At 45.4% G+C, this 69,823-nt stretch overlaps 4 protein-coding genes across 5 annotated transcripts; 1 reads left to right on the top strand and 3 right to left on the bottom strand.

Annotated features, from left to right (window-relative positions):
- Positions 1–888: 888 nt before the first annotated feature.
- Positions 889–8,381, bottom strand: taf1b (TATA box binding protein (Tbp)-associated factor, RNA polymerase I, B). 2 transcript variants are annotated; one of them, XM_040018412.1, is made up of 16 exons: positions 8,222–8,381; positions 7,826–8,026; positions 6,278–6,376; positions 5,933–6,017; positions 5,765–5,862; positions 5,609–5,701; positions 5,159–5,252; positions 4,885–5,044; positions 4,702–4,801; positions 4,478–4,625; positions 4,198–4,372; positions 4,083–4,120; positions 3,771–3,858; positions 3,352–3,422; positions 2,983–3,205; positions 889–1,673 (listed from the first exon to the last, which is right to left on the bottom strand). In XM_040018412.1, exons 2-16 carry the CDS (start codon positions 7,841–7,843, stop codon positions 1,331–1,333), a joined length of 1,833 nt encoding a protein of 610 aa, XP_039874346.1. In that variant the 5' UTR covers positions 7,844–8,026; positions 8,222–8,381; the 3' UTR covers positions 889–1,330. The 2 variants fall into 2 exon arrangements, with proteins under 2 accessions (XP_039874346.1, XP_039874347.1); XM_040018413.1 differs by lacking the exons at positions 7,826–8,026; positions 8,222–8,381 and adding an exon at positions 7,659–7,786.
- Positions 8,382–9,058: 677 nt separating this feature from the next.
- On the top strand, positions 9,059–18,573 carry adam17b (ADAM metallopeptidase domain 17b). Its single transcript, XM_040018405.1, has 18 exons — positions 9,059–9,379; positions 10,069–10,201; positions 10,291–10,424; positions 10,951–11,039; positions 11,111–11,291; positions 11,814–11,944; positions 12,027–12,113; positions 12,198–12,308; positions 12,536–12,680; positions 12,763–12,854; positions 12,966–13,115; positions 13,266–13,465; positions 13,542–13,645; positions 14,041–14,175; positions 15,945–16,075; positions 16,152–16,319; positions 16,410–16,466; positions 16,549–18,573. The coding sequence occupies exons 1-18, from the start codon at positions 9,295–9,297 to the stop codon at positions 16,897–16,899; spliced, it is 2,484 nt and encodes an 827-aa protein (XP_039874339.1). The 5' UTR covers positions 9,059–9,294; the 3' UTR covers positions 16,900–18,573.
- Positions 18,574–18,869: 296 nt separating this feature from the next.
- cpsf3 (cleavage and polyadenylation specific factor 3) lies at positions 18,870–26,136 on the bottom strand. Its single transcript, XM_040018406.1, has 18 exons — positions 26,066–26,136; positions 25,581–25,644; positions 25,394–25,491; positions 25,168–25,296; positions 24,696–24,873; positions 24,156–24,245; positions 23,478–23,628; positions 23,219–23,394; positions 22,982–23,140; positions 22,497–22,643; positions 22,046–22,198; positions 21,855–21,963; positions 21,640–21,738; positions 21,173–21,267; positions 20,738–20,825; positions 20,586–20,652; positions 20,336–20,432; positions 18,870–19,084 (listed from the first exon to the last, which is right to left on the bottom strand). Exons 1-18 carry the CDS (start codon positions 26,134–26,136, stop codon positions 18,995–18,997), a joined length of 2,061 nt encoding a protein of 686 aa, XP_039874340.1. The 3' UTR covers positions 18,870–18,994.
- Positions 26,137–28,037: 1,901 nt separating this feature from the next.
- asap2b (ArfGAP with SH3 domain, ankyrin repeat and PH domain 2b) lies at positions 28,038–53,047 on the bottom strand. The gene is made up of 28 exons (XM_040018404.1): positions 52,646–53,047; positions 46,185–46,257; positions 44,815–44,969; positions 44,618–44,692; positions 43,825–43,874; positions 43,372–43,501; positions 42,659–42,744; positions 42,446–42,521; positions 42,248–42,334; positions 41,807–41,910; positions 41,497–41,566; positions 39,597–39,687; positions 39,446–39,494; positions 39,204–39,370; positions 38,147–38,280; positions 37,629–37,723; positions 37,366–37,555; positions 36,888–36,973; positions 36,701–36,816; positions 35,982–36,049; positions 35,781–35,888; positions 35,459–35,693; positions 35,267–35,362; positions 33,023–33,290; positions 32,887–32,948; positions 29,257–29,321; positions 28,951–29,070; positions 28,038–28,787 (listed from the first exon to the last, which is right to left on the bottom strand). Exons 1-28 carry the CDS (start codon positions 52,769–52,771, stop codon positions 28,713–28,715), a joined length of 3,057 nt encoding a protein of 1,018 aa, XP_039874338.1. The 5' UTR covers positions 52,772–53,047; the 3' UTR covers positions 28,038–28,712.
- Positions 53,048–69,823: the final 16,776 nt, after the last annotated feature.

The raw sequence follows: 69,823 nt of genomic DNA on the forward strand, positions 1-69,823 counted from the left end.
ATTTTGTTCCTTCTGTAGATAATTCCATGAAACAGGCACAGCGTATTTAAAAGTCTCTTTTCCCATGTTCTGTTTTGATTTTAAGAAGGAAAAAAAAAAAAAAAAAAAAAAAAAATCATTTGTATGACGTTGTGAGAGTGAAGACTATATTGGTTGTGGTTTTTACACATATAAACACAAAGATAAGTTATGAGCTAAACCTGCACAATTCAGGGGTTTATAGTAAGAAAACATTAAAGGGCACGTGTTGGCCACAGTTTCTTCTTCTGCAGGTGGAAACCAGAGGTGAGCAGTTCCGCTTCCTCAGGACTGACACGAGTAACAGACCAGAGTAAGACCTGAAACACTGCTTCACCTTTAACCTTTGGTTGGTCAACAGTTAGGGTTAGTACAGCTGTTTCTGCTGCTGCTGCCGCCATCTGCCCAGCAGCAGAGACAGCTGTTCACAATCATTTCAATCATTGAGGTCAAGATATATTAACACGGTGCAGACTGTACATGAAGTAAAGGTCACCCTGTGTCAGATTGAGGTCAGCTGAGGTAAATATGTCCTTAGCTCCTCCTCTAAACTACAGCTGCCTCCACCCTTCATACTACAACCGCAAGCTGTTTTCCAGCTTCTGAAGCCAGAAGATCTCAAACTCGCCCAAAAAACATTCAGCTGCAGAGGAAGGAGGAGGAGCCACAGAATCAAGCAGCCAAAAGAAGCGCTGAGCTCAACTTTTCCACAATCATCTGGCCAGCTGCTCGGCGCTGCTGCTGTAACGGACCTCAGCAGTTTCAGTGTGTGCTACCTGTAACAGGCTGCTCTCCATTAGTGTGATTGAACATCACCTCCTGCTGGTCACTCTGAGTCAGTGCAGCACTCCTGTTCATCCACGGCACACAGAGCAGTCCCCTGGAGAGTCACACAGTCTGCTCAAATATTCAGGACAGCACGTTTAACAACTTTAAATCTACACAATTTAAAAGCTCTTCCAGCTCCATCCACACACACGCAGAACTACACCCTCATCACATGCACACATCCATTAGTCCTCCAGGTACTGCGTGCTCCCCGCCTGCAGATACCATTCCCAACCCAATGCTGCCACTCTCCATCAGATCCTGTTGTTCAAACTACAAATCTTTTCCTCCTTTAGAGAGATCTCTCTCTCCTTTTTAGGAAACGTTCTGACCAAATTTTCTTCCTATTGACAGAAAAATCAGTTTTAATGCAATTAATCAAAGACAAGAGCAGCCCTTTTACGTTTATTACAAATGTCTTTGGTTTAAACAAAAACACGGAGGCAGCAGAAACAGCCAAATGTCCCACAGATGCTACAAGTTCTCAGCTCTTCCCACTTCTCTGCCGCTTCCTGTGTGAAGCCCGGGTCCCGACTGAAGCCTCAGCCGTCCTGGGTGATGTCCGGGTCCTCCTTGGTGACGTCCGGGTGTTGAGTGAAGCCCCGGCGGTCTCGGCCGAAGCCCCGGCGGTCTCGGCCGAAGCCCCGGCATTGGCCTTGCTCTTCCCTCTGTACAGTCTGGTGTCAAAGATCCTCCTCTCCACACTCAGGACCTCCTCATAGAGGCAAAACGGCTTCACGTCGAACATGAAGGCAAAAAGCTGCAGCAGCCAGATGAAGGAGCGTGGCAGCGTTGCCTCCACCTCCTTGTAATGACTGTTGTAGCACCTGCAGGAGGAGGAGGCAAGATTTAAGTGTCAATGCATCGTCATGGGAACGTTTGAACAGATGAGGGAAAATTTGGCATTATGATGTGGGATCAGTTTGTTGTCGGGCCTAGTCACAAGTTTGAGGTCTTCCAGGAGATCTCATTCAGCAAATCAGTTTAAAAACCACTAATGGGCATCAAAGGAATCGAAGGAGCTTGGAAAGAAAAGCATCTGGACTTCTTTAAGTTTATTGAAGACGTTTCGTTCTCATCTGAGAAGCATCTTCAGTTCTAAGAGCAATTGTTGATTCCCCAAGAGAAAGGATGCCCCAAATGTCTACATTTTGGACAGAGAATGTCTTCTCTGGTTTGAAAGAGGAGTGGAAAAAAAGCCATCTATGTCTACTGTGAACAACCATCTTTAAACAGAGGGCGGGGCTTATGACACCAACTGTCTGCCATCTATAATCCAGTTTTGAGATCCTTCCCAGACACTGACATCCGGGGCCATTTGACTTCAGTAAGAACTGAAGAAGCTTCCCAAGAAATTTAAAGAAGTCCAGACGCTTTTCTAAGCTCCTTAGACTATGATGACCTGGATGACCGAAACCCTTCACAGACATGAGGAAAGAAGCGTCATTCTGTAAGCGATCAAACCCAGCGTCCAGTCTGTGAGGCAACATCAGTCCAACCTTCATGACATACAGAACACCAGTACATCTCCATATATCACCGCTTTGTCATCACCCTGAGGGGGAAACTTCAACCAGCCAGTGAACGTCATAGAGCTCACAATTCCTAACCATCACATTACTCCACCACACTGGCAGGTAACTTCCTCCTCCACCCAATTTTTTTTCTTCCTGACACGTCACACTAAGATTCTTTGTTCATGCATCCCTATTTTCAGTCCTCTGTCATGAGCTCAGTTTAAAATGACTAAAGCCTTAAACGACCAAATAGACTCACCAGAACTTCTGTCCTCTGAGAACAACTTGTCAAAAGATCTCAAGCCAAGATGTGTACTACTCCCTTTACTGGCCATTCTCCAGGGTTTGAAACCATAAATCTCAATTTTTTACTGAATTATTTCATAAAGCTGACTGCTGATGACCAGCGATCTACAAGCGCTGATGTTTATGTTGTGCAATCTTCTAGTTTTGCTCTATACAAGCAGCAGTACACTCTTAAGTGTGAAATCTTCACTTTCCTCTTTGGAAGTTTCTCTCTTTGAGGCAAGTTTCTGGAGAAAATATTCCTCTTTGGTCATTTTGAGATTTTTGTGTATTTTGATATTTCAACCTGAGACTGAAGCTGTGAGTGACTCACAAGCAGCGTCTGAGCGCCGGGTGCCAGTACATGTCGTTCAGCGGAGTCAGGAAGTCGTATCTACGGGTCACGACCTCGTCCAGCTTCATGTGGTGCAGACTGGGACCGTCTGATTCCTCCTCGTCCCCCCAGCAGAATATGAAGCTCGATGGTCCTACGTCCTGGAGCCCCGATGGATAGGAAGTCAGCTTCTCGAAACACAGCTGGACCTGCTCTGCAATTCCTGCACAAACAACAGAGGGAGCGTGTCGCATCTCAGGATGTTTTTTCATGTGCTTCAGATTAATTTTGCAGAGAGAAATGAATATACAGGAAAGGACAGGACTTCACCTCTCTTTCACAATAAGATCAGCCAATTTAATGTCTTACTTTTTTTTTTAATCATCGAACACTTTTCTTTCTTGTTTGGGTAAATTTGTTTCTTTGACTTCCACTGCTTCCTGCCGGAGAGAAGAAAAAAAAAAAAAAAAAAAAAAGACATCAAATCATGATAGTTTTTTTTAAAAAAAAAAAAAAAAAAAAAAAAAAAGGGAACACAAGCAGCTATTAAGCAGCTTCAAATGTCTCCACATCTGCAGGTGTCCGAGTCAGACACCAGAGTCAAACTCACATTATTCACATAAAAACACGAAAAAAAAAAAAAAAGAGCCCATTATTCCTTAACGTAACACACAGATTGCAAACTTCCTGTGTGCAGATACGCCAATGACGTCACGCTTTAAAATCAGGACTGAAACCTGATTTCTGCACACAGATCAACCTCAGGGGAAATACCGCCGATGTCCTACCTGGAGACATTCTGGTCTCTCCTCTCTTGAGCTCGAATCAGAGCGGCCTGCATCACTTTGTACCACCTCCTCAGGTTAAACACCTTACCTGTGGATCCACACAGAGACAGAGTCGCACACAAGCCACGTCTAGAAGGGGTCACGCTCAAAGGTCAAAAGGGCAGAAAAGTTCCAAGATCAGACATAGTTCGTCATCTGTATACAGTCATTCACAAACACGTGCAGTCAGCCATTGATTTTCAAACTGATCATGTTATCGAATAGTTCCTTACATCTGTGCCATGTTATTTTTTTAATAAATAAAAATCCGACCTGAGTCCTTCTGTCGTCCAAGATCATTGGACAGATGCCTGAAAGATAGAACCAATCACAGTCAGCACACCTGGAGCCCTGCCGGAGGTCGTCTGACGGCGTGAAAGATACGTACCACTCGGTCATGTCGTCCAGGCAAAAGAACAGCTTCAGAGTGACGATGATGAGGGCAGCGGCTTGCACGTCATACCGTGGCAGGGTGGGGTGATTGTGGGGGTCAAATGTGTGGAGCGTTTGATCCATCATACCGGTGTGCTCCAACAGCCTGCAGACCCAGGGGTGGAGCTCATCTGACAGGAAACAGGCGTGTACAGGTACACTGTCAGTGTTTGTATGTAAAGAAGGTCGCCTCCAGCAGAGACCATTATCGGTCAGAACACTGAAGTAGTTGTTACCGGGCAGGTTGACATCGGACAGGTATCTGAGGCTGAGCAGCACCGGGTGCAGCAGGGTCTGCCGACTGATTGGAGGAAAAGCAGGCAGCTGCAGGAACTGAATGAGAGTCTCGGCCTCCTTATGAACGGCGTGATGAGACGGGACCGTCTACAGAAACCAGGTGAGAGCCAAGTCACGCATCATTACCGGGGCCAGGTAATAAACAAGATGGCAGCTTTCTCACCTCAACTACAAAGATGAGGGAGTCCTTCCCCGTGACTTTCATCTCCTCGGGAAGCTGCTCATAGGCGTTCAAGTACGGGATGTGACCCTCATTCACAAGCCTGCAAAACATCACGTTCATCCAGGTGAAACACACTGGTTAAAACCCCTCAGCCACGCAAGTGCAGGTGGGTGCAAGTGTTACCTGAGCAGGTCGCTGAGCGTCAGCGCCTCACGGCTCCACACCAGAGCCAGGTAGATCAGAGACAGTGTCTTCTTCATGCTCAGCAGACTCTGGCTCCGCTTCTTCCTGGCCGACAGGTAGGTGAGGGTGTCCGAGGAGCCGGACCAAAAACCAGAATTCTCTGAGGTTAAACGAGCAGTCAACTAACGCAGGAAACCTCATCTGGTCATATGACCTGACACAGAAACTTTTACAGGAGCTTCCTTTCAGACTGAGGACGCTTCCAGCGCCGTACCTGTGTTTGAGCCCGCCGTGCTTGCTGGGTTCGACTCGCCATCTGTACAGCTGATCCCCTCGCTGGCGCTCTCCAAGTCAGAGCCCACAGCTCTCTGAGGATTTAGATTTAATTATTAAATCTCAAAAAATGAAATAAATCAAATGAAATCAATAACCAAAAAAATAAATAAAACTTAGTAGATGAAGTAAAACATAAAAAATCAAATAAAATGATTAAATATACAAAAAGAATACAAATTTAAAAAAAAATTGTGAAATAAATAAGAAAATAAAGCCAAAACTAATGAAAATTAAGGATTAAAAATACACAAATCAAATAAAAATACAAAAAAAAAAAAAGAAATGAAAATGGATTAAAAATAAAAACAAAGGTGAAACTGCCAGGAAATAATTCTCTCTCTCTCTCTCTCTCTCTCAAGCAGTTTCCAGGCACCACCATAAAACTCACCACTCTGAACTTGCAGCTCCTCACGGGGTCGTGGGTGTAGGCCTGGCGACTTTTCTGCAGGTAACACCTCCACAGAGGACACAGCACATCATCCTGAAACAGTAACACCAGTTAGGCCTCTGATTGATTGCTTTGTGGTTAACAGAGGAGGCGGACCTTAAATTGAGGATGGACTCCATGTGCGAGCAGAGCATCGGCCTGGTTCTTCAGGATGAACTGGAAACCCTCGCAGACCATCCACACGTGACCACGCTCTAAGACAAACAGACACGTTGAACAGGATATGACATCATCGATTTATGCTGCTGCTGATCGGACACTGACCGGCCTGCTTCTTGCGGGGTCCTCTGATGGTCGACACCCTACTGGACAACTTTAAGAAGGACAGGTCCACCACCTCCCGGGTCCTCTGAGGATACAGTTACATGTTAGGCAACAGAATAAGGAGGTCCTCTACACGTGGGCTTAACCACTAACACCATATTGTTAAAAGAAGCATCTTAAAGCATGTTTATGGAGTTCTGAATTCCCTATATCCCCATAACAAATTCATACTCATCCACCTGTGTAGTAAAAAGAGTGTCTCTAAAAGGGCACTGAAGAGACCCTGACACCTCAACCTCCAGTTACAGACCACCGTACAGGTCATAATGACGAAGATGTTTTTACCTCGATCACGTTGTGGCAGGACCTGCAGTAGAAGCGACCCTCGTCCGAAATGCCCCAGTCCACTGCTGAACACTGGGCACAGGGCACCGTGTACTCGGCCTGCACGCGCGCACACATACACAGACACACGGTAATGCTCAGGTGTTTCTAGGGGTGGGGGAAAAAATCGATACTATGTAGTATCGTGATATTTTGTTTGCTAATAATGTATCGATACAGGGACAGCAGAAATCGATATTTTGTTACAAACAATTTTTTCGTGGACTGGAACATGCTCTGACTTCAGAGCATGTTGATTCTTTTTCTGAGCAAGAATCCTGACATTCCTTCACTGTCCAAATGTGTTTAACTTTTTTTTTGGCAGCAATAAACATGACAGTTTACTTATTTTAATTTAAGACATGTTTTATTTTAATTAAGTTTAAAACTTTTTTATTTAATGTAAAATTATATTTTGTTTTAATTTACTTTCAAATTCTTCAGTTGCTGAATGGGCTGCATAGTTTTCATAAATTGCATAGTTCAGAATAGCTATAATTGTACCAGATGGTTGCATTCAGTTAAGTTGGACTAGACTGTAAAACAAACCGTTCAGTTTATCAACAATAAAACTGGCTGAAATGAGAGAAAGACTGAGTGTGAGACTTTGATATTGGATAAAATGAATATTGATAAAGTTTACCTTTATGTACAGAATTTGAATATCGCAAAATATTTTAAAAAATTGCAATAATATCGTATCGTGCATTAAGTATTGTGATAATATCGTATCGTGAGTTGTATGGTGATTCCCACCTCTAGGTGTTTCTGTAAATATTCTAATTAATAAATTAATCTTTCAGTCTTAAAAAAAAAAAAAAAAAACGTACTTCATGTTTTTATTAACTTTATATTCGTGCATTCAGCTCTTAATGAACAGCGGAGGAGAAATCAGAGCTAATGTTCACGTTCAAATGCCTTTAAAAACAAATTTATGTATAACAGCTGGTGAAACTGTACAGCAGCGCCCACGAGAAAGAAGGTCAACAATTAAACCTCCAGATCCTAAACACTTCACCCACAAAAGTCTAGACGTCATTAACAACGATTGCTAAAATAATCAGTCTCTGTTTATCGGGAATATTTCTTTACGTTTTCATTTGTTAACTTTAAGGCTTCTTTGAGACTTTCTGAGTATTTCGACACACAATGTAGTTAAAATCAAATTGTAAATCAAAACTCATTAAGCGTACACAGTTCACAGGTACTGATAGATAGAGTTTATTTTGAACATTATGGATAAACTGTTGCTGATGATATTACGCTAACGGATTTTAATTGAAGAGAACAGTTATTAAATGTGTGCCGATTAATTACTCAACGGCTGCGGAGTCACACAAACCTGTTAAATGTCTGAAGTTAAAGTTGGAGACTGAATGTCGTGCCAATCATCTTAAAACACTAATATTTTTAATTGAGTTTGGTAGGACGGAACTAGCTGACAACTGCGTTCACCGTAGGTTTGCGTAAAATGAAACGACCGGTTTATGAGAGCACCGGGAGACTCACCGTGTGTTCGTCATCCATCCTGAGTGGAAAACTGCAGCTTTAACACGAAACTTTGGATTTTGTCAGCACTTTGTTACAACCGCACGTGCCTCTGGTTGGAGACGCTGGGACTCTTCTTCTTCGCGCATGATTTCTGTGAGACTGAACGCCTCTCTGCTGCAACCACAGGCCAGATTACATACTTCAACTACTTCTACTCAGCTGTAAAATAAAATAAAAATAAATACGCTTTATTTAAATATTGTTGTAAGTAAAAGTAAAAATAATACATGTGCTATACTGTGTTAAATGTGTTTAAAATAACAAATGATAAATGTGTCTTTTATACTTATTTTTTTTTTACATCTCCTCGTATAAATATACTAAGTATTAATTTTCTGGATGTTTCTAAATCACTTTAGTGAGAGTTTTTCTTCCTCCAGATGATGATGATGAGTTCCTGATGTGCTCTGTGTTTCTAAGCGGATTTGATGAGGTCAGAGGTTATAAATAGATGCCAGATGTCTCTCTGATTCTCTTATATAAGGTGACCCCCCCCACATACACACACATACGTACAGACAGAATGATCGTTTGATTGATTTTTTATTATTGATCTAGCTGAGGCGGATCAGCTGTTATCAATCACTGTCACGGGAATGGTTTCGCGAGCTTTTTGTTGGACTCGCGTGCAAAGCTTACAACAAAACAAACACAAACGCCTGATAGATTTTCAAAATAAAACATGTGCGGGTAAACGCTTTTCTTTGTGAAACATTTCTAAAACAACTGAAGGTTTGATTATTGCTTTGCTATTAAAAGAATAGCAAAGAGGGCTATACAACACAGACATCCCACTAAACAAAATTAAGAACAGTTGATTATTTATTAATTAGAAACACATTTGTATGTATACATTACTATTTGTATTTTAAATTTAAATTGTATACTTTTATTTGTTATTTATTCATCAAGTTAATTTCATTAAATTAATTAAATGTTGTATTATATTTATTACTTTAAAATGAACTTTTTTTTAAACTTGTTTTAGTTTTAAAGTTAAGATGACAGCACTCCCCCTCCAGTCTAAAAGATTTCCATCATTAAAATTTATTGAAATATTTACTATTAGCTACCGTGCGTTTGTTTTCAACAGTATTGATTATTAATCGAATTAATACTTTTTTAATCGTACCCTTAAAATCCCTTGCTTTTACTGTGAAAGCCCTCGGGCCTACTTCCGCCTTGCTTCCTCGGCTCTCGGTAGCTTCACTCGGACGCTCTCTGACTTCCTGGTGAGTGGGGGCGTTTGTTCTGCCCGTTTCCAAACACAACAAAGACTCGAGTGGGGTGAGATTTAGTGAGGTCGGTCCAGAGATGAGCTTTAAATCTTAAATTTGTGTCTGAGCTGCGGTTGGAGTTTAATCTGATGCTAGGACGTTGAAGTGGGCGGCGGAAGGTCTTCATTCAGTCCGCCCCGACGGTTCAACATGTGGCTGCTTTTCGCCTTTTTAGCCGCTTTCACCGCTTTAACGAAGGCCGCCGTCCCCCCGGACACGACGGAGCAGGACTTCAGTGAGTGTTTAAAACTGAATTTAATCGTAAATGTGTCCTTTGGGAGAGCCGCCTTTCCGCCGGAAAAGTTCATGTTTGAGGCAGAAGGTATGGAGGACCGCTCATGTCAAACAAAAGTTTAATTCGCATAAAAATCACAGATAATTAAATAAATGGCTGAGTGCAGGATTATTCAACGGGATCATGATAGTAGTTTATTAAATGGAAAATCAAGTCAAATGCGATTAAAAGTTAACATTTTGACCAGAGATATATAACTATTATAAACAAAAAATCACAATACATGAACTTAAAAATAAAAAAGTCATAATAAGAGAAGTGTAGGGAGTTAATTGTGACTTTTAAGAAAGAAAAAGCAAAACCAAGAATAATGCTGTGCCATAACGATGTTAGCATATGTCACTGGTTTCTAATCATGATGTCATCATTTGACAGGAAATGAGATGATAAAAAGTGCGGAGTCCTGAAGTTTAATATTTTAACTTCTTTTATCGTTACAAACTTTTTTTTCATAAAAGGAAAAAGTGGATGAAAAACTTACATTTCTATTAAATATAAAGTCTGCAGCATTTCATTTGTGTTAATTATTAACTGATGTGTTGAGTTTGGTCACTTGTTGGCGTGTGGTGGAGCTGAGGTATTTCACAGGATTTTCAATGCTAACAGGCAGGTCTGCGTTCCCTCCGCAGTGTCTCTCAGAGCGATGCTGGATGACTTTGATGTGCTGCCTCTCTCCAGCCTGCAGACGCACTCCGTCCGCCGTCGTGACGTCCAGACTCAGACGCACGTGGAGAAGCTGATCAGCTTCAGCGCCCTGCAAAGGTAAGATGGCGGCGTCCGTCCATGCAGCTCTGTGCCATTTTAAAATCTTTGATTTGTAAAATCTGAACATCTCCTCCTCGTGTCTACAGGCATTTCAGACTCTACTTGAGGACCAACGATGAGCTCTTCACCAGCGACTTCAGAGCCGTGGTCATCAGCGAGGACGGCCAAGAGTCGACCTACCCGGTCAACAGGCACAACTACTTCACCGGACACGTCATCGGTAAACTGTTTAAGCAGAGCCTTTGTGGAGGTCTTTGGGGGTCCTTCTGGTGGTTTTTTTTTGTTTGTTTGTTTTGTTGTTTTGTTTTTTGTATTCGTCTTGATGGAGGCTTTTAAGGTCCTTGTAGAGGTTTTTTTTTGGTTTCTTGTAGGGATATTTGGGCTCCTTGAATGGATTAAAGAGTTCTCATGGAGATTTTAGGTGTTCTTATGGGGTTTTTAGAGTCCATGTGGGGATTTCACGTGTCCTCAGAGGGTTTTAGAGTCTCTCGTGGAGGTTTTTGGGGTCCTCTGAGTTTTGAGAATTCTACTTCATGGTTTCTTGTAAAGCTTGCAGAGTAATTAAAAAAAAAAAAAAATCCCCAGATGTCCTTGAGAAGGTTCACAAGGCCTTATCAGGTTTCTTGTAGATGTTGTCGGGCTGGTCCAAAGTACTTCAAACACACGTGTGGAATGTGTGTGGTGACCTTTTAGCTGAAAGGATTAGTATGGAGTAACTGCTCCTTTAATGAGTTTTTGTGTTGTAGGGGAGGAGAACTCCCGTGTTCAGGCGCACATCGAAGATGACGAGTTCTCCGCTCACATCCTGACTGATGAGGCAGAGTACAATGTCGAGGTAAACACCTGAGACTTGGAGTAAACGCCTGCTGAGTGATCAGTCCCTAAACCTTCATCTGCTCTCTTCAGCCTCTTTGGAGGTTCACATCGGCGCCCTCTGGCGGTCGCCTCCTAATCTATCGCTCGGAAGACATCCGCAACATCAGCCGCCTGCAGCAGCCTTCGGTCTGCGGCTACGTGACCTCTGACCCCAGTGACTTGCTCCCTGACAGCGTAAGAGCAGCTGTGATGGAGGAAAAGGAGGAAGAAGGTGAGAAGCGAGCTCCTCACCTGAACTTAGCACTGCGACTGCTTCCTGTTTGAGGGTAAAGCTCACACTGACCCAAAGTGACCACGCCCAGGTGACACAGGAACTGCGTTAACCACAGAGAATGCGAGAACTTCCTGTCACTGCTCAGCACAAACGTGCCCAGTGAAACACCTTCATCTGAACTGAGTACAGAGCGAGCGACACAAACAGGAAGTCAATCAGAAAAAAGACTTTTAATGTGAAAAAAAAATCACAAAGTAAAAGCTGTTTAAACAAAAGAAACAAAAGAGAGCTCGCCATTCCAACCGAATGAAAAGTTCGAGCTTTAAATGAAAAAATACAAAATCTGAAAAAATATTTTTAAGGTAGGGAAAAAAAGAGAGGAGAGATTTTACTGTAAAAACATATATTTTAATATTTGACACATTCAAACACTCATAAATAATAACAAATAAAAAAAAAGAGCTTTCAGTTTCAAATGCATAAATAATATTGTCTGACGTGTTTCGGTGGTTTGTTTAGAGTCGGCGTTCAGAGTGAAGCGTCACGTGCACGACCACAAGAAGAACTCGTGTCCTCTGCTGCTGGTAGCCGACCATCGCTTTTTCAAACACATGGGCCGCGACGAGGAGAGCACCACCCTCAACTACCTGGTCGGTACCACCTGTACATCCATCACCCCCGCCTCTCCCATCCACTGACACTGAACCCTGCCCCCTCCCAAATGTGTTTCAGATCGAGCTGATTGACCGTGTCGATGACATCTACAGAAACACGTCATGGGGCGAGGGGTTCAGCGGGTACGGCGTCCAGATCGATCAGGTGAGCATGCTCTGTTCCGCTTCCTGTTTGTGTTTAAACTCGGACGCTGTGATTTTTAACGTGACACCGCGTTCCTGCCATCAGATCATCATCAAGAAGTATCCGACTCCTGTGGATCCTGGAAAAACTCATTTCAACATGAAGGGAAGTCCAGTAGAGGGCAGAGACGTTTGGGATGTGAAGAAGCTGCTAGAGGTAACCACAAGGAAGCTGACACTGACACGCCACCGAGTAACTGTGTCCATATTCAGATTCAGAGAAACAGGTTTAAGATTTAGGTCTGAACACTGGATTTTTGTGAAAACGACATTTAATTTGAAAAGAAACAGCTTAGTGTGAGTAGAGCAGGCTGTGATGTGGAGTGTGTCGGATGCATTTGATCGGTCAGCTCTCTGAGGTCTCTGCTTGCCATCCTCTCGCAGCAGTTCAGTGTGGACATCGCGGGGAAAGCCTCCAACGTCTGCCTCGCTCATCTCTTCACCTATCAGGACTTTGACGAGGGCACTCTGGGGCTTGCCTACGTCGCCCCGTCTAAAGCCGACATCGCTGGAGGCCTCTGCTCCAAAGGTGAGTCCCGTGGCTTCACCCCAGAGTCCCTGGTAGATGGAGGTGGAAGTGTGACTCACGTTGTTGTCTCCTTCCACCACAGCTAGTCCTTCGACCTTAAATGAGCAGGGAGTGATCTACCTGAACACTGGCCTCACCAGCACCAAGAACTACGGCAAGACCATCCTGACCAAGGTGGAAATGAACCAGGCGTTCTGATTGGTTAATGCCTGCTTCTTTAGAATTGTTTGAGTGTGTGTGTGTGTGTGTGTGTGACACAGGAATTGTTCATCATCGTCTCCACAGGAAGCGGACCTGGTGACAACCCATGAACTCGGCCATAACTTCGGCGCAGAGCACGACCCGGACAAACCGGAGTGTGCCCCCCGAGAGGACCAGGGTGGGAAGTATGTCATGTATCCCATCGCTGTGAGCGGAGACCACGTCAACAACAAGGTGCAAAATGCTGAATCCAGGATTTCAGTCTTTAAACTCACTGTTCCACCTGCATGTTTATTAGCGCCTCTTTACACATTGATTATCAGTTGAAGCGACAGTGAACCTCTGCAGAATTACAGTCTGTGTTTGCCTCTCTTGTGCTTCCAGATGTTCTCTGACTGCAGTAAGCGCTCCATCGTGAAGCGTCTCAGGTTGAAGGCACCGTCCTGCTTTAAAGAGAGGAAGATCAATGTGTGCGGGAACTCCCGGGTGGAGCAGGGCGAGGAGTGCGACCCAGGACTGCTGCACATCAATTCAGACCTCTGCTGCACGTCCAACTGCAGGCTGAAGGCCGATGCTCAGTGCAGGTCAGAGATACACCTGACAGGTGAGGTGATTCCCCTGCGGCAGTGCTCTCGGCTCACCCCTGCTGTCTGTGTTCAGTGACAGGAACAGCGCCTGCTGCAGGGAGTGCAGGTTCGAGGCCAAAGGAGCGGTCTGTCAGGAGCCCATCGATGCCACCTGTAAAGGACACTCATACTGCACAGGTGAGCTCCGGTTACCACACAACATTTTCAGTTGACAGCGTCAGACGACTGCAGATTTTTTAAATTATTATTATTATTATTATTATTATTATTATTATTTCTGCTGTAAAGTTGAACAATGTAACATGGGAGCCTGCTGGAGCCTCTATTGGACGATAGAGGAACTGCAGGGTCTGGGATCAGTTGTTTCAATGAATCTAAATCCTTTCTAATCTTTTGCAATCCTCAGTTTAGTAATACGTAGTTGTCTTATTTTAGTCATCACAATGAAAACTAATTATCTTAATAAAATAAATGTTTTTGAACCAATAGCAGACGAAGCAGAGAGTGAGGTTGGATAAATGGCTGCAGGTGGAAACGCTGATAGTGTAATATAAAGTGTTGTGTGTTGACAGGAAACAGCAGCGAGTGTCCTCCTCCAGAAAATGCTCCAGATAAGACGGCGTGTTTGGACAGTGGCGAGTGTTTGAATGGAGAGTGTATCCCCTTCTGTCAGGCCGTCCTGAAGCTGCAGCCCTGCGCCTGTAACGGTACGACGCTCTCAATTTGCAAACAGTTTAAAGGTTTATACCCCTGAGTTTTCTCTGTAGTGAGTGTACTCTGATAGCAGGAAGGCTGTTTACCTCAGCGTTATCTAGTAGTATCTAGTATAATGTTAGGTTATAATGAGCTGTTGTTTTTCAGTTAGCTCATTGTCACATATCTAACCTGCTGACATTAAGCCCCAATATCAGGAATAAATGAGCACATTTATACTGATTTAGTTTAGAAGATGAGGAGGAAGAGGATGCGGTTTAATTAAGATGGCAATGACGTTGGCATTGATCCCTTTTGCAAAAATAAAAAATAGAACTGATGCTTCATATCATGAGTCTGAAAGTGCAGGTATGAATTTAAATGTCCCTTCATGGCACGAGACTTGTCTTTCACCTTTTGCGTACTACTTATGTGATCACTAATTTAGGTACATGCATAAAAAGCCATCAGGCAGAATGGTGACGTCCCTCTTAGCCACTGTATTCTTAATACATTAATTCTAAATTAATGAGACTGCATCAGTTTGCAAGATGTTATCACACATTGACAGTGTTGGGAAGGTTACTTTTAAAATGTATTCCATTACAGAATACAGAATACATGCCCCAAAATGTATTCTGTAACGTATTCCGTTACGTTACTCAATGACAGTAACGTATTCTGAATACTTTGGATTACTTAATATATTATCATGCTTTTTACAACAACGTGAATGTACTATTGCTGTGATTTATTACTATTACTGAAGGTCCGCGGCTCCGAACTGTAGTAAAGGGACCTCTGACTAATATGGCGGGGTCCCTGTCGGCTCGTAGCCGAAAAATAGCTTTACTTTGTTGTGTGGGTCAACTTTTCTTGCGAGAGACAGAGAGAGGCGTTGAAAGGCTGCTCCAACGGAACTTATTGTTTCGGAGGAAAACACGAACACAGTGTACAGTCGAGTCTTAATAGCTTACTTACAACTGGGCTCGTCAGGCACTCTTCTTGGCTGCAGTGGTTATTATTATATTTACATGCTTCCAGCTCCCGTTTTTGCTCGATGACAACTCGTACCTTTCCACTCCCCTTTTTCTCCCTCCTCGCGCTCACAGACACATAACGTGTATGGCAGTCCATTCTCCCTGCAGCACGGACTACACTGCCCATGATGCTACATTCTTTAGAGCTATGCTTGTAGCATTCTGCCTGTTAGCTTAGCACAACAACAACAACAACAACAAAAAGGCGCTCTCTCACCCAGGAAACACACAGTCGCAGAGAGAGAGAGAGAGCGTCGCCCTGTAACCATGGCAACCGTAACGCTGCCGCCTGGAACAACAGAACGTAGCTGTCAAACAAAACCCAAACAGTTCTGACCCGCCACAATATGAAACAGGAAAGTACCGCAGTGTAATCCATTTATTTCAACAAAGTAACTGTATTCTAAATACCACCTTTTTAAACAGTAACTGTAACGGAATACAGTTACTCATATTTTGTATTTTAAATACGTAACGGCGGTACATGTATTCCATTACTCCCCAACACTGCACATTGACCAGTGTTCATTTATAAATACAATATCCCTTTTTTTTTTTTTTTTTTTTTTAAAAACACAAAATAAACTTTAAAAAAACCCCAGCTGACTGCAAAGAATTACATCTGCCGTTACTCGTGCGATGCTTCTTCTCTCAAACTCTGCGTTTTGTTTTTCTCCTGGAGGGTGTTTCAGTCTGTTTCATGCTGCAGCTAAAGCGGTTGTTTCTGCCTTTGTTCCTCTCAGAAACCAACGCTTCCTGTAAAGTCTGCTGTCGGAGCAGCGGCGGCGTCTGCACCCCCTATCAGGACATATCAGGCAGTTTCCTTTTTCTCAGGAAGGGCAAACCCTGTACCGTGGGTTTCTGCGATGGAGCGGTGAGACCATCGCTAAATATTCAGAGCTTTTACACTGAAGGCGACAGGAAGTGATGACCGTTTCCTGTGTCTGCAGGGAAAATGCATGAAGCAGGTGCAGGACGTGGTGGAGCGTCTGTGGGACTTCATCGATAAGCTGGACATCAACACGTTCTGGAAGTTTCTGGCTGATAACATCGTGGGCTCAGTGGTGGCGTTCTCGCTGCTGTTCTGGGTTCCTTTCAGCATCCTGGTGCACTGTGTGGTGAGTGGCGTCTTCGATCGCATCTGTGGGGGGCTGGAGGGTTCGGGTTGCCTTTGAAGTCTGAATTTTGTCGCACTTCTTTGGTTTCAGGACCGGAAACTCGATAGGCAGTACGAGCAGACCACCAAGTCACTCCTGTTCCCCAGCGTGAGCACAAATATCTGAGTAAAGAAGGTTTTCACATTCAATTCTCGGACATGCTCTCACATGCGTCTCTCTGTTTTCCCAGAATGCCGAGCTCTTGAGCAGCCTGGATTCGGCCTCTGTTCGGATCTTCAAATCTCCAACATTCTCCTCCGGCCCCCTTCGCTTTCATCCCAGTGGCCCCGAGCAGACTGGCGCCGACCCAGCCCAAAGCCCACCTCCTCTGGACAGCCCCCGCATGGCCACCATCCAAGAGGACCCCAGCTCAGACTCCCACCTGGAGGAGGCATCCCTTAAGGAGGCGTTCGGACATCCGGCAGGGGCAACCCGGCGCTCCTTCGAGGACCTGACAGAGAAGATGAGACGCAGTGAGAAGGCGAAGGTGTTCAGGCTGCATAGGCAGCATCAGATCGACAGCAAGGAGACACAGTGCTGAGGCGGCGAGCGCCTCCACCTTCATAGAATAGAATAGCTCTTTGCCATTGTACATGTACAACGAAATCCCGGCTCCACCTTTAGCTGCATCTTCGTCAGGATCCGTTCCAGACTGCAGAGTGTCATACTCTGTAAGACAAAAGCCTCAACAGCTGGCACTCAGACCACAGACGTATACAAGATGGACGTAGCCCCGAAAATATGTTTTAGATACTGATATAAAAAACATGGTAGCCTGCTGGCGTCTCTATTGGATGATAGAGGAACTGCAGGGTCTGGGATCAGTTGTTTCAATGAATCTAAATTCTACGTACAACAGAAAGTAAACTCAAAAAGTAAAACAAAGAAATCTTCAGATAACGTGCTTTGATTTATATTCACTATCAGTGGACAAAATGTCCTTATTACAATATAAAAACACCGTAGTGCCTTAAACCTGCAGCAGTGACCAGCAGGGGGTGCCTCTTCAGTGTCTAAAAGAGACTCCTGCTCCCCTGACCGTTGATCTCAGTAAACGACCTCCTGACGCGTTCATGTCTCGATTTCACTTGGTATTCAATAATGGTGTCGTTGGGGGCAGGGCTTCAGTACAGGCGTCGCAGCTTTTGTATCTGTTCATTTTCCTTCCCGATGTTTTGCACTTTAGTCTTTCACGCCAGTTCTTTGTGTTCCTCTAAAACAGGTGGACAACTCCAGGCCTCGAGGGCTGGTGTCCTGCAGGTTTTAGATGTGTCCTTGAGCCAACACAGCTGATTCAACTGGCTATATTTACCTCCTCAACATTTCCTGAAGTTCTCCAGAGACTTGGTAACAAACTAATCATGTGATTCAGGTGTGTTGACCAAGGGTGATATCTAAATCTTTCAGCACATCGGCCCTCGAGGCCTGGAGATGCCCACCCCTGCTCTAAAACAACCCGTCCTGTTCAGTGAAGCAACTCAGCAGCTCCGGGAATCAAACCTGTCAGTGTTCGTGCCTTGCTCAACGTGCTGAGCCTCTGTAAATATACGAACGTAAAATATTTTATCCTCCTTCAAAGCCCTTTGGACTGTTTGTGTTTGGAGCCTCATTTTAATCGTTTAAATTAAGCTGATGTGTTTTTGTTTGTTTGTTTGTTTTGGGCTTTTTGTTTTGTTTTTTTTAAAGCACTTCGTGCATCTCAGATTCAGGATTGGCAAAATTAGAGTTTATGGTTTTCTGAATATTTTTTTCTAATTTTTTTTTTCTACTGTTTTGTAAGGCAAAGTTTAATGCTCACCTTCAAGAGTTTCAAAGTCTACAAGACTATTTTCCCTGTTTTTTTGTTTTCTTCTAAAAAAATGTGGAAATAAAACAAAACATTTAAAATGAATATTGTTCTAATTTTCTAAAGAAAAGCAGGACTTTTGCTTGCATAAAAACAAACCAGGTTCAAACACCAAAGCTGAACTCCCTGTAAACCCTTTTTTTTTTTTTTTTTTTTTAAAAGTGACAGTCAGTCAGCAGTGAGCTCCTCTTCTTCTCTGGTATCCTGATGCAATAGAGCCAGTGTTTTTAATTTCATGTGCTCTTCTGTGCAGACGATGCTCTGCTGTATCTACACGTTGTTTACTGTCACATCCCTGAAGTGGTGTCGGATTTAATATATCATTTCATGTTAGAAAATTCTGCTTTTGGATTAAAAAATGAAAACATTTCTAAGACTCTGTACTGTTTGTGTGTTGAAGATAAGAATACTGCACTAATTAGCAGGTATCTGTGCCTGTGTAATAGCTGATCACCTAGCACTCCACCCTCTTGTTCAAATGTGGTCTACAAATGTCCATCTGTTACATACAGTCAGTGTCTGAGGCTGTGAAGCTACAGCTAACAGATCTGCAGAACACCATTGGAGATGATGTTTTGTGTCCAGAATAAGCCAGCATGACTGAAATAAGTGTAAACCTTTTTAAAGCGGCCATCGGAGGCTTTGATGGTCTAAAGGAAACAGACTGAGAAACTCAACTGAAGTTTATTTTACACATTTAAAACAAAGAAGCATTCATTTTTATAGGAAATCGGTACAAAAGCATCTCCTGGAAACACAAAAACATCCCCTGTGACATCACTGTGGCCTGTCAGAAAGCGGGGCTTAGGGCGTCATGGAGCCGATGGACAGCGACTTCTATCATCTCTCTTAGAGTCTCGTCCTCTGCGCATGACACCAACTGCAGAGTAACACACAGAGGTCAAAGGGTATTACATCATTTTCTACAGAAACAAACAAAATTCTTGCATAAATAACATATGTGAAACTATTAATTTCACACATAACCAGGAAGCAACTGTAAGTTAAGCTCAGTAGCACTGACTGTGATTATAGTAGTCTATGAGAAAATAAGCTTGAGCAAGTCTGAGTTCAGTTTAGCCCTTTACTTACCTTACAGGCGCTCTTTAAATGTTACTGTGTGTGTTAGAAAGAAAATTCAAGGGGCTTTTGAAATGAGAGAAGGCGAGCTTTACAGGGATATTTTGTGTATCACGGTATCATGAAGCATTCACTCAGTACTGCTGTCTGTGCTCAGACAGGAAAATCACGTGTGTGCTACACATCCCCCCCCCCCCCAATTCCTCACACATTTTGGACTCCAGAGAAAATAAAAAATTCAGTTGCACTGAAGTTTTCTTCCTGTTCAGCAGCTGACTTTCAGTCTCATGGAAACTGCACAGCTGCCTGCTGGGAGGTCAGAGTCACTGCAATCACACAGACTGCTTAAGGTTTACAAATGATCAGCATCAGATTTAGCAGAAAGCCAGTTTGTCAATGAGTTGCAATCGGTCTGAGTGCAACTAACTAGTCTTTACAACTGGGGACTCCAGTGGTTGCTAACTGGGTGTGTTCCTATATGAAGGCAAGGTTGGCGAGGATCTGTGTTTGTTATCTGTGGAAGAATCTGTTTCAGATCTCTGAATGTATGAAGTTAAAGTGAATTTCGGTTTTCAGATGGACACAGACTTTTGATGTTCCCTGATTTATCAGTTAATCTGTGTCATCATGAACAGAGAGCATGCAACTGTCAACTCAACCCAACAACTTTTATGCCGTCATGATGTAATAATGACTGATCAGAGCTGATCTCAGTCGCATGAAGGTCAGGTAATTTCTCTGTGTGAGTGCAGCCTGACAGAACTTCAGCCAATGACATCTCAGAGGCGCCGTCTCTTATTTACATGCTTTGAGGTTTAAACTTAACATAAAGCCCTGCAGCGGGAACAGGAAGTACCCATACTTTCAGGTTTTTCATGAACAGATCAGGTTCCTGTAACAGGAAGTCTGAGGATTTAAAACAAAATGATCCTTAACACCAGATTTATGTCACATGACCTTAATGCAGCTTAAACTGCACAGCCCCCTGTGGTAAAGGTCAGAGTTTTGTGTTCTGTCAGAAGGTCTGACTCTGCCCACTCCTCATACTCACTCTGGTCTCTGGGTCTACTGACGCCGTGACGCCGTCCACAGTCACGCTGAGGTTTTTACCATCTTTGAAATTCACGCAGTCATCCCCAAACATGTCGCTGCAACACAATACAAGTTAGTCTACCACTTGGGGACTTTTACTTTGAAAATTTGAAAATGCTAAGTTAGAAATGAAATCCTTTCTTGGGTCTGTGTGTGTTGGTGTGTGTGGTGTTTGTGTGTGCACATGTCTGTGTGTGGCAGCGACTCACTGCAGCATGAGCGCAAGCCTCTCCACAAACACGTCCATGTCGAAACTTTCCTTCTTCCCCTCCACAACTGAAACACACAAACACACAGATGTTACAGATTCTGCACTGTCCCCAAACATTGCACTTCAAGCTGCCGTACTGTGTTTACTGACACTTCTGGGCGTTGGGGTTGGACTGGACCTCGAGGATGACAGTGGCAACGGCGTCAGCGTACATGTCATTGAGCGGATTGGCGATCCACTGAGGAAATAAATCAAGAAGAAACACTTACTTACTTCAATGATGGCAAAATGAAACAGACATTAGTGAACTAATTGGTAAAATTCTGGATCTGTAACACTTTAAAAAAAACCCCGAAAAAACAAATTTACAACAAAGAAACAAAAGATCGGAAATTAAAAAAACTTCAACAGCTGCTTGAGTATGAAGCAAAATTAATTTTCCTCCAATCAGTGAGTTCCTGTTTGAAATAAATCTGAACATTTTGTTTCAGACAGAGCACTGAAGCTGCATTCATGAACAACAAAGGCTGTACGAAATCACAGCACCTCTGCTCACATGGGCTGTAATGTATGTGTGTGTCTGACCTCTAGCAGCACCATGCTAGCTTCATGAACCATCGTGATGCTCTTAAAGATTCTCACGGTGATTTTCTCGGTTCCCTCCACCTGCTCCACATCGCCTGAAACACAAAGAGCAGCTCATGAACGCTCTGTGGACCGTGTTCAATTAAACTTCAGTTCATTTTTATTTATATAGTTCCAAATCACAACAACAGTTGCCTCAAGGTGCTTTGTATTGTAAAGACATTGTCTCCATCATTCTCTGTAAACGTCCTGATGGAGGTGAAACACCTTCAGAAACTGTAACATGAACATTTTTAAGCCCACGTATCATCAAGTCTGACATGCAGAAAAATTCACGACCAAAGATCCTGTTAAATATTTCTAATTCATCGCCTCACAAAACTTCAGGTAATGGGAGGAGCCAGCTTAAGTTTTACTCTGGATGACCCGAGTCAGGTGAGTCCAGGTGAGGTTTGCTGCTTTCTTACCTGCGAGGTTTCTCAGCTGGCTGACCAGCAGTGAGATGGGTCCAGTGTATGGGATGGCCTGCGTCTGAGTCACCATGCCCATCGACAGGTCAGTGTAGTCTGTACAGAGAGCACAAATGTCAGGAAACAACAGGGGAACCCAAACACAACAGGCGATGCGTTCAGGGACCAGCATCAGGCTGGAATAATTAGTGCAGGTAAACTGAGTTACTGACTGGAGAGGTCGGAGGGCACCAGGATGTGATAGTTGAAGTTTCGTTTGACGAGAATCCCAGAGACCCGCTGACCCTGAATGCACTTCTTGTCGGCAAGGGAGCCCATCACCTGCAGCAGAGGATGCTGGGAGTTAAGGTGGCAGAAGGTGAAACGAGACACGCTTAAAGCTGCGGATGGTTTTCAGGAGGACCTTGGCCAGTTTCTCTCCTCTGAAGTTGAGCGTGACGGCCTCGGTGTTCCTCGGGTTGTGCACCTCGATGTGGACCTCGTCGTTGTCCTCGTACTCGCGGATCAACGCCGCCTTCAGACGCGCCATCTCGTTCTGCTCGCCGTGGACGAGAATCTGCAGAACCAGGATCAGCACACGTTAAACTAAACTCACCTGTTCCCGACATCAGACCGAGTGCTGTGCACAGTTTCAGTCAGTAGAGCAACAAAGAAAAACTCCAGGTCCAGGACTGAAGCTGCATGCGAAGGTCCACAGCGCACAGACGTCTTACTGTCATTAAATGATCTCTGCTCTGCTGAGCGATTGGACTGAGTCAAGATTAACAATTATACAGCTGCTACAATTTTAGCACTTTTGAAACGCTGTCATCTGTTTACTGATAAGCTGAGAGTGAGTGAATAAATCTGATTACCACATGAGGAGGCTTGAGAGCTCTGATGAACTCGCTGGTCTGTTGGTAGTCTGTGTGAGCTGAGAAGGAGATGTAGTCCACCGACATCTTCAGAGGAAGCTTCTGACCCGACATGGTGGTGATCTCGTCGGGCTCTGTCATGATGTGCTGAGAAACGCAGACAAACCGTTAGACCTCGAAGGGATCAGGAGAGAAACTCGGCTCTTTGAAGGCTTTAAATGATTATGTCATTTTCACTCTGGCCTGATGGGGGCACTATTGCCTTATTATTAATGCCTAAACCCTGACACAGACTGTTTAAATCAGAGCAGATCTGCAGGTCTGGGCTTTCCGCCACTCCCCCAAAAGGAAATCAGACTCCCAGGAAACATTTTCCGCTCAGAAACGGGAAAATGTTGTAAAAGCCTCAGAAGCAGGCTCACTCAGGTTTGTCCTTCAGGGCAGTTTCCTGACTCCACAGTTAAAATAGTCCGAGCTGACCTCACCTTGGCGAGCGTCCCCTCCACGCAGTATCCGGCGATGATGACGCCATTCCTGCGGTCGGTGCACCAGCTCTCAAACAGCTCTCTGGACAGGCCGCTCTGCATCATACCAGGAGATGCCATCACCACGCTGGGACCGATGTCATCGAAGTGGTCCATGCTCTGAAACACACACATGTAAAAATACTGCATGTATAATGATATGAGCCAACTGACAACCCACGGACCGCATTCACTGACCTTGAGGTTGCTGATGTGCTTGAAGACAAAGGGGTTGTTGATGTTGATAGCCTTGCGGATCTTGTCGTTCATGGCGTTGATGTAGGTCTGGTACACAGCCATGCACTTCCTGGCCAGAGAAGAGGCGTAGTAGATAGGGATGTCGTGGAGCTCCGGGTGGTTCTGCCAGTACTCGTCTGGGTCAAAAACACGAGCAGATCAGAGGTCAGTAGGGTTGGAGCCGGGCTCATGGGCAGAGGAGACCGAGAGAAGACCTCACCGAGGATGAGCAGCAGCTCCTGAGCCCGTCCCAGGGCAAAGACAGGGATCAGGCAGCGGCCCTCCCTGTTCACGATGTCGTGGACGGTGTTGCAGAAACGAGCCTCCCTCTCCTCACGCTTCTCGTGGATGTGAGTGCCATAGGTCGACTCCTGAACGCAGAGCAGGAAACATTACTGAGCATGCTTGGCTCGCTGATTCATCACAGTTGCATCAAGATTAGCAGTCACATGACGTAGTAACAGCAGGTGTTTGCAGCTCCAGGTTTCACCTTTAGGGTGTGATCTCCACACACGGGATCATGTGGAGATGTCAGATCTTACAGACATTTGAGGCGGTTACACCTCATTCATGGTTTTACTCCGTTTCCTGTCACATTTCTGTGGTCGATGCTTCTAACGATGACCTCAGAATGGTAAATTGATCCCTGTGAAGTTCAGGCTGCTCTAAAATATCAGGTTTTTTTCTACTCTTGGATCTGGATGATGTCACTGAGATGCTCCACCCATATGTGGATTCTGTGAGGCAGCCAATCAGGAGAAATTAGGCTTAAACTGGGTGTAGCTAAAAGAGGACAAACCAGCCCAGAATCAGATAAAGGAGGATTATTATGAACGACGGATCATGCAAAGCTGCCATAAACTTTGAACAGTTGATTTCTGATTTCAGAATCACTCACTGTGATGAGGATGTCCGGCTTCACGCTTGGGATCTCTGCTGCCATCAGGTGTCTGTCCTCCTGACGGGAGAAATCACCTGTGTACAACAGCTACACACACACACACCATGCGCGATTAGCAGCTGTGGCCATGCTGTCCTCAGTAAACTCACTCATTCACAAAAACAAAGTGCCTATCTGAGGTGGTCCCTCCGGAGAGACAATAGTTTTGGAACACACCAGCATATTTTCTCTGCTGTTTAACGCAGAAAAACCCAACTGCGACGCAACAAAGCATCACCCCGCTGATCAAGTGTCTAAGACAGCCTCGCCCTCATCGTATTCACATGAAGTCACAGGAACTTATTTCACCTTTATTTTCAGTTCTTGCAGCGTCTTTATTTCTTAACAAGCTGCAGTGATTAACAAAAGGTCAAAGAATCTGAACTGTAGTTTTTAAACTGCAACTAAATGTCCATAAAAACTCTGTGTACATGTAGCAACACGCCCACAGAGGCGCAAACACTCAGAGGAGGCTGGATCAATGTCTGAAGAACTCACCTTGACGCCGGCGATCTCGATCATGAACATGGCGGCTCCGAGGACATGGCCGGCGTGGTAACACCAGAACTTAATGCCAGCCACCTCCTTCACCTCGTGGAAGTTGATGGTCTCGATCTTTTCCATGCTGTCCTCCAGGTCGGTCTCCGTGTACAGCATGTCGTCAGCTGAGATGTTACTGCAGACACGATTCAGCCAATCAAGCGTCAAAGATTCTAAGCAACTCATCAGCAGCGTCTTTGACGGCAAACAGCACTTACCTCTGCTTCACAACTCCTACAGCAGCTTTGCATTACTCCAGTTTAAAATAACCCTCCTTTGGATGTCTTGCTATTTTAATTTAAAGCTGCTTATCACTGACCTTTGCTCGTGTGCAGGTAACCCAAAAATGAGGCTCACCAGCATTCGCCCACACTCTTATTAAACCGTTAAAAACATTCTCAGAGTCAATGTGTCTACCGGCGAGTCTCACCTGACTTTGACGTAGTCGGACAGCAACCACCGGTAGATGGCTTTGGTGGCGTGCGTCATGAACGTCCGACCTTTAAAGCTGGTCTTCTGCAGGAACCAGGGCAGAGCGCCGCAGTGGTCCAGGTGGAAGCTGATGGAGGGAGGAAGAGTCAGCACAAACATCTGCGGTACATCAGTATCATCATGCTGCAGGCAGTCATGTGACCACTTGGAGGCTGTGAACTCACTGGCTGATGAGCAGCAGGTCGATCTCAGCTGGGTCGATCAGGTCAATGTAGGGCAGAGCGTCCATCCCCTCCAGACCAGGATGGATCCCACAGTCCAGCTGACACACACACACACAAAGAGACACAGACCTTTACACACACTGAGGCTTCACGTTCACAGCTGGAAGGTTCATATTCACTATCTCACCATGATCTTTCTTCCTTTGAACTCCAGGATGATGCAGGACCGTCCCACCTCCTGACCGGCCCCCCTGCACATAGACACACACTGAAACCACACTCCACACCTCACCCCAACATCCAGCTCAAACTCACTTTAAACCAAACTCCATTCAAAAATCAGTCAATTTTTATTTGTAAAAGAGCAAAACCCTGAAAGAATTGGAGTCACATGACTACACTCATAAGATTAAATATGCACTGACAGACGACCTTATATTTAATTATCAGCTGTGTTGAAGCTGGCAGGGAGATCTTTTCAGATTATAAGTGTTGTTAAATGAGTCCTGAATCAAAGCGCTTCACTGGAAACTTCCACGGACCTCTTTAAGTTGTGTCTTTAACGCATTTTATAGTTTATTTATGAACCCTGAATGAGTGATTTTCTGAATGTAGTTCTGTGAGGAGGGGGAGCCCGCACACAGAAAGAAGCTGAAGTTGCTGTAAACTCACAGCGGGCGGATCAGCAGCTGGTCGCTCTCCTCCGCCGGAACCGTCGCGTCGGGTTTACGTTTAGCCGCCATGTTGTTTACTTCCACACGCCGAAAAACAAACAAACAAACTCCGTCATCACTCCGTTAGTTAGCCACCTGCTATCAACAGCGGCTCCACAAGGTTTACTAATATGTAACTTCCGGTCCCCGGTGAAATCTTTCCGTGTAGTAACATTAGTCCTAACTTTTTGTTCCGCGATGAATCCCGGAGGAGAAGTGTGCTTTAAAGCAATCTAACATTTTTTTAATCAGATTAATATGTATCAAGTAAATAAATAGTATTCAAAAAATAAATGCTCAAATTAATTATTAACTAAATATATACTACTAATAATTACAAACAAAAATTATTTTCGTTTTTGTATCTTTGCTCTTTAAGTCTATGCACTTTTAATTTAAGAGATTTTAAAACTCTTTAAACAAATTCATTCTATAAATTGGCTTTAATTAAATTTAAAATCATATACATGACTATGTTTTTGTGTATTATATTTGAGTATTTAAATATTTTGTACTCAAGGTATTAAAAAACAATAATAAATAAATAAAAACAAATGGTTTACATAAAAACATTGACAAAATGCATCCTGCTCTGCTCGCTGATGCTCCCCCCCCTCTCACTCATTTTCTTCTAAAATAATCAGGATGAACATCAGAGCCACAGATATGGCATGAATATTATTGATCGTTTTCTAATAAAAGGTGGAAACAGTTTGAATTTCATACAAGTTCTTAAAAATGTTTCACAATAAAAGCTCTGTCAAGAAAGTTATTTTGACCAGCGAGACTCTATAGGACTATTAATTATAAAAGATCCAGGATAATTCGAGTTTGTATAAATAGAGTGATGCAGTAAGTTTAACAGAGTTGAGAAGTTTAGAAAGAGTGATGTAGGAAAACACGGACACCGAACAGCTCACAGCGAAAAGCTGTTTGTGTTAAACTCGGCTCTTAGTAAAGTCCTCAGCTCTGAAGCTGCTTTCAGGTCTCGAAGTGAGAAACTCTTTTATGCACCAAAGGAAACGTTTAGACTGAACTTGAGTATTTTTGTGTGAACCACTTTCTGTTTATAGAACCACGTTGCTCTTTCCTCAGCTTGGTTTGGTGTTTTACACCAGCTTTTTATTTTGACATGTTTTCTGTTTTTATTGATTTCAAAACCTATTTGTTCCCCTGGAAATGCCTTTTTGGGGTTTTTTTTATGCCGTTTTGTTTTCACAGTTTGTTCATCCTGTGTGTCCTTGTTAGTTTTCTCTTGTGTATCGATTCATCATTTCCCAGTTATTAGTCTATTTCACGTGTCAGCGCTGACAAAGAGCTTTACAGGTTCATCTCAGAACAGAAGTGCTTTCTTTGACTACAGACTATGTTTCTGATGAGCTTCAGCTCTAGATCCTTCACAGATCATCAGTAGTTGTTCTGTTCCGTATGGCTGTAATTCCTGCTCTGACCACAGTGTGGTGTGGTTAAGATGGTCGGTGTAATTAGCGATGTCCTGTTAGTACACAGGTATGTCTGCCTGATTATCTGTAATTCCAGCTGGTCTGAAAGTCCAAACTGATGATTTTCCAAGTATGTAGAAAATGAAAAGGCTCAGCTCACATAAAACTGAACATATGTCATTGTTTTAGGTAACACTTTATGAGAGTAAACTGAAATATTTTAAGTGATCGCAGCCTTGAGTTTCATCATGGCACACAGAGTTTGACCATTTCTTTACATTTGATTTTTTTTTTGCCAATTATTTGTCTTCCAACTTATGAAATGCTTCAGACTGCTCTTCACTGAATCACAGAAACATGTAAAATAAATAATCTAAATAAAAACTGAAGCAGTGAAGCATCTAAACAAATCTGTGCCACTGACAAAACTTGTGGGAAATAAATGAGAGTGAAAAAGTGAGTGCTGGGAAAGAAAAACAGGACAGACTCTCACAGGTACACTTATGATGATTTTAATAAGTCGAAAATACATTAAAATTTAAAGGACACTCAGATTTTCTGCTCAGATTACATGTTTGATCTTAAAATAATAAAAATCATTTCATCCTGAAGCTTTTACAAACAAGCTGAATGTTCCTGATGTAACACAGCTGGATCCCAGCAGCAGAACCACAGAAATGTACATCACATCCGCCAAAAGTATGTGGACGCTGTGCCGGTGAGGTCATCCTGACAGAGTGAAGATGAAGTCCTTTCATAGTAATCAGATTATTTCTATAAATGAAGCTGGTTTTGTAACAGGAAGCAGAAAAAAACAAAGCTGTCGTTTCGTCGCGTTTGTTTTAAGGCAGTGAAGGATTTTACTGTAACTGTGTTCAGCTGTAGTTCCTGCTCTCTGTCTGTGGAGGCGCTGTACTAACGTAGCTCTGCTGTGTGTAAACGTATCACTGAAGAACACTGTTCACATACTTTTGGTCTGGTCTGCTCTTTTTGTGTCCGCTGCATAGCTTTTAGAACATTTCAAACTCAGGCCGACAGATTTTGAGGAAGAGCATGAGTGAAGATCGAGACCCCAATCAGATCTCTTTGGGTGTCGGACTCTCCTCTCAGGTCCACAGGAGGATCCAGATGTGCCCTCAGTCTGACCACAGTTGGAAGCACGAATCACTCCGACAGGAAGTGAACAAAGGTGCGAGGAAACACTCCCCGCCTGGTCGGATTGCTTTCGATGTGACCGATCTGAAACGCAGACGGTGGTTAAATCACAACCTGGACAACGGGTCAGGATTGTTCTTCAGGTGGGTTTTCATCTAAACGCACACACATGCTGTAATAAATGTTGTGAAGTGAATGAAGCTGTGCTGATGATGCGTTTCCTGTGCTGGAGGCGTTTCTCACTCACCCACCACTCGCTGTCCTCCTCGCCGTCCACCACGATCAGCTCTCCCTCGCTGAACGTCAGCTCGTCTGGACTGTCCGCTGCACAGTTGTAGATGGCCCTCACCCTCTGAGGCCTCTGCTTCTACACACACACACACACACACACACACACACACACACACACACACACACACACACACACACACACACACACACACACACACACACACACACACACTTAGCAGTAAAGCTGTGTTACATGCTGGACTTGTGATGACGACTGTGTCTTTGTGCAGAAATAAATGAGGTGGTGTGTTTGAGGACTTACAGAAAATGTAGTTCTGGGTTTGCGGGGTGGAGGAGACGGATTATGGGGGGATACGATTGGACGACCTGCCAAAGAGAGATAAACCCCCCACAGACTTCAGAAAAAAGTTTCTCTTCTGTAACGTCACCTTTGTTTGAACCAGAGGCGGAGGCAGACATTTGATACACCCGGGGCTTAGGCCTAAAGGGTAGTATGCATGTGGGATTGGGGAGGGGGGAGGTAGAAATGACTGAAAGATTAATAGGCTCTGTTTTGAGTTTTGTTAAAAAAAAGAAAAAAGAATGACTTCATATAGGGAAAAATATATATCACATATGCAGAACACCTTAAACTAGTTTTTTAATTAAGCAGCAAGGCAGAACAAAATCAGGGCTGCATCAAGACACGAGGACTAAACCCCAATTCAACCAGACCCAGAACTGATCCGGAATTAAAACAGGAATACAACAGTTCAAAATCAGGACTACTGAGGACTTAACCAAGACAGAACCAGAATCAGAACTAGATGCTAGTAGCACTAAAAATCATCATAGACCTGCACTACACTTATTTTTTAATTCTACCAAAGTCCACTATTTAGATTCAGAAAAGTTTACATAATTATTTAGCCTTGTTGTGCAAACAAACCTGCATAACTTAATAAATATAGAATTTGAAAAATAACAACAAAAAAAAAGAAAAAAAGAAACACTAGGTACGAGATACATGAATACCTATGATACGGTGATACTTTTGGCAAACGACCATTTGACTAACATGTGTGTCTCACCTGCTCTCTCTCCCTCTCTGTTCCTCTCTCTCCCTCTTTGTGCTGACAATAACGCCAAACACCAACATCATCAAATATACAGTGGAAACCAGATATTTACACACTCTTCAGATCAAAACACAAACACTTTTTTAATTGTAACATCAAATCAGACTAAATGTTTATTTTTTTTAGATTGATAAATATAAAAAACATATTTGTTAGCTTTAAGAGTAAAGAGAGAAACTGTCTGTATTTCTTAATTAAAAAATGGCACCAAATTGTATTCAAAACTGAGCCACACTTATGGAGCTCCACAATTTTTTTCCTGGTGTTTTGGTTGATATCTCTTAATTTTCCCATGTCACAGAAACAGGCTCTGTGTTTTGCCTTATATGCATCCACAGGTGTGCCACCAATTTACTCACATGGACTCTACTAACCTATCAGAAGCTTCTTCAGCTCAGAATGGAATCGTCTGGAGTTTTCTTATTAATTAACAATACACTTAGTGTATATGTACTCCTAAATTTGATGAAAGTGATAATAAATAGACAGCTCTGTCTCTCTTTATTCTGACATTTAACTAATTCAAAAGATATTTCAATATTTATTTATCCAAAACAAAACAAGTTTACTCTAAATTGATGTTGTACAGTAAAAAATGTTCTTGTGTTTTCCATAAAGTGTATGTAAATATCTGGTTTAAACTGTGAATATACTGCTGTGTATTGAAATTCCTCTAGCCGTTAGCATGCGTCTGTACTAGCTCCCCCGGGAAATCTCGCATGTTATCACGATAACAGCGCATGTCCCCCCCCTCGGCCAACGCGGATGCAGCCAGTGACTCTCTCCACTCTGTAGTCAGCAGACTGCAAACGCAATCACTTCTCCTAATATCAGAGGACTTTAATCATGTCTCACTGAACTCCACACTGTCCACCTTCACCCAGTATGTGACACGCCCAACCAGAGACAATAAAACACTGGACTTACTGTACACCAATGCAGAAGAGGCATACAGTTCATCACCTCTCCCTCCCCTGGGCAGATCTCATCACAACCTGTGTATGAGCCCTTATTGTGCAGGAAGCTACCAGCCGCCCGAACAGTGCAGAGATGGTCAGAGGAGAGCGAGGAGGCTCTTAAGGACTGTTTTGAGTCTACTGTGTGGGAGGTGATCTGTGACGACCACAGAGAGGACATTGACAGCCTTGTGACATGCATTACGGACTATATCAACTTCTGTGTGGATAACGTTGCACCCAGCAGGACTGTGCGCTGTTTCTCCAACAACAAACCTTGGATTACCCCAGAAATGAAAGCCGTCCTCGAGCAGAAGAGGAGGGCCTTGCAGAGAAAGCTGAGAGGACTGATAAGGAAAGGGAAGTTCAGCTACAGGCAGAAGATGGAGAACCAGCTTCAACACAACAACTTCTCCCACAACTCCACCCAGTGCTTCCTTCAGAAGTTTTCTGACGACTTGGCAATAGTTGGCCACAGTGATGGGGACGACAGGGAGTACAGAGAACTGACCCACGACTTTGTGGACTGGGTCCAGCAGAACTACCTCCAGATGAACACTAGTAAAACCAAGGAGCTGGTGGTAGACTTCAGCAGGCACAAACATCCTCCACTGCAACCACTAAACATTTGATGCATGGACATTGAGACTGTGGACCTTCTATGACTCTGTGGTGGCCTCAGCCATCTTTTACGGTGTGGTCTGCTGGGGTGGCAGCATCTCTGCTGGGGACAGGAAGAGACTGAACAGGCTGATCCGGAGGGCCAGCTCTGTTCTAGGATGCCCTCTGGACCCAGTGGAGGTGGTGAGTGACAGGAGAATGGTGGCTAAGCTGTCATCCCTGCTGGACAACATCTCTCACCCCATGCAGGAGACTCTGACAGCACTGAGCAGCTCCTTCAGTGGCAGGTTGCGGCACCCACAGTGTAGGACAGAGAAATTTTGCAGGTCTTTCCTCCACACTGCTGTCAGATGTATATTGCATTTGTATTTTATTTTATTCTATTGTGTACACTTGTGTACAGTATCTTATTCTTATCCTATTCCAGTGTTTTTCTATGTAACTTTGCACTATCCACTTTCTGCTGTAACAAAACAAATTTCCCATGTGTGGGACTAATAAAGGTTATGTTATCTTATCTTATCTTATCACATGGGAAAAGACCCAGGGAAACAGAGTTAACGCTAAAAAAACGATAAAAACCCTGAAAACCACGAATTTCACACTCGAGCCTCAACTCTCATGGCCTGGTACCAAACCACTCACAGACCCAAGGGGTGGGAACCACTGCAGTAAAGCACCAGAATATCTGACATGGCGCGAAACTGCAAAGATACCCTTAAGTTTCACACAGAGAAACATCCAGTGTTGAGGTTTAATGAGCACCTGACCTCATTAAACCATGACGGGGGTATTTCACTGATGTATTTTACACCATAATCACAACTTTCCTTGAATGAGTGACATCAGAGATCATGTGAGTGTGTTCTTGCAGGTCGTGGTGTTCCACAGAGCTCTATTAACGGTCCTTTGTCAAAGCACAAAAGTTTCAGCCTTTTAACAGCAGTTATGTTTTTATAACACACCTGCTTACATCATATTCAGGCTTAAAGTTTGACACAGGGGCCTGTAGCTGCTAGCTGTCTGCTAGCTTCACCTGAACTGGATGTCTGCACCATGTTTGTGCTGCTGGAGCCTTTTAGAGCATTTTTAATGACATCTTACGACCAATAATATGCTGCTGTGAGTTACTGTACTAACATCCAAGAAGGCGGTGCTGCAGCTTGAGTGAAATTCAAATATTTTCATGTTACTGATTGTGGATATCTGAGTGTGTGTGTGCATGTGTGAGTGTACCTTGTTTTTCCAACGGAATCGTGCCTGCAGGTCTCTGAGGAGGAGGAGGAACCCTCGCTGCTCTGTAATCATAAGAACAACATTAAACTGGTGTGCTTCCTCCCAGCAGACCCAGCTCAATCAGACCAGTACGTACGCAGGAGGAGAGACAGGGGCTTTGGATCCTGGAGGTCCTCTGTGTTGGTGGCTGGGTGGGAGGAGAGGAACTTTATGCTGGGGTGGTGATGGAGGTGGGATGCAGGGTGGTGGCGGGACTGGAGGTGCTGTAGGTAGTCCTGTCGGCAGGGGAGGCAGAGGAGGGAGGGGGGCAGTCTTGGCTGTGGCGGCTTTGGTCTCCAACATGCCGGTTCTCCTGCTGGGCCCAGGAGGAGGAGGAGGAGGAGGAGGAGGAACCAGTGAGAGCACTGGGAGAAGAGGACAGAACAAGAGTCAAGAAAGCCCTGAGCAGTGGCTCCAGGCACACCTCCACAGTCAGAGCCTGAAAGCAATCCAAAATGCTGCAGCAAGAGTACTGACAGGGAACAGAAAGAGAGAGAATATTTTCTCCTATATTGGCTTCACTTCACTGACTCCCTGTTAAATCCAGAACAGAATTCAAAATCCAGCTCATATACAAGGTCTTAAATAATCAGATCCCATCTTATCTTAATGACCTTGTAGCACCATATCACCCCATTAGAGCACTTTGCTCTTGCAGTGCAGGCTTACTTCTTGTTCCTAGAGTATTTGAAAGTAGATGGGATGCAGATTCTTCCATTTTCAGGCCCCTCTTCTGTAGAACCAGCTTCCAGTTTGGATTCAGGAGACAGACACTATCTCTACTTTTAAGATTAGGCTTCAAACGTTCCTTTTTGCTAAAGCATATAGTTAGGGCTGGATCAGGTGGCCCTGAATCCTCCCTTAAGCTGGGCATACACGGTGCGATTTTTTTAGTCGCGTTAATCAGCTTCTGCTCAAACTGTACAATTGACTTGCAGAGGTTAGAAGTTTGTAGGTCACCATGCAGGGTCTCACACTTTGCGGCCCGATGCTCTGATGCGACCTCAGTGCTCACACTGTGCATCCCTAACATGAAGGTTATAAAACAAAATCTGTCTCTCGCTCTCCCTCTCTGTCTTTCACTCACACAGACACACAACCACCATCAGAAACAGGAAAAAAATAATTTTTCCACTTAACAAACTCATTCACCCAATTAAACAGTTTGAAAAGTCAATCTCTTCACTTAATCTGACTCATGAGGTTATTTTAAATGAAATAAACAATTTTACACAATAGAAACATTTGGTTACACCCAATTGACATGATCAATGACATCATAACCTATAAAATCAGGAAGTACTGGGGCAGCCCTTCCCACATACCTGTTTTACACATAGGACCTGCTCAAAGGAACACACAATGGTAAGTATAACCAAACTATATAAACAAATGAAAGATTGTTCTTAGCTTTAAGAACATTTGCACAGATGAAATGAATATAACCAATGCTAATACAAACAGACCCGGGATAGTATGTAGAGCCAAGGTTACATGTGCTTATTTTGTGTTCTATAAGATAACAGAACACAAAATAACAATTTATGCATGTGACAAATGGTAAATGAATTCAGTCCTAGCCACTTTGTCACAATACTACACGACACATGACACACGATGAAGGTGAAACTCGGGCTGATCACCAAAATGGTCGCACGACTGAAAAAAATCGCCTCAAAATGGGCCAAAAATCGCACAGTGTATGCCCAGCATTAGTTATGCTGCAATAGGTGTAGGCTGCTGAAGGATTCCCATGATGCACTGAGTGTTTCTTCTTCTTCCCTCACTATGTGTTAATAGACCTCTCTGCATCATGAATAAATCATGAATGAATCATATGAATCATAATTGTTATCAATCTCAGTCTCTCTTCCACAGCATGTCTTTTATCTTGTCTTCCTTCTCTCACCCTAACCGCTCGCAGCAGATGGCCGCCTGTCCCTGAGCCTGGTTCTGCCAGAGCTTACTTCCTGTTAAAATAATTTTTTTTCCTTTCCACTGTCTCGAAGTGCTTGCTCATAGGGGGTCATATGATTGTTGGGTATTCTCCGTATGTATCTAGGTTTCTACCCTACAATATAAAGTGCCTTGAGGAGACTGTTGTTTTGATTTGGCCATGTATAATTAAAATTGAATTGAACTGAATTTAAATTAATTAAATTGAACTGAACTTGAATTGAACTGAAAGCCTCATACAGCCGGTCCACACCTCAGAAAGAGGACAGAACCGTCTGCTCTTTTCGTGAAAATAAAGCAACAAAGCCAAATAAAGCTGACGGACGCAAAGAAAAACATCACAAACGAGACCCTCCACTGTGGATCTGACAGGAAGTCCACCCACCGTACTTGGAGTTCCTCTCCGGCGTTTGAGGGTTGGGGGGGTCGGAGGACGACCGCTGTCTGCCTACTGATTCCACGGAGGGGCCTTTATTGGTACCTGATGGTGACAAGACAGAATCAGATCAGTTTTATTTCCTCACAGCTTCACAGGGTCTGAACGGCAGAGCTGATCTCAGCCCAGGCGCCCTCTGACCTCTGCTGGGTCCTCGGGGAGGAAGTGGGGGCGTTGGGCCGAGGGGCGGCAGGTTCACATTCAGCATGGTGCCGTAAGTCTCGTTGCTAATAATGGTGCTGGGGATCGCAGGCCGCTGCTTGTCTAATGCCAGGGAGGCAACATCCCACGCCAGCGCCGCCAGGTTGGGCTGCATGGGTCCACTTCCAGGCACAAAGCAGCTGACCGGGCGCTCCTCCCGCCGCTGTGGGATGGGCTGCAGGACCCACAGAAAACACAGGAAGTACACGGTCACTTAAAGCCAACAGAAAGTTTAATGCAGGACGTCAGAAAAGCAGCCTACCTTGTCCTCCATCTCGTCATCGCTCTCATCCAGGTCTTCGTTTTGCAGACGCCACTCATACTCGACGTGAACATGGACGTTAAACTTTCCGGTCTGAGCCTGAGTCAGCTGGAACACATCAGTCAAACTTTATTGGTACAGACACTCGACAGCACAGGAACTGCTTTACTTTGAACAGCCTGGAAGTGTTTGGATTCTCACCAGTTCTTCGCACTCTTTGTGTCGCATACGTTTGGCAATGTCCAGCGGTGTTTCTCCTGCATCGTTAGCTGTGGACACAAATTCAGTCATTCAGACTTTTGGTGAATTATGTCAGCACATTGTTTCCAAAAGGGAAAGATGATCAGATCTGCACTTTTCTTGTGTTACTGCAGGTTTTTCTCCCCCTGAAAAGACAAAGTACTCAGCTCTGTTTGTTCTCAAGACATCATTTAAATTTTATGTGATGGTAGAAACAATAACGGCCCCAGATGAGGGTCACACCAGCTGTGAAACTTGCTTTTATTCCTTCAAACCTCACAACAATAAACTAGAGCCAGGTTGGCTGGTTATTTGAACTTGACCTTCATCATTAGCGCCCATGTCAAAGTTCATCTTGAAAAACATTTCAAGAAACCTTATCGAGTGATATATCATATTAAAGGGCATGAAAAGAGCTGTACCACACACATTTTCTTTTTTTTTTTCTAAAATGACATCCAACGACTTTACAACGATGTCATAAAGTTTAGAACAATCACACACTGCATAAATACATCTTAAAACCTCAAGTTTGGACAGATTTCAGACCAGTTGTACGGTAAAAGATCATAAAAACCAACATTTGAGTGTGTAATTCTCATATGAATGATATGAGCACTTGTCACTCATCGTCAGCGTTCAGCACGCTCTGATATATGTGCAAGTGTGTGTGTTCTTACTGATGGACACTGAAGCTTTCCCCCTCAGCAGCAGTTTCAGGCACTCGCTGTTGTTGGTTAGGCAGCAGTAATGCAGCGCCGTGTTTCCTCTGGTCGTCTGCTTGTCCAGGTTACCGCTGAAACACAGACCCGGTCACTACACACATACACACACCTGGAGAACAGGTATTTAATTGAACAGTCACACCTGTTTTGTCCGAGGAAGTCGACAATGTGGAGCGAGTTTCTGTCGCCCATTCGGACCGCCAGGTGGAGCACCGTCTCCCCGGGTTCCTGACACACACACACACACACACGCACGCACACGCACACACACACACGCACGCGCACACACACACACACGCACGCGCGCACACACACACACGCACGCGCGCACACACACACACACACACACACACACACACACACACACACACACACACACACACACACACACACACACACAGAGTCAGTCTGCAGAGCAACAACAGACACCTGCACAGAGCTGTGTCTACGTGTTACTGAATGGACACACAAAGCAGAGCTTAAGAGTAAAAGCTTCTGTTGAAAAACCAAAGATTTGAGATCAAAGGAGGAAAAAACAGACACAAAATGAGCACAAAGACACAACAGAGAGACGCATGAGTCAGTCCGTCAAACTCGTGTTAGAGATGAGGAGGTCATACATGTTCGTTGGGCTGTGGGATGGCATCCATCAGGTCCACCCCCTCAGCGTAGACTTGGATAAGTGACAGAATGTCTCGGTTCCTGATGGCCTCGTAGAGAGCCCGCAGCCTGGACGCGGCGTCGGTGCACTTTCGTCGGGCGAAGCGTTTCTCGGTGTACTTCGCTGTGATGTAGTCCTTCCTCATCTGCCTGCAAACCAGACGGACGAGTCACTACGACATCCTACTACAGCTCAGACTCACCTCCTGGTGCCGTCACCTACATGTCGCTGGTTGGAGTTGGCTTGGTCACTTCCTGCGCTGACAGATCTGCCTCCATGATCTCATTGAAGCTGGCGTTTCCCACATTATTCGCCAACTAAAAGGCAACAAAAGCCCAACATCAACTCTGGTTCGGTTCTGGCTGTAGCTCCTAAGATTAGACACGTGATCACACTTCCTGATTCTTCACAGCTGAAGACGACTGACATGCTCGGCAAGGGTTCTGGTTCCCTGATTATTCCAGAAAAGGTTTGCAAACATTCAGAATGTCCCTTCCATTCACGTCTTCACACAGGTGAATATAATGAGGTTAAGAGATTTCAAAGAAACAGTTTTAAACGAATCAGGAGACAGTCTTGCAGGATGGTAAAAATCTGAGGGTTTTTTGCTTTGCTTTTTTGGCTTTTTCCTGCAAATATTTTAATTTTATTTAACAGATTAAAGTCATGATGAAATGAGTCACCACAAACTGACAAACAGAATGCTCTGACCTTCTGTCGGGACAGTGAAGTGGACTCACCAGCAGCTCAGAAGTTCCCAGGACGTCCAGGTCCAGACTCTGGATCCTGGAGTAGTGGACCCCCATTTCTCTGTGGATCCCTGAGCACTCAATACAGATCAGCACCCCGAGGTTCGTGGACAGCCAGGAGGGATCTGTAGAGGGTGGGTGGGGGCACAGAAACAACAAGTGGTGCCTTCACATCCTCAAAATGTAATTTCATGACTAAAGAAACAACAAAGTGAACGAGATGAATTAACAATCTGCTGACAGACAAACCTGGAAAAGAATTCTGGGAAGTTTCTGCAGCTCTGAGCAGAAATGTGTTTGGACTACAGGTCCACGTGAGGAAGCTGAGTGAATACTTTTGGCAATATAGTGAATGTTGAATATATAATTGATAAAAAAAAACTGTATATTATTAATCTAATCTTTGGACGTGCTGAGATGAACAGATGAAAACGTGTTTTGTGGTGTTATTAGAGAGACTGTTGATGCGCTCTCTCTCATGACACTAACGTGTTCTCACTTCTGTAAACCATGACAGGAAATAGAAGTGCTATGAAGTTCCACATCAAGTGTTCACAGTGCAGTTCAGTAAAACCATCATCTACAAGAATATCAGCTAGGTTTAAAGCAACAGACCAACTAAAAAAGTTGCATAAAACAACTTCAATGCCAAAAAAAAAAAAAAAAAAAAAACCCCACACAAAACAACCGCAAAGGAAAAAAACTGCCTGAAGGCCCAGAACTTTCCACAAGCAGTCCTGCAGAGGTCAGTGGGGTTAGAACGCCGGCAGAACTAAGCTGTCACTGGTTTTTGCTCTGAGCATGTGCAGGAAGCCTTAAAATTAAAATAAGACTGTCAAGGCCACCACCGTGAGTCTAATCAGCATCCTCTGAAAGAAACGCATCCAAGTCCAGACCCTCAAACCAGATGGAAAGGTGAAAGACTCATTCAAGCGTCACTACTTTTTTGACCTGACCGTGAGTGACTGGACTTCCGTGTTTAATCTTTGAATTTTGTTTCCTTTCATGAGTGGTGTTTGTTTGAGAGAGACTTCTGAATAATTCTGACCTGCAGCTCCACAGTCGCAGCAGCTGTTGTTTCCAGTCCTCTTCTTCACCTCTCCCACAATGGACTTGGTCAGCTCCTGGACGATGTTGTTCTCACCCTCGTCCTGGTCTCCTTTGAACGCCTTGTTCAGCGCCTCCTCCTTGCTGTTCTGCAGCACCGACACCCAGCTAAAAAACACCAAACCATAAGCGCTCGCAGTAGCGTGAAGCCCGGCAGCTCAGGCCATGCCGGCTCGTACTTACATCTGACACTCGGCCTCGTCCTCGGCCTGGAAGTGGTAGGTCCGGTCATCTGTGGGGGGGGGGGGGGGGGGGGGGGGGGGGCACGAGACAGAGTTTAGACTTTACACACATATATACAGAGGAACATGTGAGCAGGAAGTCTGCAGCATACGGGAGAACAGGTCGAAGCTTTTCTTCTCCTCATCGGGGTTCCTCTTCACCTGGCAGGTGAGCAGGTTGACCTTGGCTGGAGGTTTGTTTGGCTGCAAGACAACGAGAGGAGGTGAGACCTCAGCTCTGACTGAACCTCACTCAGATATCAAACATTCAGCGTTACACAGAAAAGATCCTGAAACTGTCACAGAGTCTGTACTGCTATATACCATAACATGGACAATAGTTGGATCCCAGTTAGGTTCAGCCCACAGCGAGAACCTGTAAGGACTTTAAGCTGCACAACTCAAAACCTTCCCTCATCTTGCAAAACATCTGCACATATCATTTAAAGTTCTGAGATGATTAACCTCAGTGATTTTCTGTAATCTCATTTTCTACTGTTTTCTGAAGCCTGATGACTTTTGATCCTCTGGCTTTTCATGCCACAAAACGTCTCATTCATAAGGAAATGTCCTAAAACTATTGATGAACCACAGGGTTTTCCTTTCCTCCTCTTGCCTCCACCACTGTCTCCTGCCTCCCTAAATGGGCGTACCATGCGGGCCCCACAGTTCACCCATACATACCCACTATGGGCCCATGGACCCGTTTTAAGTCTGGTAGACTAAAGTTTTATGAGGTTTTTCCTTCACATTTTTGATATCAGAGGATCTTCTGCAGCTGACGGTTCTACTCCCCAAAGCAAGGCAAGAGTCAGGTTTCAGAGCTGGAGCTGATCATCATGCGCAACGTTTGTTTCTTTGTGTTCAATTCATTTTGATCATGTAAACAAAATGCAATTTAGGAAAAGAAAAGAAAAAAGAAATACTAAACTAGAAATACCCTCCAATATCGCTTCACCTATTCTCAGAAAGGAGTGGGAATGGGAGTGGGAATAAGTGCACATTGGACCATAAGACGGATGACCTCGGTGAGCTGACCTCAGATGGAGCACTGCGAGGACTCTGTCTGCAGTACCTGTCTTCATTTGAGTCTGAGTGGTAAATGTGGAAGGTTTCTACCAGCTGTGAAGGGTTGGCGTAATCCTGGACATGTTACGCTGAAGAAACGTGTCTCTGAAGGAATGCTTTCATGAAGGAACATCACTCTGACAGAACGTTTCCATGACGGAACATTACTCTGAAGGAGGGATGTACCCAAGGATGTACCGACAGCTATCAAGAAGGTGTAGGTTACCTTGGAAACCCGGTTCTCAGAAACATGAGTCTAATCTTGAAATTTACCTTAAATGGAACTGAAGATATGTGTTACTGTGAATCTGTAGATATGAGGTTTGTTTTTCTTTGAATTTGCTTTTCAGCAAGCTCAAGGAGAAACAAAAGGCTGAAAGTTAGAGAGAAACAGTTAAGAAGAATTAGAAACTTTCTCTCCAGCAGCCCTCGGATTTCAAATCAAATCCTTTTCCCACCCTTTTCTTTTAATCATTTTCCTTCTGCTCTTTCTCTTCTGCTAGCTCAGTCCTGATTGGCCATTTGACTGCTCAAACTTCAAAATAAAAAACAGAAGGCAGAAAAGAAACTAAAAAAATAAATAAATAGATAATGTACTATTTAACCCCACTTAATGTAGACCAGGAGTAGGCAACTCCAGGCCTCGAGTGCCGGTTCCTGCAGGTTTTAGATATCACCCTGGGTCAACACACCTGAATCAAATGACTAGTTCATTACCAGCCCTCTGGAGAACTTCACGGGAAGTTGAGGAGGTCATTTAGCAATTTGAATCAGCTGTGTTGGATCAAGGACACATCTAAAACCTGCAGGACACCGGAACTCGAGGCCTGGAGTTGTCTACCCCTGATGTAGACGATAAACTCATGAGGAGATTTCTGATTGGACATGTGGTGCAGGCTGGAGGGCAGGGGCTTGTCATGGACCAATGGGAGAAGAGGACCTTACCGTCCCGTGACAGATGGTCAGGAAGCCGTTCTTCACCGAGCACTTTCTCTTCTGCCACACCTTCCTCAGTCTGACGAGGAGAGAGACAAAGCTTTTAGTGTGAAAGGTCATAGAGTGGAGTCGTGACTGAGGCAGCTACCACTAACACATGTGTGCAGAAGGAGGAAAACATGTTAAATCTGTAAATATGTTACATTTAACATTGAGTCTGTGTAGACTGACTAAATGCTGCCTCTGCTGGACGTCACAGGAACTGCATGTGCATGTCAGTCACATTCATGTGGCATTCTGGGACACTGAGTTCGCTCACCCTTCACTTTTCTTGTAGAGGAAACCAGAGCGCTCGTTGCCGTGGGCTTTGTCACCCTGCAACTGATGGAGGCTGTAACCTGCGTTCTGTTTGGCCTGGGCGTCCTGTCAATAAATCAGACACTTTATGTGAAGCAGCTCTTATGACAGAAAGACGTGAGAACTATGACCCTACACAGAGTTCAGAGCTCAGAGCAGCCTCTGTTTGATGGACAGCTTTGTTAATCAACTTCCTTTCCAGTAACAGGTGAGCCTGTCAGAGCTCACCTGGTTATGCTCACCATCAGACTCATGACATCTGTTCAGACCATGTTTGTTCTAACTGCTGTGCGCATGTTAGCGACTCTTTACCCTCGTGTTTATCCTGCATTTTAACTGTGTTCATGTTTTCGGTCTGTGCCATCAGTCAAATGGATGTTACACCATGTTTGATGTTTTTTACCTCTTTCTGATCGGACTGCAGTGCCGCCTTCAGGGTGTCTCGGAGCTGAGCCAGCTGCTTCCTCTCGCCGTCCTGAGTCTGTTTGATCTGCAGAGGAAGAGAAACTCTAACTTTAAGCCCATTGTTGTGTTCGCACAGAGCGATCGGTAAGTGAGCTGTGAGCTTTAATGCTCCTGCAGGGAACACAAGCGTCCTCACCGCTGTCAGGTCTGTGGACAGTTTCTCTACGGCCGGTTTCAGAGTCTCCACAGCTTTCAGTCCATCCTGGAAAAAACTGAAGAAAAAAACGTCTGAGAACCTCCAAGAAAAAAGTGAATCAATAACAAAATTAATGTTTTAATATTCTCACTTTATTATCTTTTCTTTAACACCTTACTCATACATGGACCTGTTGGTCACGTTTGGACATACTTGCACTGAGCATGGTAAAACTTGATGAGGTTCTGGAGGAAGTCTACTCCTTTCTTCACTTTGATCTCGTTCACTTTGAGCAGGTACTGCAGAGAAAAGCCAAAGAATCAAGAAAAACTGAAGAAAATAACCGTTACTGCATGACCAGTCCTTCCTTGTCCTCCTCCAGCTCTTCTAGGAGGACACTGAGGCATTCCCAAACCGCTGAGAGATCATCTCTGCATTTCCTGGGTCTGCCTGGGGTCTTCTCCTGGCCTTTAAACCTCATCTTGTTTAGGCATCCTGGTCAGTACCATCTCGGCTGGCTTTACTCTGAGCTGATCCTCATTGGGTCTCTAACAGCGAGCCTGGACAGCCTTCAGAGGAAGCTCGTTTTCACTGCTTTTTTTCTGTCACCCCTTTACCAGCATATCCACAGAATTCACCCTCCACTCCTTCTCTACTCATGACCAACAAAAAACCACGAGAAACACAGACTGAGCTGAAGATCAGCGCCTGATGAAGTCAAAAAAGCTACAAACCCTGAAAACCATCAAACTGGAAAACTTCTGAACAGAATCCGTCACAGACCTCTGTCCACCAAATCTTCCACGTCATATAAAATCTGCCCTGACTGGTCGAGGCAGTAAAACAAACGCTGCTCTCGGTCTGACCTCAGAGGATAGAGATGATTGTTTTAGCATTCAGGTCACCTGTGTGACCTCTGACCTCACCTCGCACATCTGCAGCTGGAACATTCGTCTCTCCTTCTCCATCTCCTCTGCGATTTCTCCTCCGCTGAACTCCGTCCGAATCATGCCATGCATCTTGGCGTTCTCTTTCTTCTCTTTCTCAATCTTCGCTCTGCAGAGGTCAAAGGTCATGTTAAAATCTCAACACAAACAAATGTGATCAAAACAACAAACTGAGGAGAAGAAAAAATAGAAAGATGCTAAAATACAGAAGCCAAGAAACGCCATGATTTCAATCATCATATTTTATATTTTCTTCTTTTTTTGAGAAAAAGGAAAAAAAAGAGCATGTATCAGTCTGTGGAGACAGAAACAATAAAGATAACTTTATTCAAACATCCTCATTTAAATGCTGAATGAGTTGGCTGGTTAACGTGTTCTCGTCTCCGTGATTTAACATTTCAGTGAGAGCAGCTGATAATGAGCCCTTCTTACAGTTTGGTCTCGTAATCCTTCCAGGCCTTATCGAACGGCTTCTTCAGATCCTGCAGGAAAAACAGACGTCACACAGTCACAGTTCATAAACGCGCACGCGCACACACACACACACACACAGGACTCTAACCTCTGAGTCACTCTGGAAATATTTCCAGATGCGTTAGATTAGAAAAACAAACACAATGGTGACCGTGTCACAACAGAGGTGTTTTAAATTCAGCCATTTGGTCTTTATGCCACGAGCCACAGCCTGCAGGACGACACTACCATTACAAACAGGAAGTTATGCTCATCGCACAACTACAAGAAAAACTGTTCAGTGTTTTGCAGAAATTAAATGTTGTATTCGGCACCTCAGGGCCACCTTACCTAACATGCCTACATTTTATAATTCAAGAAGCAGTTTTTAAAAAAAAATTATTCAAACTGAGCATAAAACAGGAAAAATAATATTTAATAAATCAGAAAAAACAAAAAATGATCTTTTATTTCGATTTCCTGCTTTTGTTTTTTCATATGACAAGAAACGGAGGATTTTACAGTGGCTGGTTTGCTGCTGTGGTACAAAGATATTTAGACATTAATGTGGGACCCCAGCGTGATTTTATTTGTTAAATCTGAAGCTGTGTGTTTAAAATGATTACAGTTCTGATGTAATTATTGTAAATACACAGTCAACATGTCATCTAACCAAACATGATTCATTTTTAGCCACAGTAACAGGAAGTGAAGTGTAACTGAGCGAGTGTCTGCGGGTTTGTTTCAGCAGGAAGAAGAAAGTGACACCAACCCCTTTCACTCCTTTCAGGTCTCCTTTCAGCAGACTGTCCAGAGGGAATGTGATGATGTTGTTCATGTTCTGCAGCTGCAAACAGGAAGTTGTGTCACAGCACAAATGCGCAAAACACACCACACTTTCTACATTTAACACTTTTCACAATAAAATGTCTGATGTTTCACTCTCTGAGGCAGACTTTGGTTCCTCACCAGGTTCTTGAAGAGCGCTGTCAGCTCTCTGGTGAAAACGACAAACTTGATGAAGGCAGAGCCGACATCGCCGTCATCCCTGTCACCCCGGGTCAGGTAGTTTTCCCCGAACTTGTGCATGGACTGAACGTACTGCTCCTCATTTTCCACGTGAGCTACGACACAGAAAACACTTTAAATAAATGCGGACTGCAGCTCGGATCATCTTTCATTTAACTCCAAAAACAAAAATGATTAAACTCTGTGTGAAAACAAAAACCATCCACTCCACCATGTGGAAAAAACAAGGACAACGAACACGTGTGAATAAAAAAGTAATAAAATAAAAAGTAATTAAAAACAATAAATATAAGAGAAGACAAAGAGAATAAATAAAAATATGATACTAAATATTGAGAAAAACTGGAGATATATAAATGAACAGAAATAAAATACACACCTCAAATTAAAATAAACAAATCTAAACAATTAAAACATAAATATTTATTTTAAATATTTTAAACAAATAATGAATGTGAATGTATTAAAATAAATTTAAATTTATTGAAATTATATTTAAATTAATTTAAATGAATTTTATATTGTAACAAAAGATTTTTCCAAAAACATTTCTAGTTAATTTAATTTAGTCCCTTTTGATACGAAAAATTAAAAGTAGAAAAATAAAAGGAGAGAAACAAAATCTTAATTTTTTACAGTTTTTTGTATAATTTTTCAGCTTTAAATAATTCTGATGATTTAAAAGTGTTTATTGGGCTTCAGTTGGACATGTCTGTGTGTACCCGCTGCATTTCTTTAGCAGAGAAAATGGGCTGTTCCCCTCGAGCTGAGGCACCGAGCCGCTCTGAATCTTTGGTATATACGTGGAGATTTACCTCCAACATAAACCTGCAGGTCACAGAGAGAAGCTAAATATTTCAGAACCTCTCTGCTGTCCACATACTTCTGGTCATGCAGTGCCTTCTGTCTGTGAAACTGCTGAATGATGCGTTTCCTGTCAGTTTTTGCAGAAGTGCTGAATAACGTTCGGATCTTGTGTGTTTGCTGAGTGTGTGAAGGACTCGGCCTTTCCTCTGTTTGCACTGTAGTGTGGATGTGGGCGTATCCCTCAGCATGCCGGGACACGGGGAAGCATGACAGGAATGTTTGGAGGTGAGACTCCACCGGCCCGAGCAGAGACCCACCAGCAGCACGCGGCTGCTGACGAACCCACCCCACCCGCACTGACCTGAATAAAAAACTGCTTTTATTTTGGTAGTTTGTATCTGAGCGCAGTGTGCTACCACAAACAGGAAGTGACAGTCAAAGTGAGACTGTGGTGACAAGCGTTGTTATTTTGGGTCAGACTGACATGAAACTGCATCTCTCACCCAGACCAGACGAGTTGATGGCCTTCACCGACTTCTTGATCTTGTAGAGAACAGACCGGTCCAAGTCGAGAGCCTGAGGAGGAGAAACAGCACGCAGATTAGGAGCCATGCCTCTAATGCTTACACGTCAAAGTTAAAGGAAAAGTGTGTTTATAGTCAGTATGAACAGTTCACCACTGCTGGTGTTCATCTCAGACTGTCACCCTTCATACCCTGAGCTGACGTGCGTGGACGGACTGCAGAGTCTGCATGTTTTACCCGAAGCAGAGTTATTATCAAGACATCACACATCTAATAAGAGACTGATGAAAACAGTGCTGCTATTAAAGGTGCTTTTTTTTTTAGCAGACACCTCTCACTCACAGAGACTGTTTCATTCAGACCTTTGAAGCAGATCTTTTTATTCTTGCAGTTCAACATAATCCGAAGAAGCCTGCTGAGGGACTGCGCCCAGCGGCCACAGCTACTTCAGTCTGACCTTCTCAAGGCTTCAGAATGCTGGCAGCATTTCATAAAGTTTAGTCAGTTCTTTTTGGGTTTTACTGTTGCATCAACTTTTGCCTCCCCCAAACATAAGCCTGGTTCTGTTAAAAGAAAGTTCTTCCTCCCCCCTGTCACCAAGTGCTTCCTCACAGGGGGTATTATTGTAGTATTATATTTATTATTTTAGGGTCTTTATCTTACAAAGCACCTTGAGATATGTATTGTTGTATATTAATAAATCTGTAATGAACTGAATCTTATGTTCTGAAAATGATCAGATTCTCTGTGCTGTTCCTGTTTCCTGTGTCCCTCCTCATCTGCGCGGTACAGTTTGATGCATTAGTCCCTAAAATAAGAGCGCTGCTTCTGTGATCTGCAGGACATCACATGGAATCATCAGTATTGTATTGATTGGCACGATCAGCTCTGGCGAACACACAGAACCTGACGTAGCCACGCTCACTGTATTCACAGGAATCTGGTTAGGGCTTCAGAACGAATTCTTTCACCTGTTTGACGTACCCAAAGGGAGCTCATATTCTGTAAAGCCGGCGTGCCTGCAGGAGAGCTGATCTGAAAGCTAACGTCTTCTAGTTCCTGAAACTCTCCTTGTTAGCCTGAGGCTAAAACGCAGCCTAAATTAAACCTTTGAGTGGTAACACGAGCTACAGCATTAGCTTCATGTTAGTCAGGAACATGAAGTCTGCTTGTGTCTAACCCGAGGCTGTGGGAGGGAGACTGAAGAGGCCATGCGATCTAAGCCTTTACCATAGTTTGCATGACTGATGAGACCACAGAGGTTCAGTCACATGACCTTCAGGTGTTTTCCTGCCGACCTCATTTGTGGGGTTCACCTAAGCGTCTACAGCTCTGAGTCACAGGTCCATGACTCAGAGCGAGAAACATGCACTTGGTTATTCTTTGACCAAAAACTGGTTCAAGACGAGCCACTCATCAAACACCGGAGCCGATTTCAAATCTCTGCACAGAAACACAGCGAGACGACAGGTGAGCTCAGGTGTAGAGAAGAGACTTCATTCAGCTCAGCCAAAGACCAAACAACAGAACGAGCACAAATACAAAGAACTCAGAAACAGCTCAACTCAGTACGGTGGATGATTGATGGTCTCACAGCACTGAGGTCCTGGCAGGGCCTTCTAGATAAATATTCATGGTCTTCTTGTGTTTGTGAGAGTTTACCTGCAAATTCACCAAAGCACTCACTGAAAAAGAGCTACAGGACGGGTTAAACTTAGAAAATACCACTCCTACAGGATGAATGATGCAATAATCTCAATGAAACGCCTGCAAACACACAAACAACACACAGGGCAGGTCTCTGAGGACAGCGTTGAAATCTTGGTACAAACGCCCACAGGCTCATGTCACAGCAGCCCACCCACGAGCTTTCATTATGTCCCTAATAAGGGTGTTGCAAGGGTGTAAAGAGGTCATAAAGGTTAAATATAGTAACTTAGTGTATGATTGTACACCACATAGATCATTGACCTGGTCAGCAAAGATAAAGAGGGATCACTTCCTCTGCTGATACGTCAGTCAAACTGTCTGATCAAAGTTTACCAGCAGCCCCTTCAGACTGTTTCAGGCTGACGTCAGAGGATTCATATTTAATGATAATTAATGGTAATTACCCCTGTTACCTTACTGAATTCATTTTCAACACAAAGCTCTGGTTTTTCCCTGTGTTATAAATCAAGTACATCATTTCCCCCCCTTATCTACATCACACTCATGGTCAGCTTAGAATCACCAGTGATCCCAACATGCAGCTCTTTGGACTTTGGAACCTACTATGAGGTTGCAGGCAAACATCTAGGAGGATGTTAATGGATGAAGATGCCCAATTGACTAATCACAACTAACTGACTGGTAGTTGGCCTTCATCACTCTCAGCATGCATGCAGGTGTCTGAAGGCAGGTGAGGTTATTGGTGCCCTGACTTCTTTTCGCCCCACCTCCACCTGCAGACATCCTGACTTGGAGGCTGCAGGCGAGCAGGGGCGCTGCTTTGTCTTGTGAGGTCAGAAACGTCCACCAACGTGTGTCTAAAACTGTCTGCAGGACGTCGCATGTCCCACCACCCTCACGATTTTTACACTGAAGTTCAAAGAAACAGTCTGTAAAACTGTTAATGTAATGACTGTAAAATCATTGAGATTACAGTTATTGACTAAAAGTAATCATCATCATGAATTTTCCTGTAACCGAGTGGCAACAATGTGGAGCTGCTAAAGCTCACAGTAGTGGTGATATTTATTCAAACAGAGGTCTCAGGTCTACAGGATGAGGCACGAGCCAAAGTGTGGATTTGGAGAGTGGCAATCATCAAAACACAACATTTCACAGCAGTTTTCTGACAGTAGAAGCAGCCGAGACGCTTCCTGTTTTTAGGGTTTCCTCAGTTTCACAGCCTCTGCACACCAGCTCTGCTCAGCTGCTTTTAACACGTGCAACAACACTCATTTTACATTAGTAAACGCAGGTGAGCAGATCAGTGTGACGAGTGGAAGATGAAGCAGATAAAGAAACTTGAATGGGCACAACACTGATCAGACCAGCAGGGACTCTGTAAAGGACTCATCTGCTGTTTTTACCATTCAGCACACTGATGCTGATTTCATGTGTTTACTGTAATTATTCTACCGTCTGAAGATGAGGGAGGAGCTGATGATTTATTGGAGACTTTAATTCCTTTCACATCACTTCAGACAAGTTGAGACACAACAGAAACAGAGATGAGCTTCAAACGTGAAGAGAGGAGCTTTAAAAGTGACCAAAGGAGAGAGAGAAACAGGACGAGACAAAGAAAGATGACAAAGGAAAGAGGAGAGAATGGAGGGATTTAACTGAGAGGAAAGCAAAGATCGGAGACAGCAGGAGGACCAAGGTGAGGCAAATCATGTCGGGACTCGATCAGAGGAGTGAGGCTCTACCATCGCCTCAGGTCTACTGAGTGGGAACATCCCAGCATGCAACAGGAGGAGGAGGACATGATTTGCAGACCTGCGATTTCTAAAGACCTCACGTCAGGTTTTCAGTTGTGCTTTTAAAGCATTCGCTGCAAGGACGTAGATTTCTTCACTTTATGCTGAGAGGAACCAGCGTTCAACTCTGTGCTCTGAGCTGTAATCCAACAGCTCCTCAACAACAACAGATGGCCTCTACAATGATGGGGGAAAATATTTACTGTCCTTAGAACCAATAAAGTCTCAGAAGGAATCTGAAAAACTAGAAACCATAAAAAAAAAAAAAAAAAAAGAGGAACCCAAACAAAAGTCCCCACAAAAACACACAAAGTGAAATAAGAGATTGTTTAATCCATCCCTGAATCACGTGATCACCTCCCTAAAAAACATCCAGGTTGTCTCTTCTTTTCAGAGCATTTGACTCTTTATGCTAAGAATGAATAAATAACCTCTCTGACACACTGTTCTATTTATCCATCAACAAGGAAACCTGTGAAAAAAATATTTAATGCCTTCATTATTGACAGGAAGCCATGAATAACCAATGGACTCCTGTCCTGAAAGACTTGCTGGCAACTATAACGTGATATCAAAGACTCAAAGAGAAAAAAAAAACTAAAACATGACCACAAAAGAGCATATATGTATTAAAACAACAACAACAACGTCCTCACTGAACAGCTTTCTGTCCCATTAACAGTCTCAGGCCAGTATGCACGAAGTGTGATCACTAACGCCTAAGCTTTTACTGCTCTGAGGTCAGCTTTCAAAGACATGGCCAGATTTGTGAAACAATTAAATGAGCACACCTAATACGACCTAAGCGTGTGTTTTCTTATGCTCGGCCAAGATGTTTGATGTAGAGGAGTTTAAAGACACATTTCTAACTCCTTTAGTAAGCAAACATAATCAATGTTTGTCAATCACCTCCATTAATCAGCTATGTACCACAGGCCTTCAAGCTGGCAGTAGTTAAACCTTTACTAAAAAGGCCATCTCTAGACCTAGCGGTCTTAGCTAATTATAGGCGAATCGCTAACCTTCCAATCATATCAAACATTCTTGAAAGAGTAGTTGTCAAACAGCTAACAGATCATCTGCAGAGGAATGGCTTATTTGAAGAGTTTCAGTCAGGTTTCAGAGCTCATCACAGCACAGAAACAGCTTTAGTGAAGGTTACAAATGATCTTCTTATGGCCTCTGACAGTGGACTCATCTCTGTGCTTGTCCTGCTAGACCTTAGTGCAGCGTTCGATACGGTCGACCATAATATCCCATTAGAGCGATTAGAACATGCTGTAGGTATTACAGGTACTGCACTGCAGTGGTTTGTATCATATCCATCTAATAGACTCCAATTTGTACATGTAAATGGAGAGTCCTCTTCACATGCTGAGGTTAATCATGGAGTTCCACAGGGTTCAGTGCTAGGACCAATTTTATTTACATTATACATGCTTCCCTTAGACAGTATCATCAGAAGGAATAGCATACATTTTCACTGCTATGCAAATGACACCCAACTCTATCTATCCATGAAGCCAGATAACACACACCATGTAACACCGCTTCCATGTAAAATAGAACGTCAGCCTTCAGCTAGCTGTATAATTTAAACATGTATCAGACTAAGTTAACAGTTCATCTGCAAATTTTAATACAACTTCTGGAGGCTTATGCAGATTTTTCTCCATGTAACACAAACAGGAGTGGGCGGAGCAGCTGCAGAATTTGCTTTTCTTCATGTTGAAATGTGTTAGCTGCTTTGACAAAGGACTCCCGCTCGCTGTTTCCCAGTAAAGGTTTTAATGGTGATCACAGGAAAAAAAATGTTGATCATAGGAACAGCTGCTGTGGATGCGGGAAACACGTTTTCTACCACTCAACCTGAGCTCACCAACTCAGTAATGGCTCTGCCTCTTTGCAGCGTGTAAACAGACTCCCTTCCACGTTAAACTGCGCCAGCATCATCATTACTTGTGTTTTTAATTCTGTTTAAAATTGGGGGCTGTCAGACTTTTCATTCATGTGCTGCTCATAAATATGCTTTTATTGAAGGTCTGTTTTTGATTTTCCAATATGGGTGAAACACTGCACAAAACCCAACAACATGGTCCAACGATGTGCTGCAGACATTTACCCTCAGTTTAGCACCAGGTCCACAATCTCCTCACTGTCCTTCACTGATGACAATCTCACCCACACTGAGGTGGTGCTCAACTGTAATGGAAAACAACCGAAACGATCCAGTCTAGGTGAATCGAGTTGAGCCGAGTTGGTGATAGTGGAAGAGTGGCTTTGCTAATACTACCTTAACCTTTCATGAATATTATCATTGAGTTTACAGTACAATCATCACGTTAATTTACTTTAAGATATTTTCTCTAAATACGACTAAAAACAGCCAGTGACGACTTCCTCCTGAGCTTGAGGGCAGTTTGGGGCCTTTCACATGTCTGTGCCCACGGCCCTGTTTTTTCCCAGGGGGGCCCTGTTTTTTCCCAGGACATCCCTGTGGGGAAAGCCTTCAGCCCCATCTTATTCTCCCACCTGAAACCTTTGACCTTTAACTTCTGCTTCCTCATCTCTTCAGTTTTAGAAATATGCTTCATCATCGTGTTGCAAAAAGAAAATAAAAAGAAGCTGTTAAATCTTACAAAATGTCTACAGAAGGAAGTGTTTCTCTCAGTTCCTCTTTCGAATAAAACAGATTCGTTTGACGCTCTGTTGCTTGGAAAGTTTGAAAAGCAGTAGAAATCACCGTTTATCCACACTGTAGGTCCACAAACAGTGAAAACAGGCTGTGAATAAAACCCTCTTCAATCCCACACACGGGAAAACAAACCACGTTCATGAAAAAAAGGAACAAACCGGACTTTCCGGGTATTTACAGAGAGGCTCAGTGGAAGCCTTTTTACCACCTTATTAAACTCTTATAATCCCCGACTTCCAACCGTGTGTGTGTGTGTGTGTGTGTCCTTGTTTCCTCACCTCCTCAAGAGCTCCCACCGCGTTCCTGCAGTGGCCCATCCGGGTAGTGAAGTTGGAGGTGGTTGGAGCTTTGTAGTCTTCATTGGTCTCGTCGATGAACTCCGTGACGCTGATCAGCTCCGGCATGGTGAGCTCCGGCAGACGCAAACTGACCGGGGGCGCAAAAATCCCCTCAAAACTGCAGCAGTGATCGCGCAGCCGCAGGTGGAGCAGCCACACCTGGACGCCTCAGAGTGCCCGCAGCGTCACAGCCAAGATCCTCTGCTGTTCCCGCACGCGTCGCTGCTCATAGTCATAGGAGGAAGAGGAGAGGTCCGACCTCCATGTTTGTCCCGCAGCACGAATCACCGACACATTCCAACACCCTCAGCTGCTTCACCTGAGCAGGAAGCGCACGGAGAGGGGCGGGGACACTGAGGGGGGCGGGGACAGAGAAGGGCGCTCCCACCTTGCTGCTGTTTCCGCAAACCACAAACACGCACACTTACACACAGGTACATACACACAGACACACACAGACAAAACACCTACACACACAGAGACACACACTCACACAGTATATTCACAGTCCTATCAGGGTGGGACTGGAACAATATGATGTTTAAAGTGTGAAGTCCTCTAAATTTTTACAAACGGTGTTAATGAGACACGGTTAAAGGAACACCCGAAAAGTATAATGCACCTTTATTTTTAACCCTTTGGTCAGCAGTGTTTTCACTTAGCTGCAGAGAACTATATTTACCATTAATATTTAGAGCACTCAGACATCCCCCAACACACGCACGCCATAAAAGCAGGAACACTGAAACAACACGAGGAAGCTGTGAGGCTCACCAGCACACAGCCTTACTAAAAACGTCTAAAGGCCCTCTCAGGACACGGCACGCGCTGCGCTGACCGCTAGCTGGAGCGAAGGACCCACCCAAACTTTCGCTGACCGCAGCGCTCTGTTTGTACATCAGTTTTTTTGTAGCTGCTCTACGCGTCATTTCAAAACATGTATCTGACTTTATATCTTATACGAGAGTTTGTGTAGTATTATGTTCAAATGTTTAATAAAAACATGTATCGCTCATTCACAAAGAAGAAAGCTTTTAACTAGTGAAGAGTGTGTCGTTTCCACTACACTGCTTTCCTCCAGGTCCGCAGCCGTTGGAAAGGCTCTGGAGGTCCCCATACATATACGTAAACTTGTGTCATTTTACACGGCGGGCCACATCCAGCCCATTCTGATCTTATGTGGGCCGGACCAGTGAAACATTCTTTCTGCCAGTGCACAGACGTTTAACTACACATTTAATCCCTGAGATTAAATAAAAAATGAAAAGCTCAACTCTTTGCTTATTTTAAGAAGTGAAAGTGTAAAATCACAGAAATCTGTAACTTCAGGCTGTTCAGAGTGTACCCCCATCTCTCACCAACCCTGACAAGGAAAAGCAGAAGATAATGGATGGATAGATACAACTTCATTACTTTGCTGTAGCATGAATGGGCACTGATCTGTATCAGTAGGAATAGCTTTAAAACTTATGAAGATCTCTGTTCACACTTTTCAAAGCCATAAAGTGATTGAAATCTTTGCCGGGCCGTTTCTGGTCCCTGGGCTGTATGTTTTACAAGCCTGGTCTACACTGTGATGAACTCAAACAGGCATCACTGACGTGAACAGGTGACGTGTTTAATCAGGTGACTTCACCAAACAGAAAGCATAAAAGCCTTCCTGTCACACTGAGGTAAATCCTGTCTGTGTGCTGATCATGTTAAACGAAGAGAAAGGCTCTGAGCCTGAATATCCCTCAGTCTGAACTCCAGCAGGCGGTCCTGAACCAGGAGGTGCTGCCATGTCAGACTAATTACATTTTTGCTTTAACATACAGTTGAACAGATGTGCCTAATAAACTGTCTGTGTGCATTTGTGTGAGATCCACGCATGCTTTCAGACCTGTGCTGATATCTTTGTCAGTCATCTCCATCTAGTGGACAGATGGTAGAACTCGATCATCTGATGTGGTTTCTGACTCAGGTGAGGTTGTGTTTGAGATGCGTCAAACACATCTGGCTCCATGTTCACGGGGAGAAGGTTCTAGATTCAGCATTGTTGGTCTGCATGTCAGCCTCTTAGGTGTACACAGAGTCGTGGTTGTGTCCTGAGTGTCAATCAGAATTGCACTTTATATATTTCTCTGTTCCCGTGTGAACAGCATTGTGTTAGCCCGTGTGGATAAGTTCCATGTCCAGAGCCGTGAGCCTTTGTTTCTAGAGCCTCAGCTATATGCACGTTGCTCTACTTCATCCGTTACTTGTTTCTCATGACACCCTTCTTCACCTTTTGTTAGTTAACCAACTATCACCCTTCCAGGGATTCCTGATTTTGGCTTCAGCCTTCCTCTCCATGGGAGACTTCCTAAACCTGTATCCTTGATCCTAAACCCAAGTGCTTCCAGAATTACTGTGAGGTTGGAGTACATGAACTCAGTGGATTCAGTGATGGTGCACAGAGCAGTGTTCACATCTCCTCTCACAGGACTGTCAGTGAGCCAGCGGAGTACGGTTGGAATCAGGGTTTAAAGCAGCCAGATGTGATAGAAGCCGATCAGCAGACTTGCAGAGGGTCCGAAATTAGTGATGGGTCGGTCGCGAATGAAATGGCTCTTAGAGCCGGCCCTTTGACTTGAACGACGCGAGCCGGCTCCTTATCGCGAGCCATGGTTTTTTTTTTCTTTCTCTCACTCTCTCTCGCACTTTTTTCCGCTTCACTCCGCATGCGAGCCTTGTGCTTTACGCTGGGAAGGGGGGAGGGGTGGCAGTTACACTCAGTAGCACAGGAACAGAGCGGGAGGGAGAGACAGAGAAAGAGCCAGGGACAACAACGTCACATTAGAAAGGTATAGTAATCATCCACAACTATTTTCAGTTGCAGATGATAAAGGATTCAGAAAGTTTATTCATGCAGGCCCATATGACAGAGAATATGCATGTTCTTTTTGTTTTCATATTATAATTTATATTTAATTGTGTTGTGGTTTGCAGTGTTTTGTGTTGTTTCACTTTAAATTTGTAAAAGGAAAAAGCTGAAAATTTAAATAGTTAAAAGTTGAAATGTGAATAGTTGATTTTTGTATTATATGATTTATTTATTACATTTTATGTGGAGTGAATAAATAAAAGTATATTTACGGTGGCCCCTACAGACAAAGCACATACAAACTTCAAAACACGTATGAACTCTGAAGCACGTACAAACCCTGAAGCACGTACAAACTCCAAAACACGTAAAAACTCAGAAGCACATAAAAACTCAAAACACGTACAAAATAGGGCTGGGTATCGTCACTGATTTCTAGAATCGATTCAATTCCGATTCACAAGGTCCCGAATCGATTCGATCCACGATTCGATTCGATTCGATTTAAATCTGGGAAATTTTGACAGTCAGAAATATAATTCAGATCAGAACATTTACATATTTTTGTATCTATAAAAAGGAAGCTGACACTCGCAAGACTTTATCCAAGGTGTGAGCATCACAGCAGATGCCTTTGTGTCAAAGTAGCTGAAGATAAAACACAGAAAAACATGAAGGTGGTTTTCCTGGTCTGGGATTTTAGAAAAATATTCTGCAGTACATCAAAAACGAAAGAAAACCATTAATTAATGAACATTACCTCTGACGTTACAGCGGTTTTATTAGAGACACGGCTAAGCATTTTGCATTTTGAATAATTTTAAAAAGTTTCAATTTGTTCAGTATTGAACAGCAGCAAGGGCGTGAACACAAAGCGCGGACCCGGATCAGCGAGCTGTCGGCTTTCAGCCCCGACTGTGAGAAAGGCGACATCTAACTGATTCTGATCCGCGAGTCGCGCTGTGTGTTTAAGTCTATGTGCAGAATCCCTGTACCTGCTCTCATTTACTGTTTGGTGGTTCTTGAAATTTTGTGAGATGTCACCAGAGATTCTGGCATTTCGGACAAAATAAATTTATATTAAAAAATCGATTCAGGATTTTAATGAATCGATTTTACGTTATCCAAGCCAGAATCGATTTTAATCGATGAATCGATTATAAAAACCCACCCCTAGTACAAAACACAACAGAAGTGCTCCAGGATGCTAGGGGCAGTGTTGAGCTTTTGTTACCTAGTGGCTACAGAAGCCAGCAAGTACCAACGACCGGATTTGGTGTGTGGTAATAACAGGTAAATGAACTTTTTTTTTTTTTTTTTAAATTATTTGACTATATAGGGAGTGCAGAATTATTAGGCAAGTTGTATTTTTGAGGAATAATTTTATTATTGAACAACAACCATGTTCTCAATGAACCCAAAAAACTCATTAATATCAAAGCTGAATGTTTTTGGAAGTAGTTTTTAGTTTGTTTTTAGTTTTAGCTATTTTAGGGGGATATCTGTGTGTGCAGGTGACTATTACTGTGCATAATTATTAGGCAACTTAACAAGAAACAAATATATACCCATTTCAATTATTTATTTTTACCAGTGACACCAATATAACATCTCCACATTCACAAATATACATTTCTGACATTCAAAAACAAAACAAAAACAAATCAGCGACCAATATAGCCACCTTTCTTTGCAAGGACACTCAAAAGCCTGCCATCCATGGATTCTGTCAGTGTTTTGATCTGTTCACCATCAACATTGCGTGCAGCAGCAACCACAGCCTCCCAGACACTGTTCAGAGAGGTGTACTGTTTTCCCTCCTTGTAAATCTCACATTTGATGATGGACCACAGGTTCTCAATGGGGTTCAGATCAGGTGAACAAGGAGGCCATGTCATTAGTTTTTCTTCTTTTATACCCTTTCTTGCCAGCCACGCTGAGGAGTACTTGGACGCGTGTGATGGAGTATTGTCCGGCATGAAAATCATGTTTTTCTTGAAGGATGCAGACTTCTTCCTGTACCACTGCTTGAAGAAGGTGTCTTCCAGAAACTGGCAGTAGGACTGGGAGTTGAGCTTGACTCCATCCTCAACCCGAAAAGGCCCCACAAGCTCATCTTTGATGATACCAGCCTGAACCAGTACTCCACCTCCACCTTGCTGGCGTCTGAGTCGGACTGGAGCTCTCTGCCCTTTACCAATCCAGCCACGGGCCCATCCATCTGGCCCATCAAGACTCACTCTCATTTCATCAGTCCATAAAACCTTAGAAAAATCAGTCTTGAGATATTTCTTGGCCCAGTCTTGACGTTTCAGCTTGTGTGTCTTGTTCAGTGGTGGTCGTCTTTCAGCCTTTCTTACCTTGGCCATGTCTCTGAGTATTGCACACCTTGTGCTTTTGGGCACTCCAGTGATGTTACAGCTCTGAAATATGGCCAAACTGGTGGCAAGTGGCATCTTGGCAGCTGCACGCTTGACTTTTCTCAGTTCATGGGCAGTTATTTTGCGCCTTGGTTTTTCCACACGCTTCTTGCGACCCTGTTGACTATTTTGAATGAAACACTTGATTGGTCGATGATCACTTTTCAGAAGCTTTGCAATTTTGAGACTGCTGCATCCCTCTGCAAGATATCTCACTATTTTTGACTTTTCTGAGCCTGTCAAGTCCTTCTTTTGACCCATTTTGCCAAAGGAAAGGACGTTGCCTAATAATTATGCACACCTGATATAGGGTGTTGATGTCATTAGACCACACCCCTTCTCATTACAGAGTTGCACATCACCTAATATGCTTAATTGGTAGTAGGCTTTCGAGCCTATACAGCTTGGAGTAAGACAACATGCATGAAGAGGATGATGTGGACAAAATACTCATTTGCCTAATAATTCTGCACTCCCTGTATATGAATGCTTGTGTATAAATACACAAACAATACACATATGCTTTCATGCTTTCAATTGTGTAATTTAAGTGATCTAGGTAGCTCTGCTTCGGAAGTTCAGTTCATGCTAGAAATGTGTTTTGGAGTTTGTATGTGCTTTTTGGAGTTTGTACGTGTTTTGTCTCTAGGGGCCACCGCATATATTATATATATATATTGTAACGATGGTTAAATGTTATTTTACAGTGACATGTTGGTTCTTTTTCTAACTTCGCTCAGTGTTTCACTATGGGAATCGCCTCAGCGTGACCAACTACGGAAGCTCCAATGACACCACGTCTGTCTATGACAGACCTGTCGAGCCGTGCTCAGGGCTCCGCCCCCTCATACTATCACGGCCGACCAGCTCCTCCTAACTCATTCTCGCTTTCTTCCCGTGAGAAACTACTTTGAGTTCCCTCAGTGCATCCAGGCTAACTTGATTAGCTGCTTAACAGTTCTCAGGCGTCCCGTGTAGGAGTACGTCGCCGAACGCAGTTTTTCCGGTTCCAGTTTGGATCGTGCTGAGTAAGTCCTTTGAAAGAAGTGTACTTCGAGTTGCACTGTGGAACAGCAACCGCGTCAGGCGAGCTGTCCCAGCGGTTCCTGGTTTTAGTTAGCGAGGTAGCCGACATTGTGTGACTCGGGCTAACGCGCTACGGCGAGCTGTTCGTTCAGTGTCCGGCTAGCATTAACTTGTTAGCAGGCCACGAACCACATTAGCGTCTCACTAGCATTAGCTTGTTGGTCGACCTAGAGTTCGGTTAGCATTAAGTTGCTAACGATATTGGCTAGCGGAGTGCAGCTAACGTGTCATGACGAGCTGACTCCCGCCGCGACTAGATCGGATTTAACACCCGCTGCTAGTCCTAGCTACTTACGGGCTAACGTGTCGAGACGAGCCTGGTGTAGCCTAGTCTCACCCCTTTCCGCTAACCATGTCTACGGCTCCTACTCCCGCCAAAAAGTCGGAGCCGAAGGCTAAAGAGGCTGCATCCCGCCCGTGCCCCGCATCATGCGGTGCCACCATCTCGGGCAGGGACCCACATCCAATGTGCATCGTCTGTATGGGTGCCAAGCATGCTCAGGCTTCACTGGCGGACCCTCAGGGATGCCCACACTGTGCTTTGATGCCAGAGAAAGTCCTGGAAAGGAGGCTGAGAGTAGCAGTAACGAACAGTCAGGACCCCTGCCTGTTGGCTGCTACTGCTACGAGCGATATCCGTCATCCGCTAGCCTCCACAAGCTGGGCGGACATGATGGAAGAAGAGTCCCCGCTCATGCCCCCATCGTTCGAGGACCTCCTCGATCAAAACGTGGGCGAGCCGGGTGGCGAGGACGTGGAGGGCGATGCCGACTCCGACCTCCTCGACCTGGAGGACATGGATGAGGAACAGGAGGATGACTCTACCTTTCCTCCCCAGCAGCCAGGCCACCGAGTGGGGCTGAAGTTGCACCCCTGGTGGACAGCAATTTGTACGAGGTCTGCAAACGGGCTGCTGCCAAGCTAGGCATCCCATGGCCAGCCACCCAGGATGCCAAAGGGGCAGAACGCAACCTGTATGACGGCAAGAGGCTCCCACCAGCCTTGCCGCCATCGAAGCAGCTTCTGCCAGCAGTCCCAGCCTGCATGAAAGAAATGAGTCGCTATTGGTCAAGCCCTTTTAAAAGCAAGCTTCCGACCAAGGGCTGCTCTAAGCTTGAGATCCAGGGGATGGGTGAACTGGGGCTGACCGAACCCCCAGCAGTGGAGCCTTCAGTGGCGTATCACCTTCACCCTAACCACAGGGCAATCTCAGCTTCTTCTAGCATTTCTTTGCCCAACAAGATAGATCGCCTCACGGCATCTATTTATCAAAGGACGTACAAATATGCTGCACAGTCAGTATGCTCGCTTAATGCAGTCACACTGCTATCAGCATATCAGGCAGAAATTCTGGAAGACATGGGCCGTCAGCTTGACTCGGGTTCCCCGAACCCAGCCCTCTGGGATGAAATCTGCGTGGTTAATGATCTCATTCTTCGCTCCTCCAGGGGAGCAGTCCAAGGGTGTGGCCACGTTATGGGCCTTGCAGTCTCGGGGGAGAGAGCCTTGGGGCTAAACCTGTCAGGCCTAGGTGATGCTCAGAAGGCTGATGTCATGGATGCAGCCTATGACCCAACCAAGGGTCTCTTTGGCCCAGCCCTGGAGAGAACGAGAGAAACAAGCACCCACAGAAAGCAGGAGGGTGAAGCATTCAACCTCTGCTTACCCAGAAAACCTAACTCTCAGCCCCAGCAGGTGCCAAGAGCTGGCTTTGCAGCAACAGCAGCAGCTGTGAGAGGGAGACAGAGTGGGGTCAGAATGCAGAGAGGAGCAGGAGGCCAGCAGGGTGCCCACCAGGCCAAGGTAGAGAACCGAAGACCTTGGGGCAAGCATTCCTTTGCAGCAGTTGCTGCAAAGAACAAGCCGTCACAGGGGAAAAAGAAGCGGTCAGCCTAGCACTCCTGCAGCATTCTGTGTCACCCCTTTTTCCTTCCCCAAAGAGAAGGAAGGTGTTAGAAGGGGTAACCAAATCACTCCAAAGTTCAGGGTCTCCGGAAGTTTCCAGTTCACCAGGAGCACCCTCTCAGTCTCCTCCTCCAGTTCAGGGACGACAGACTTGTGGACAAATGGCGCAGTGTCACCTAACACTTCTAAGCACTCGGTCTGTGTCACCAAGCACTGCCCAGAGTCATCAGACACTTCACTGTGGTTTGGGGGTAACAAAAGAAATAAAACGTGCATTTCTGCAGCCAGGCAGTTTGCCAAGGGCAGAATGTCCCCCCAGTTTCAAAATAAAAACAAAAGAAAATCACTGCAATTTGTCTTTGTTCCCAGCGGGGGGAGCTCACGCTCTTCCCGATTAGGAGAGCCCCAACTCCTTCCGGGAGACAGGGGTGACATCACGCTACCGCTTCTTCAGAGGCCCGCTCGCAGCGCGGCTGGAGCGGTGGCGCGCATGCGCAGTTCATCCCTGGGTCTTGTCAACCATTTCCCATGGTTACAGACTACAGTTTGCGGCAAAACCACCGAGATTCGGCGGAGTGTTAGCTTCTGTGGCCAGTCGTGATTCAGCGAATGTGCTGGAGGAGGAAATATCCTCCCTGTTACACAAACAGGCGATCGGAGCGGTTCCGAGCAAAGAAGCTCAGCAGGGCTTTTACTCCCGCTATTTCCTCATCCCGAAAAAGGACAGAACGTCGCTCCGTCCTATTCTGGATCTGCGTGTGTTAAACAAGCATTTGAGAAAGTACACGTTCAGAATGCTCACACACAAGACGCTTTGTCGCTCAATTCACACAGGTTTGTTTTTTGTTACAATCGACCTATCAGACGCATATTTTCACATCGCCATTTATCCTCCACACAGGAAATATCTCAGGTTCGCTTATCAGAGCGTAGCGTACGAGTTTCAAACTGTCCCATTCGGGCTATCCTTAGCTCCAAGGGTGTTCAGCAAATGTGTGGAGGCAGCGCTGTCTCCGTTAAGGAACAGCGGCATCAGAATATTCTCTTACATAGACGATTATCTAATATGCTCACGATCGCGCGAGCAGGCGATCAAAGACTCCGAGGTGGTAGTGAATCACCTCAGGGAGCTTGGGTTCACAATCAACCTGGAAAAGAGCCACTTGGAACCCGCACAGTTTACAGAGTATCTGGGGCTCAGAATAGACTCCATCTCTTATCGGATCGCACTTTCAGAGCGGAGGATCGCATCCTTCACTCACTGTCTTTCCCGTTTTCAGCTGGAGAAAGTCGTGCGGTTCCGACTCTGTCTCCGCCTCCTCGGCCTCGTGGCCTCGGTGATATCGGTGGTACATTTGGGGCTGCTTATGATGAGAGATTTTCAGCGGTGGGTTGCTTCTCTGCAGCTGTGCCCTCGCCGACATCTCAGTCGTGGTGTAAAAATAACGCAGCCGTGTATCGCGGCTCTCCGGCCTTGGAGGAGCCCGACAGCTCTCGCGGCGGGGGTACCGCTCGGGGCAGTATCATCCAGGGTGACGCTGACCACAGATGCATCCCTGTCAGGTTGGGGTGCAACTATGATGGGCAGAGCAGTGAATGGCGTTTGGTCACAGAGACTCACTCTGAATCACATAAATGTGCTGGAGCTCCGCGCGGTGCTCCTAGCCTTACGGCATTTTCTGCCGTATCTCCGGGGTCAACATGTTTTAGTGAAAACAGACAACTCCACTGTAGTTGCTTATATCATCCGCCAGGGCGGCACCCGTTCCCGGCAGCTACACAGGTTAGCCAGGGAAATAATTATGTGGAGCAGCACTCGGCTCCTCTCAGTTCGGGCAACTCACGTGCCAGGAATTCTGAACAGGGGGGCGGACCTCCTGTCCAGAGGAAATCCACTGTTCGGAGAATGGTGGCTTCACCCACAGGTGGTGGAGCAGATTTGGCAGAGATACGGCCGGGCTGCCGTAGATCTCTTCGCCTCGTGAGAAAACACGCAGTTCCCTCTGTTTTTCTCCCTGGCAGACGCACACGCGCCACTGGGCGTGGATGCGCTGGCCCATCCATGGCCAAAAACTCTGCTGTATGCTTTCCCTCCCCTCAGCCTGATCTCCCCAACACTGATCAGAGTGAGAGATCAGGGACTGTCTCTGATTTTAATAGCTCCACGGTGGCCATCCAAACACTGGATAGCAGAAATCATCCAGCTTCTGGTGGACGAGCCATGGCCACTCCCCATCCGCAGGGACCTTCTGTCTTAGACGCGGGGGGAGATATACCATCCCCATCCAGACCAGGTTGCTCTCTGGGCCTGGCCCGTGAAAGGTGGAATTTGAAGGCAGCAGGCATGCCTCCGAAGGTTATTGAAACCATTCAGAATGCCAGAGCCTCCTCCACTCGTTCCATTTACAGCAGTAAATGGTGTGTTTTTGAAGAGTGGTGCCATGAAAAGCAGATTATCCCTTTTCAGTGTTCAGTGGTGGAGCTGTCGTGTTTTCTTCAAGACTTGCTGGACAAAAGGAAAGCTTTTTCCACTATAAAGGTCTATTTAGCAGCCATTTCAGCCTGCCACGTGGGGTTTGGTGATAAACCTGCCGGGCAGCACCCCCTTGTATGTCGCTTCATGAGAGGGGCGAACGCTCCCAGTTTCTAGACCACTGGTCCCTTTATGGGATCTGTCAGTCGTTTTAGACGCCCTCTCCCACCATCCCTTTGAGCCTATTGGGGCAGTGGGGTTGAAGTTTGTCTCTCTTAAAAGGGCAGGCCCGTATCACGCCAGAGGCTAGCTCATTGGATTGTAGAGGCCTTAGCTCTGGCTTATAGCTGTAACGGCTTGCAGGCCCCCCCGGGACTCCGAGCACACTCCACTAGGGGTGTGGCCACATCCTGGGCGTTGTTCAGAGGTGTATCAGTCCAGGATATTTGTGCAGCAGCAAGCTGGGCTACGCCGCACACGTTTGTCCGGTTTTATCGGCTGGATGTCGCACAGTCATCCCTGGCTCAGACGGTGCTGGATTCTGGTGCCTCAGGTTCGACCTGAGATCCTGAGATCCTTAACGTAATCCCTGGTTCTTTGATAACAGAGTGAGGTGTTTCACCAACACTTCCCTCCTTGCTTAGGCATGGAAAGAAATCTGCTTGGAATGAGTTAGGAGGAGCTGGTCGGCCGTGTTAGTATGAGGGGGCGGAGCCCTGAGCACGGCTCGACAGGTCTGTCATAGACAGACGTGGTGTCATTGGAGCTTCCGTAGTTGGTCACGCCGAGGCGATTCCCATAGTGAAACACCTCACTCTGTTATCAAAGAACCAGGGATTACGTTAAGTAACCCAACGTTATCTCTGCACACTGTTGTTATTTCTTTAAGATACATGTTTGGTTGTGCTGCAGGAAAAAGGGAGTTAATGTGTGCAGGAAGGGGAGGGGGGTCTTTTGTTGTTGTGTGACTGTGCGGGGCTGAAGTGAGGTGTTGTACGAGAGCACTCTCCCCGGAGTTAATGGCCCGTTTGCCTGTGTTACCGAATAAACGGACAAACTGAGATCCAAACGTCTGGTTCTTGCGAACGTTACACTGGTGTCAGAAGTGAAGAAAGAAAAAAACACCTAAAACACCCGACAGCCTGTTGGTGGCAACGCTGACCGTCACGAGACCCGAGGATGTTGCCGGACAAGATTAAGAAGGAGACGGAGGAGAGGGAGGTTCGTCTGCGCTCACCTGCCCATAGAGTGAGGGAAACGGCTCTGCGGCTGTCTGCTGAGGCTGGATTTTCTCCAGGTTTGACTAGGCTTGGGAACTTTTCGCACAGTGGCCGTGATTCCGGTGGGACGGAGTCGACCTCGCTTGGCGCGCCGTCACGTGATGTCAACAAAAATGGCGCCTCCCAGCAAGCTGCGGCGAATATAAAAACGCCTAAGTTCAACGGCAAGACACCATGGGAAGCGTTTATTGCACAGTTTGAGCTGTTAGCTGTTGCAGCTGGCTGGTCTGAGGAACATAAAGCTCTCCAATTGGCTTTGTGCCTGTATGAGGATGCAGCTGCATGCCTGCTGCTGCTGACCGAGGAGCAAAGGGGAGATTATAATGCTCTGGTTGGGACACTTCAGAGACGTTTTGGGCAGTATAACAAGCCGGTGCTGCTGAGGTCGGAGTTCCACAACAGATGCAGATTGCCAGGGGAGCCCCTTCGCATTTCGGCCCATGAAGTCGAGTGTCTTTGCCGGAGGGCGTATGACTGCATGCCACCATCAGTGCAGGCGGAGTTAGCTTGGGACCACTTCCTGCAGGCCCTGAACCCTAAAGAGCTCCATATGCAAACTCAGCTTGCTCGACCGGCCACACTCAGTGCAGCCCTGGAGCTGGCGTTGGAGAGGGAGATGTTTGCAGGATCCTCTGGGGGCGCTGATGACACACATGTGGTGAGGGCTATGTCAGCACCTGTGGAGCAGATGGAGATGCCAGCGGGCCTGTGCAGTTTGGTTCAGACGGCTTCTCTGCAGTCGCCTTCCCCTCGGGCTGGCCTACACCGCCGACCACAGAGCTGCTGGGGATGTGGACAAGTCGGACACCTCATCAGGCAGTGCCCCAAGTTTGCAGCGGTTCAGGGAAACGCCCACGGGCCAGTATAGGTGGGAGTACACGAGCCAGGGAGAACGACATCCCCACACCACCGCCATTTCCACCCGGTACGGTCATCGCTGTGGGCTGGATCCAGGTTGGCGACTTTTTCCATGTTCCAGTGATGATTGCGGGGGTGTCCTGTACGGCCCTTCTGGACATGGGGTCCAATGCAACGCTGGTCCGACCTGATGTTGTCCCAACCGGAGCTGCTGTGCAACCAACTAATGTGCGACTTAAGACTGTGACCGGTGATCTAGCCCCAATTAGAGGGAGGGGAGTGTTCCAGTTTAAGGTGGGGGACCTCGGTGTGCCTTATGCTGCCTGGGTGGCTGACGTGCAGGACGCCTGCATCCTTGGGCTGGATTTTTGGCGAGCCATTGGTGGTGTACTGGACTTAGGCAAAGGCTTCCTCATACTCCCTGATGGGAGGAAGGTGCAGCTTATTCCTCCCCCGGTCTGCCCAGCATCTGCCGCGGCGTCCACCTCCACCTCGGAGACCCCCGCAGACCCGCCAGCAGAACAGCAAGCGGGGGAGGAGGAGAGGCTCTCAGCAGTGAGGAGCATCTGGTCAAAGAACTGTGAGGGGCTGACTCCACAGCAGCAAGAGAGTCTATGGCAGGTACTAAGAGAGTTTAGTGACATTTTTGCCCTGAAAGAAAGTGATGTTGGCTTGACACACTTCGTAGAGCATGTCATTGAGACCGGGGATGCCCAGCCTATTAAAGTGCGCCCCCGCCGCCTGCCCCTGGCTCATCATGAGGCTGCTGACAGAGAGTTGTGTGAAATGATGAAGGCGGGCATCATAGAGCCATCTGATAGCCCGTGGGCCTCCGCTGTGGTGATGGTGCCTAAGAAAAACAGCCCAAGGATGCGTTTCTGTGTGGACTACAGACCACTCAACAAAGTGACGAAAAAGGACTCTTATCCCCTTCCCAGGATTGATGAGTCTCTCGATTTAGTAGCCTGATCCTCCTGGTTCTCCACCCTGGACCTGCGGAGTGGCTACTGGCAGGTGCCACTGTCCCCTGAATCCAGACCGAAGACAGCCTTCTGCACTAACAGGGGACTATGGCAGTTCAAAGTCCTGAGCTTTGGTCTTTGCAACGCTCCTGCTACCTTCAAGAGGCTTATGGACAGTGTGCTGGTCTACCTGGATGATCTTCTAGTACACGGGAGCTCCTTTGATGCTGCCCTGGATGCCCTGAGACAAGTGTTGGGGAGGGTGGCGGCTGCAGGCCTGAAGCTGCACCCCGACAAGTGCCACTTCATGAGGAGGGAGGTAGAGTTTCTGGGCCACAAGCTGGGTCATGAGGGCATCAGCACTTTGGAGGAAAAAATTCACACCATTTCTGAGTGGCCCACACCAGCGGACCAGAAACAGCTCAAAAGCTTCCTAGGACTGGCGTCTTATTACAGGAGGTTTGTGAAGGGCTTTTCCTCTATAGCTGCACCACTTCCGCCTGCTGCAGAAGGACCGTGACTTCATCTGGACCCAGGACTGTCAGCAGGCATTCAACACCCTCCGCAGATCGCTGACAGAGTCCCCAGTCCTCGCCCCCCCTGACCCCACCCTGCCTTTTGTCCTGGACACTGACGCAAGTAATGTGGGGCTGGGAGCTGTGTTGTCGCAGGTTGGGCCGGAAGGTGAGAAGGTGGTGGCGTACTTCATCCGGGTCCTGAACAGGAGTGAGCGGCGCTACTTTGTCACACAACGAGAGCTGCTGGCCATGGTGGCAGGGGTGAGACACTTTAAATACTACCTGTGTGGCACATCATTTGTTATCAGAACTGATCATGCCGCCCTCCAGTGGCTGATGTCTTTCAGGGAGCCAGAGGGACAGGTGGCTCGCTGGCTGGAGGAGCTCCAAGCCTTCAATTTCACTGTGGAGCACAGAGCAGGGACGCACCATTCTAACGCAGACGCCCTCTCTCGCTGCCCATGTGCTGCAGCTGGTTGCCGTTACTGTGAGAAGTGAGAGGAGATAGAGCGGGAACTCACAACAATAGACGGAGCAACACAGCTCGCCTGCAGGGCTCTTCTGGTGGTGGATGCAGCGGAGTGGAGGGCACGGCAGGAACAAGACACTGACCTGCTGCCAGTCCTGCAGTGGCTGGAGAGGGAGGAGCATCCCCTTTGGGATGAAGTCACTGGGTTTTCCATCTGTACCAGGGGGCTGTGGACCAAGTTTGCAGCTCTCAGGCTGAAGGAGGGGGTGTTGGAGCGTGCCTGGAAGGATCCTGCCACAGGGGAGGAGAGGTGGCAGGTTGTGGTGCCAAGGTCGCTGACGTCAGCTGTGCTGGAAGCCTGCCATGGGAGCACTGGCTCCGGCCACTTTGGGGTCTCCAAGACCCTCCGCCGCCTCCGCCAGGGCTACTACTGGGGTCAGCAGCGGAGGGATGTGGAGGACTTTTGCCGCAGCTGTGATGCATGTTCCTCGCACAAAGGGCCACAGGACCAGTCTGTACCAGTCTGCTCAGCTTCAGCAGCAACCAGCAGGAGCTCCAATGGAGCGAGTAGCTGTGGATGTCATGGGCCCATTTCCTCGTACAGACAGAGGAAACCGCTATGTCCTTGTGGCCATGGACTATTTTACCAAGTGGCCGGAAGCATATGTCATCCCAGATCAGGAGGCTGAGACTGTCGCTGATGTATTAGTGTAGGGGATGTTCAGCCGCTTTGGAACAGCAGAGACCCTCCACAGTGACCAGGGGCGTAACTTTGAGTCCAAGGTATTTGCTGCCATGTGTGAACGCCTTGGGATTAAGAAGACCCGCACCACCCCACTTCACCCCCAAAGCGATGGACTGGTGGAAAAGTTTAACAGGACGCTGGCCCAGGAGCTAGCCATCCTTACCTCAGAACACCAACGGGTCTGGGACTACCATCTTCCCCTTATCCTCATGGCCTACAGGTCGGCAGTGCAAGACTCCATCCAATGTACGCCTGCCCTGCCAACCCGTTCTCACTCCCAAAGCGTAACATTTTACGCTAGGTGACAAATCGTCACCATATTACGTTTTCGGCTACCCACCACGTTCCTAAATGACAACCTCGGAAAAAGAGGAAATATGAGAACCGTCTGGACTGAACCTACACATGTTCGCTCTTTTTCTTCAAATCGCTTAGAAACACGCTATTTAACATCATTAAAGTCCTGGTTAAGGTCAGGAATAAGGTTATGGTCAGGGCTAGGGATAAGGTTAGGTTTAGGGCTGGAATACAGGGCTGGAACGTCTACTACCGCAGGAGCGTCATTGCACTGGATTCCAGCCATAACCCGCCGCGTACCATAAGAACGCCGAAGGTCTCCTTTCGCGTTCCTCAGGAACGCCGCGGGACATGACAAAACGTCGACATGTTACGCCTCGGGAGTGAGAACGCTCTCGCCCTGCTCATGTTAGGGAGAGAGCTGAGAACTCCTGCAGAGTTGGCTTTTGGGAAGTCCCCGGATGCGCCAGAGGCACCACCAGGCCGGGACTATGCAAGGAAGCTGCAGGACCGGCTGGATTCTGCACATTCCTATGCCCAGGAGCAGCTGGCGAAGGCAGGCCTGCGCCAAAAGAGGAATTATGACATCACCACTAAGGGGAGGCACTTCCGTGCTGGGGAGCTGGTCTGGGTCTACAGCCCAAAAAGAAAGAAAGGACGGTGTCCTAAACTGGATAGCAGCTGGGTGGGGCCCTGCAGCGTCCTGGAGTGAGTGGGGGAAGTTGTTTACAGGGTGCAGTTGCCTCCTAGAGGGAGGAAAGTGGCCCTGCACAGAGACCACATGGCCCCCTATAGAGGGCAGTCCCTCCCCTCCTTCCCTGAGGGACGTGTACAGAGCTCCCATGACCCTGCACAGAGGGACCCCCGGCCGGAGCTGCGTTCCCCTCCCTTGGACTCTTCACCTCAAAGCCCCGAAGCTCCGTGTATACCCCAGGGGCTCAGGAGGTCAAGGAGGGAATGTAGGTTACCACCCCGCCTCAGAGACTGTGTTGTTCCCTCGGGGACGAGGAACTTATTGCTGGGGGGGCAGTGTATATATAATATATATAATATTATATATAAATATATAAATAAATAAAACCACTTTTTTTTTTTTTACATTAGTAATTCCTTTTGTGCATAATTTTATATTATTGTTAATAATAAATTCATTAAAGCAACAAAACAACCTGAAGAGCCGGTTCGGAGTTGAAAGAGCCAGCTCTTTTTAGTGAGCCGAACCGAAAGAGCCGGTTCTCTAAAAAGAGCCGGAAATCCCAT

This window comes from Simochromis diagramma, unplaced genomic scaffold (assembly GCF_900408965.1).
Source record: "Simochromis diagramma unplaced genomic scaffold, fSimDia1.1 OVJJ01000802.1, whole genome shotgun sequence".
Taxonomy (NCBI): Eukaryota; Metazoa; Chordata; class Actinopteri; order Cichliformes; family Cichlidae; genus Simochromis; species Simochromis diagramma.

What these genes read in the sequence shown, in the direction of transcription:
- cpsf3 (XM_040018406.1), bottom strand. Translation starts at nt 26,136, where the DNA reads ATGGCGGCTAAACGTAAACCCGACGCGACGGTTCCGGCGGAGGAGAGC. An exon ending in GGAGCTGCTGCTCATCCTCG is followed by an intron (nt 23,395 to 23,477) that starts GTGAGGTCTTCT and finishes TTTTTGACCCAG; the next exon opens with ACGAGTACTGGCAGAACCAC. An exon ending in GGTGCCCTCCGACCTCTCCA is followed by an intron (nt 21,739 to 21,854) that starts GTCAGTAACTCA and finishes CTCTCTGTACAG; the next exon opens with ACTACACTGACCTGTCGATG.
- asap2b (XM_040018404.1), bottom strand. Translation starts at nt 52,771, where the DNA reads ATGCCGGAGCTGATCAGCGTCACGGAGTTCATCGACGAGACCAATGAA. An exon ending in TGTCCACAGACCTGACAGCG is followed by an intron (nt 42,335 to 42,445) that starts GTGAGGACGCTT and finishes CTTCCTCTGCAG; the next exon opens with ATCAAACAGACTCAGGACGG. An exon ending in GCCCCTGTCTCTCCTCCTGC is followed by an intron (nt 32,949 to 33,022) that starts GTACGTACTGGT and finishes TTATGATTACAG; the next exon opens with AGCAGCGAGGGTTCCTCCTC.
- taf1b (XM_040018412.1), bottom strand. An exon ending in CCTGCCACAACGTGATCGAG is followed by an intron (nt 6,018 to 6,277) that starts GTAAAAACATCT and finishes CTGTATCCTCAG; the next exon opens with AGGACCCGGGAGGTGGTGGA. An exon ending in ACGCTCAGCGACCTGCTCAG is followed by an intron (nt 4,802 to 4,884) that starts GTAACACTTGCA and finishes GATGTTTTGCAG; the next exon opens with GCTTGTGAATGAGGGTCACA.
- adam17b (XM_040018405.1), top strand. Translation starts at nt 9,295, where the DNA reads ATGTGGCTGCTTTTCGCCTTTTTAGCCGCTTTCACCGCTTTAACGAAG. An exon ending in AAGGCCGATGCTCAGTGCAG is followed by an intron (nt 13,466 to 13,541) that starts GTCAGAGATACA and finishes GTCTGTGTTCAG; the next exon opens with TGACAGGAACAGCGCCTGCT. An exon ending in AGGACACTCATACTGCACAG is followed by an intron (nt 13,646 to 14,040) that starts GTGAGCTCCGGT and finishes GTGTGTTGACAG; the next exon opens with GAAACAGCAGCGAGTGTCCT.